The 60,948-nt window shown below is 45.7% G+C and overlaps 3 protein-coding genes across 3 annotated transcripts; 1 reads left to right on the top strand and 2 right to left on the bottom strand.

The window, feature by feature from the left end:
* Nucleotides 1-7,375: 7,375 nt before the first annotated feature.
* On the bottom strand, nt 7,376-20,415 carry LOC136547918 (protein SAWADEE HOMEODOMAIN HOMOLOG 2-like). The gene is given in 7 exon segments (XM_066539605.1): nt 7,376-7,756; nt 8,392-8,451; nt 8,454-8,528; nt 10,737-10,880; nt 17,521-17,572; nt 18,091-18,154; nt 20,403-20,415. Coding segments are annotated over 7 exon segments (789 nt in total).
* Nucleotides 20,416-27,118: 6,703 nt separating this feature from the next.
* Nucleotides 27,119-28,773, bottom strand: LOC136550820 (putative disease resistance RPP13-like protein 1). The gene has a single exon (XM_066542411.1). The coding sequence runs from the start codon at nt 28,742-28,744 to the stop codon at nt 27,278-27,280; it is 1,467 nt and encodes a 488-aa protein (XP_066398508.1). The 5' UTR covers nt 28,745-28,773; the 3' UTR covers nt 27,119-27,277.
* A 23,625-nt stretch (nt 28,774-52,398) lies between these two features.
* On the top strand, nt 52,399-53,046 carry LOC136547917 (uncharacterized). Its single transcript, XM_066539602.1, has one exon. It carries the CDS (start codon nt 52,399-52,401, stop codon nt 53,044-53,046), a length of 648 nt encoding a protein of 215 aa, XP_066395699.1.
* The last annotated feature ends 7,902 nt before the right edge of the window (nt 53,047-60,948 follow it).

Genomic DNA, 60,948 nt, shown 5'->3' with positions numbered 1-60,948 from the left:
TTAAGAGGAGTGTAATATTACAAGAGGCTGATCAATTGGATCAGGCATTGTCATCAGGAAGGGAAATATCAATGTTAAGACTGTCTACAACCCTACTGGCTAAACCTTCGACCTCAGACTCCATCCTCTCAACAGCATCAAGGTATTCTTGGCTATCAGCTTCCTCCGCTATCTTGGACAGAGGCGCCTTTGGAGCAAGGACCTGGACCTGCGCCAGCACATTCTTGGTACATACTTGAGCGCACTTCTTCGTGAACTCTTGGAAACGAGTTGGAATCCGAGGAATGAACTAAGCCCAAGATTGCCCATCATCCGCTGAGTCCGGAGAACATCAGCTACTGAATGAAAAGATTTCCACAAAACGTTCCAATTTTCAGTAGCTGTCGCCAGTTTCCCAGACAAGCCTTCAATAGTTTTTTGGGCCTGCATAAGATCTCTGTCAGCTCCACGCCTAATCAGCTTAGCAAGGGCGAGTTCTTCCTTAGCACGAGTAATTACCTCCTCAGCCTTGTTATGACTGGAGCGGACAAGAGCCTTCATTTCATCGATACTCTCCAAGAGCTTCTGCTTCTCAACTTGGAGAACTAGACAAGACACCCAAGAACAAGTCAGCAAAAAAAGAAGTCAAAATACAAGAAGAAATAGGCAGAACCCGCGACACCTTTGCATTCATTCTTCGCAGACTCCACCGCGGCATCTCTCTGCTTCTCCGTCTCCACTACCCAGGCACGAAGGGTCTTCTCCTCCTTTTGGTGCATTTGATGCTCTGTCTCCAACTCAGCCCGGAGAAGGTCGAGATCGGCTTTCAGAGCGTCCACCTCAGAAGACAACTTTCTCTCATTTTTAGATGAGAAAAAGAAGCCAGAATGATCACGAGAGAAAGACTGAGCAAAAAGAGGCAAAGAGAAACAAGACGTAAGGATAGAAGAAAAACAAGCATGCAAAAAAGGAGTGGCAGTAAAACCTACCTGGAGCTTTTCACCAAAAGAAGTCACGAGGGTCGACAAGCTCCCCCAGGCTGTGGTCAGCTCCGATAACCGATGGGTGGCATCGAACTGTTGCACCACATCACCGGAAAAAGAGGGACCGCTGGAAGCAAGAGAAGGGGAAGGAGAGGCCGGTTGGGGTGAAGAAGGAGCGACCAAAGCAACCTCGAGGGAAGCCAGAGCCAAACCCTCAGAAGGACCCGACACGACGGCCACAGTCACCTCCGGAGCGGCCAAGTCCGCAACTTCGCCAGGTAGCTCCGAAGCCCCCGCAGCAACTTCATCAACCAAATGTTGTGAGTCCTAAGGCTCGGAACTCGTTGGCATGGCAGGAGGCAGAGAAGAAGTCGATGAAGAAACGAGAGAAAACGAAACACTGAAAAGTGATAAAAGGAAGCACCGATAAGAACCAGAAGAAGGAAGATAGAAGCCAAAAAGATAAAAGCCAGAATTTACTCACCCGACCACTTTCTTCTTCGTGAAGCCAAAAGAAGGCCCCAGGGGGAACCACGACGGCGAAAACGTCCCCGCCACCCGGCGACGGGAGCGGGATAGCCGACAACGGAGCCGCGGAAGAAGTCGGGGCTGGAGCCATGGAAGAACTCCGCACTGGAGGAGCGGTAGAGCTCGGTACCGAGGCTACCAAAGAACTTGACACCGGAGCTTCAGAAGAAGTCGGCACAGGAGCCTCGGAAGAACTCACACCCGACCTCCGATTACTTCAAAAAGTTCAAGACTAAAAGTCAAGACAAAGAAGAGAAATTCAATGCAACAGGAATATGAAAAACAACTCACCGCCGCATGATGAGGGGTACTTCATCATCCTCTTCTTCCTCAGCCAAGGAAACTAGAGCACCTGCTGAAAAGAGGATAAAAAGTACTCGGTTCAAGAGAGAAACAGGAAAATAAAGAAACAAAGAGTATTAAATGTGCTCACCTAAGAGCATGCTAGCAACAACTGGAGTACCTGAGGGAGTACTTGGTTTGCGAGGCTTCTTGGAGATAGGCAGGCCAGATGAAGATGCATCCGTTCGCCCCCTTTTCGGGACACTGCGAGGACCGCGAGGGACTAGACGAGGAACATATTCTTCATATACATCAACAAATCCAGAAGAAACCCCAGGAAGGGCGATAGAGGTTTGGGACTTACTAATTGCAGAAGTTCCAGCAAGTTTATCCCCAGTATCCGCCACGGCGGGGAGAACATCAAGAGGGATCGAGTTGACAAAGTTCCGCCCAAGCTCCTGTGAAAAAGGATAAAACACCAAGACAAAGAAAAGCTAAGCAAGAATGGATGCAGCAAGAGTACATAAAGTACTCAAACAAAAAGATAGACAACTCACAGCTGGGGGCGGGTTGTTGGCTGAGAACTCAGAGACAGCAGGAGGAATGACGCTCACTCCTTTCAGCATCTTCTAGAGACGCTCGAGTACCTCCTCACCGGTCAGCTCAAGAGCTGGGACCATGCGTGAAGGATCCTCGGCCCCAGAATACTCAAAGCCAAGATGCTCCCGCTCTTTCAAAGGCTGAACCCAGCGACGAAGAAAGCTCGAAACAATATCAAAGCCGGTCAAACCCTACTGTTTCAGCATACTAATCCTATCAAGGAGTGGCTGGATCGCTTGAATCTCAGCAGGTGACTCAAGCTTCTTGTCCCATCGTTCATTCACCATAGGACCAGATCCAGAGTGGACGACGAGGGAAGGGATCAAATTGGCAGCGTAAAACCACTCGGTACGCCAATCTTTTATAGAATCAACCAGGTCATAGTCAAAAAACTTAATCTTGAGACCCTGGCGAAACTGAATCCCGCAACCGCCAAGAATGCTGGTTTCTTCACGGCGGGGTTGAGGTTTCAGACGAAAGAAAAAGTGAAAAAGAGATAGAGAAGGAGGGATTCCAAGGAAAGCTTCACAAAGATGAACAAAAACAGAAAGATGGAGAATGGCATTGGGAGTTAGATGGTTCATACTAACCCCGAAATAACCAAGAAACTAATGAAGGAAGGCGGAAGCAGGAAGGCAAAGTCCAGCGCGGACAAAGGAAACGAAGAGGACAATCTCACCAGGACCTGGAGCTGGAACCCGATGCTCGCCCGAAACTCTCCATTCAGCGATGACTTTGCTTTGGATCAAGCTGTCGCTAACGAGCTCGCGCAGCTGGTCTTCGCTTGTTGTTGGAGCCGACCAAACCTTCTGAGTAGCCCTCATGGCCACGAACTCCTGGTTTTCGATCAAAGAAAGGGATGACTCCTCGTCCACAAAGGTCGCCTGAGACTTGCTTGCGGTTTTCTTCTTTCCCATGAACTAGTGGAAGCAAAAAGGCACTGGAGAAGATGAAGCTAGGATGGTGGTGCTCGGGTGACGGCGACGATGACGGCGGTGGATTTCTGAAAGCTAGGGTTTAAAGGCAAGAGCTGAGCAGCAAAGGAAAGGAAGATGAAAGGTCTTTAAATAGATTTTTCAGTAATAAAAATGGCCCACTAGGCCCGTTAAAACATAGTGTGAGAACGCAATGGTCCATTTACCAATGCAGCTAAAACGATGGAGGGCACGAATCCACACAACGGTACAAACCAATGGGCAGATTTCAGACTTATCCATCCAGCACCACGGCAGGGTTATCAGATCGCTACAAGAACAACTTGTCAAACCAAGAAGAAAGAAAGGGCTACCTTGCAAGGAACAAAGGAACCCGGTTATTGAAGAAAGAAACTAGGTAATCTCATGAACGACAGGGATCACAGCAGAAAAGTAAAAGACAACTCGGAAGACAAGATCCATTACATTACAAGCGACTTCAAAAGTAGAAGATTACAAATCTTACAAGACCCAACGAACTCGGCACCACGAAAAGCAAAGTAGCAAAGAGGAACACGGACACGGCTAGGCTCTAGAACGACTACGTGTCCCAAATTGCTACTCGAAAGGACAAACCGCCATCAGCTACACTATTTTCTTCAAAGGACGGACGCAGTGCATCCAAGGCGGAAATCGGCAGCACGACAAGACAACATGGAGCAGAGAAGGCCGGCGGGCATCTGTCTACCCAAGACCGATGTGATGCTCGATATGATGTTGATCTGCACCGGACAGTCTCAGGACAGGCGACGAGGATCAACCCAGAACTGCCCGATGAAGAAACGAAGCCCACATCACAAGACTTCCTCCAACTACCGCCACGTACATCCTGGCACAATGCTGTCGCAGGATTAGCCTACCTCTAATCCCTATCACAAGACTTCCTCCAGCTACGACAAGACACACAGGAACTACAAAATATGCCCGGGGGCTGCTCTACTTCACAAACTACCATGTTCATGACCACGAAGGTTTCAACAGAATGTCCAATGGATGAAAACAAGCACTCCGGGACAGTATTTATAGACCAAAGGAGCGGCGCACATGGACTAGGAGTACCAACGAAATAAGCCTAACAAAGGACACAGTGAAAAGACAGGACTCAATAATGGATGACTCAGGCGAGAGAAAATAGTACTCGAAGACGGGCATATTCGGAAGAATATACCAGCACAGTACAACCCGTGAACAAAAGGCATTTACACTCAACCACCACCATACAACTACATCTGACAATAGCAGACTATCAAAGAATACTCCAAGACCTCGCATCCGAGTTCTTCCTGAACAAAACAACACGGATATACGCTCGGGGGCTCGGCCAGCATCATAGCTTAATCAACACTAAGCTAGGGAGCTCGGCCTTCATTTCAACTACTCCCGGAGGATCGGAACCAAAGACAAAGGACCAAGAATACAAGAAACTCAAGACTACAACGATGACGACACATCAAGACTCTTCATTCGACTTCTTTTCTAAAGAGAAGAACTCGGAGAAAGCATGGGGCTGCGGGATACATAGCCTCAGAATTTTTTGAAGACAAGAATCTGGACCCTCCAACTTTTGCAAGCAAAAGCAAGAGGCTCGGGGGCTACACTCAGTGAGTGCAATTTTTACGAAAAATTGCACCCACCCAAAAAGAACCCGGACATAAGCTCGGAGGCTGCATGCCGCGAAACTACTCGGATGATGGTTTAATCCAAGACTAAAGGGTCGCTTCAGAAAGATGCCACAAAACTACTAGGATGATGACATAATCCAAGTCTCGGGGACTACTTCAGAACATAAATTTTCAAACAACATAAAGGATCAAGACCCTCCAACTTTTTGTTCCAAATAGCAAGAGGCTCGGGGGCTACACTCAGTGAGTGCCCTTTTTCTTCGAAAAAGCGCACGTCACCAAAAGACTTCCTCAACGCAGACCACTTCAAGACATTACGACAAAAAGAACCCGGAACGAGCCATATTCAAGTTCTTTTTGATAAAACTTCAACGAACAATCAGAGCAACTTCAAGACAAGATCCTCCAGCTCCTTGTTCCAAATAGCAAGAGGCTCGGGGGCTACAACCAGATGGATGTACTTTTTCTTCAAAAAGCACTCACCACTCGAAGATCCCAAGAAGCGCTACAAGGTTTCACTCCAGAAAGCACTCGGATGACATTTTGTTCCTACTCAACAAGACTTGAAGGAGCAAAGCGAGACTTTCAGAGCTCAACCATGAAGTGCTCGGGGGCTTGTCGATGCGGGACCCACAGGATACCCCGCAAGGGAGAGAGAAGATCTAGTCCAACTAGGATTCTTCCCATATAATCTTAGTAGTAGAACTATTAAGTAATCATACTAGGAAATCTCATTGTAAACCGACTAGGACTCTGACCTCCTGACTATATAAAGGAGGGCAGGGCTCCTGAGAGAAGAGGACGACAATTGTACAACACAACATATCACAATCAATCCAACGCAAAGGCTAACGCCGACTGGACGTAAGGTTATTACTCGATCTACGATCGAGGGCCTGAACCAGGATAAATCGACTGTCTCTTGCATTAACCATCGAGTTCAGCATACGCCGAAGCCCGAACATACTGCCCCGGGTACCCCCGTGGCAGGCTATCGGTGGTGAAACATCGACAGTGATATGAAGCTTTTGACCTCCTTAACCGAATTTCCTTTTACCTGAACGATGTGTTTTATTTGTTCTTCAACCAATTTCTACCTTTGGTTGGTTCTCAGACTGGACAAAATTGTGCAGATTGATAAGAATAGTCCTACTCATTTTTGTGGGTTTTCTCACAAAATTGTTCATGCTGACAAGTGAGAGATGATGTTTCAGTTTAACATTTTGGTTGAACTTACTTTTCTGCATATGTCTGCTTATTATAGCCACCTGGAAATGAATATGTAGCTCTTGTTAGGATCAGTATGACCCAGCTCCCGAGTGGCAACACAGTTTGGGCTAGAGCAGAGGTCTGAATCTGCTAGTATCAGGCTGAGGCAGTAGTATCAGAGAAGAAGAGTTTGCGATGTTTTTTACTTCAACAGTTCCATTATGCTAGCAACCCACTTGCTGCTATTTGTAAATTCAAAACCTGAGAATCTCAATTTGGGATTAGTCCATTTTTGAATCGCTGAATAATGCTGATTCCTACTGGAATACTTGAAAGTTCCTATGCTAGAAACATGCCACTGTTTCACTGAATATGTTGATACTTCACTGAATATGTTGATACCTGAGTAGTTCCCTCAAGAAGATAGCACAGGGAAAGCAGCCTGTAGACACTGGTGCTGACGGTAGGATATCATCTTTCAAACTTTTTAGGAGAAACACAACATCAGGGGCAGAAGGATGGAGGTTTCAGGGCATAGGTTTTCAGACATACTGTAGTTGGAACATGAGCAGAATCATGGGACACTTAGATATCAGCTCTGAAAAGTTTCAGGGAAGACAACATTCGTTATGTCATATACTACATGTTTGTTGGATTTTGGACCATTCACATTCTGTGTAGGAGTATATATATCATATATAATTATATATCGTTTATGGAAGCATTGGCATTTACACTCAGCAGCAGCAAGGTTGGAACGTTGAATTTAATTGTGCTGTATCGATTTTTAGAGACGGTTCTAGATCCAACAACCTCTATAAATCCATTTTTAGAGGCGGCTAGATCTAAAGACGTCTCTAAAAATAGGGTCATTTTTAGAGGCAGCTGAAAATACTAGCTGCCCCTACAAATGCTTTTCTAGAGGTGGCTCATTTCGAAAACCATTTTTAGAGACTGCTTTAAATTGAGCTGCCTCTATTTAAGAAAGGAGACGCCTATATAAATGGTTTTTTGTTGCAGTGCTTGAAGCAAGCCAGAATTTCTTCCTTGCCCTATGTATCCATAAGCAATCTTTAGAAGCCATTAAGATGCTACATGGTGATTACGATGGTACTAAGCTGGATACAAACTAAATTAGACAAATTGGTACAACAACATCATGTCTTTCCAACACACATTGTGTGGAGAAAAAAAAACACTACACGTCTTTCATCTTAGCCACTTGCACTTCATCATCTTCAACAACCATGGAGGCCTCCACTTCCTTCGTTGTGGCATCTGAGCTTGAATTGCAGGCTTCTGAAGTTGCTGACAGCAAGGGGGATACAGCTTTGCCTGTTGTCCCTTCTTGTTGCAAGCTTGAAACCATGGTTACCTCATCAGTGTTGTTGTCCATCGTCTTGTCCTGTTTCTCAGGTTTGTGTTTGGCTGGGCTTTTATCATTGGATGTCAACTCCACTATAACCTCTTTGCGTGGAGTGTGAACATCTGTGGTGGCTGCCAGTCTAGCAGCATCCAGAATCAGAAGCCTGTAGTCAGTTTCTGGTCGGCGGCACACCTTACTTAGTGGAACAATTTCCTGTAAATTTAACAAACTTTTGATTAGATGCAATAAGGTAGCCAGCTAATTGCAGCAATATGATTTCAGATTTAATCAACTAAAAGTGAGGTAATTGTCCCGAGATGAGCCAGACTGTTGTATATACAGTTAGTTGCTAGTTCAGTACAACAAACGTCCCAATTGTTAAAATAGGATGTAACTTTACATTAGGGCATACATGGAGTAACACAGTAAATTCCATTGTTGGTTAGGAACTTATTTAGTCTTTGAATCTCTGGAGGCAATCAACTGTTATTTCCCATAAGGTCCTTAGTACACTGGTTGAGCACATATGTGAAATGCATTTGCAAATCTACACTGGTTGAGCACGAATTGAATTGCTTTTGCATGCTCAGGAACTTAGATTTGTTGTACATAATTGAAATAAATGTACAGCTTCATGAACCTATAGTGCAATTTAATCCAAAAACCATTTGTCATTCCTTCACAGAATAAAATTTCATTGCATCATTGCCAAAAAAAGGAGGGGGAGCAACCATACATGCAGAGTCTATAACAATGATAGAAAAATTAATTGCCAGCTCAGCAACATGCTTTATTATACAAGACTTACAGACAATGCATGGAAAACACCAAAACAGGTTGAAATGTACCTCAGAAGAATCATGATCATATCGAACAAGAAATCTACAACGGCAAGAAATCTACAACGGAAACCTTTAACATCATGCCTTCTCCTTTGAATATCAAGGACATGGGCATCAAAATAGATAGCCTGCTCTTTACGTTCCTGAAAAATATAGCATAGAAGTATTTGTTAATGCGTGACAGCTACTAGGGTGGAGGATATCACCAAAGAACATTGTCAGATGAAAAAAAAATAGATGGGTTCTGTGCTCTGATTTACATACAACTTTACACTGGAGAGTTGTCATTTCTTTGTACCTTTAAGAATAGTCAACATTTTTCACCACACTGGAGAGTTGTCATTTCTTTGTTTTGCAAAAAAAGGGCAGAGCGCCCTTACAACATATACCCCTACACGCACTTAATAGTCACTAAGTTTTTTATTCGGTTTCCTTTACATTTAGCAGTGGTCTTTATGCACGTTTAATCTCTACTTATTGTTTGCCAACAAACAACACAACATTTTGTGGCAGTTTTTCACAAGTTTTTTTTATGATCTTTTTAACACTACTAGATAAACCATTCTAGGAGATAAGAGGTATTCTTTTCAGAGGTGGCACTTTTTCTACGATCGTTTTAGGAGGCAAACGACTTTAAGTGACACTCAAATGGATATGCACGCCTTTGAAAATGCATCTCCAAAGGCCAGCCATTTAAAATGATCATTTCAATAAATGACCCATTTAGAGAGACGACCCACTTATGTGGCTTGCCTATAGAAATCCATTTTCAGATGTAGACTCTTAGAAGGCCCGCCTCAGCAAAGTAGTCCACAATCCACTATCCCTAACAATATAAAACCAAGTGAACCCTAACCCTCTTACTATTTCAAGTCTGTTCTCCCTCTCCTATAACCACCGTACCTCTCCCCTCACATCCTTCTCCTTCGTCCATATAACCACCGTACCTCTCCTCTCACTATCCTCTCTCATTAGGAGCCATTAATGCCATCAGCTCTCTCCGTTATTTGTCGATCCAGCATGGTGGGGGGTCAGCTGATTTGGCTAGGGCTAGGGTGTTCGGAGGGGGGAGACGGAGACATTGAAGAGCCTATTGAAACCGAAGGTGCCGCAACCACCACAACAGCTATGCGAGTGGAAGCACCGCCTCCACAACAAGGGCCGCAACATCACCAGTAAATCTGAGGTGAGGGAACAGCTTTCCACTTCTCTGAATTCGTCCTCTCACCATGTTCCCATGAGATTGAACTAACAACAGCGAGATTATCGCTCTATGTGCTACAGATGTGAAGAGGGAGGACAGAAGGTGGAGATGGCCATCAGGGAGACTGCCAAGCACAAAGACATTTGATCCAGTAAGGTACATGTTTCGAATTGCTCGGAGTTTGAACTTTGAGGCAGGCGACCGATTAGTTTCACTTGCACCAATGTTCTGATTCCTTGAAGACAAACAATTGTCTGAATCGTGACGGCAATAGCTGAAGGAGGAGCAAGCAGCTGGCGAGCGTCGAGCGGCCGCCATGGTCATTGGTAGATTTTTTTTTGGCAATTTATTTTGAGGCAGTCAATGTTGCTGTCTCTGGAATTCAGTTTGGCCGTTGTGTCAATCCTTTTTATGCTAGTTTAACAAGTTATGGATTATTTCATAAGAAAAAGAGATAATTTAAACAGGAAGCATAAATAATAAAAATTCATGGTTGCGGCCGTCAACAATAACAAATATTGCATCCACTCAAAAATTTTTTTGAAAGATGTGGCCATTCAAATGCAATCACAGTAGAGATGCAACATGAGGAAAAGTGACAGAGGGAGCAAAAGGCAGATTTTCATAATTCATTTTTTGTAAATGCTAGATTTTCTGAATTAGTTTTTTATAGTCAATTTTCTATGCATAGATACAAGCAAAAGACTAGGAAGATTCAACAGTTTAGGGAGGTAAATCTAACCCAAAAAAACATTTACAGACCGTGTTAAAGAAAATAAGAAATTAACTCAGGAACTAAAGCTAAATTATACAGAAATGCTATTTTTATAGTACTAAAGCTCAGTTATACATAAATTATGATACTATGGCCCCGTTTGTTTCCGCTTATAAGCGGCTTGTCGGTGGAAATAAGCGAGAATCCCGCCAAACGCTTTGCTTATTTCCACCGATTCTCGCTTATGTGGTAAGCCGCTTCAGAGATTTGAACTACGAGAAGCAAAAAGCGAGAAGCGAGAAAATCTTCGCTTAGATTATAATTCAAGCGTGGCCAGGAGAAGTGGAAACAAACGGGCCCTATAAAGCTCAGTTATACAGAAATTGACTATTCTCAGATGACAGGAAGAAAAATATTTTAAGATGACAGCACCTGATAACAAAGAATGAGGTCCCTAGGAACCACTGCAACACATTCCTCGGCCGCACATGGAAGAGAACGTTGCCGCACACATTTGCGAACATCGAGCCATTCATCATACTCGACTCCAAATCCACAAAAGCGGACCAGCACTTCCTGAAACAAAAAAAAAGTTGTAATAAGTCATTGTGTTTTTCACGTGCAGTCACACTAATATAATGTAACATAAAACATTACTCAAACATTGTTGCTGATAGCATTGCTATAGAGCCACCTCTAAATCGTTGATTTATTTTATCAAAAAAAAATCGTTGATTTATTGAGACAGGAGCAGAGGCGGCTAGGCCAACCACCTTTATAGAGGCATCCCAGCCACCTCTAAAGAAGAAATCGCCACCAACGGGAGCCACATCTAAAAATTGATTTGTAGAGGCGGCAAAAAACAACAATTTTTTTAAATCCGGGGAGACCACACCAAGCAGCCACACGTGCGATTATTCATGCGAAAAACGTGTGCTACGTGGCCGCGGGGGCTGCCCCCACTGCCGTAGGCCACACGCGTTCGTCCCCTAACCACTCCACCCATACAACACTATCCATTTGGAATATTCGTCCTTCTCATTTAATTGTACCTTCATCTCACTACCGGACTCAGAGAATTTGCCGAGTGCCAGGGGCACTCGGCAAAGCCCAATTTGCACTCGACAAAGGCTTTGCCGAGTGCTGCACTCGGCAAAGACCACTCGGTAAAAAATGAGTCGGCAAAGACGTCTTTGCCGAGTGTCTTTTGTCGGGCACTCGGCAAAGCCTTTGCCAAGTGCCCGACACTCGGCAAAGTTGGAACCGAAAAAAAACCCGAAAAAATGGGAATTTTTACCAAAATAAAATGGAATTTTTTTTTAATTGGTGGTGTCCCCCACCGGTCAGCGCCCATCCATCTCCGGCTTTTTTCGCGTAAATTTCACAGCTACGCGGCCGATGGGATTCGAACCCGAGACCTCCTGCTACGCACAAACCTCCTCTACCACTACACCACACTGTCAATTGTGTCTGGATTCCGTTTTAGTTCCCAATATATTATACTAAACCGAGTGTAAATTGTTTGTTTGAGGCCCTAAACGAATTCAAATAAAAAAGTTGTGAACTACAAAGTTTCATAACTTTTCGAGATCTACACTTTTAGTTTAGGAAGTTTTTCCATTCGAGGTCGTTTACAAAATTTGAATTTTAAAATTTGAAAATTCAAACACAGTTTTGCATGACAAGATGTTTTCAAATCAAAAAGTGGCCAACTAAAATGTTTCATAACTTTTCGAGATCTATAGAGTTTATTTTGGTTGTTTTTCCATCCGAGGTCGTTTATAAAATTTGAATTTTAAAATTTTGAGATTCAAACGCCGTTTTGCATGACAACATGTTTTCAAATCAAAAAGTTGCCAACTACAATGTTTCATAACTTTTGGAGATCTACAATTTTTATTTAGGAAGTTTTTCCATCCGAGGTCTTTTGAAAAATTCAAATTTTAAAATTTTCAAATTCAAACGTCGTTTTTGCATGACAAAATGATTTCAAATCAAAATGTTGCCAACTACAAAATTTCATAACTTCTCAAGATCTACAAAGTTTATTTTGGTCATTTGTTCATCCGACATAGTGGTAGTAACATTGTTCACAAATCATATATATCTCTCTTCTACTTTCATGAAACTAATATGAAAGATATATATTTTTTGAACTACGTTATTGTCGCTTTGTCAAATGAAGAAATGACCAAAATAAACTTTGTAGATCTTGAGAAGTTATACAACTTTGTAGTTGAAAAGTTTTTCATTTGAATTCATTTAGGGCCTCAAAAATTGATTCGAAAAACTGATTTGCCGAGGGCCAAAAAAATGCACATGGCAAAATGCCTATTTGCCGAGGGCCAAAACATAGGCACACGGCAAAATGCCTATTTGCCGAGTGCCAAAACATAGGCACTCGGCAAAATACGGCTTTGCCGACTGCCTGCAAAAAGGCACTCGACAAACTTAGAGTAAATTGCCTGTTTGAGGCCCTAAATCAATTCAAATTAAAAAGTGGTCAACTACAAAGTTTCATAACTTTTTGAGATCTACAATTTTCATTTAGTAAGTTTTTCCATCCGAGGTCGTTTGAAAAATTTGAATTTTAAATTTGAGAGATTCAAACGTAGTTTTGCATGATAAGATGATTTCAAATCAAAAAGTTGTCCACTACATAGTTTCATAACTTTTGGAGATCTACAATTTTCATTTAGGAAGTTTTTCCATCCGAGGTCGTTTGAAAAATTCAAATTTCCAAATTTTCAAATTCAAACGTCGTTTTTGCATGACAAGATGATTTCAAAATCAAAATGTTGCCAACTACAAAATTTCATAACTTATCAAGATCTACAAAGTTTATTTTGGTCATTTGTTTATCCGACATAGTGGTAGTAACATTGTTCACAAATCTTATATATCTTTGTCTTTTACTTTCATGAAACTAATATGAGAGATGTAGATTTTATGAACAACGTTATTGTCGCTTTGTCAAATGAAGAAATGACCAAAATAAACTTTGTAGATCTTGAGAAGTTGTACAACTTTGTAGTTGAAAAGTTTTTCATTTGAATTCATTTAGGGCCTCAAAAATTGCTTCGAATGATTTGCCGAGGGCCAAAAAAAATGCACACGGCAAAAAGCCTCTTTGCCAAGTGCCAAAACAAAGGCACTCGGCAAAATACATCTTTGCCGAGTGCCAGAAAAAAACACTCGGCAAAGACGTATTTTGCTGTGTGTTTTTGTTTGCCGAGTGTATTTTATTTGGCACTCGGCAAACACGGTCTTTGCCGAGTGCCCGATAAAATACACTCGGCAAAGCCTCCGGCACTCGGCAAATCGCCGGTTTCCGGTAGTGTCTAGTCTAGTTTTAAAAATGAGTATTTGAAATCCTAAACGAATTCAAATGAAAAAGTTGTCAACTACAAAATTTTATAACTTTTTGAGATCTACAACTTTAGTTTTGGTCATTTCGCCATCCAAGGTCATTGAAACATTTTGATTTCAAATGTGAGAAAAAACTAAACGTATTTTTCTTTGCATAGATGATTCCAAATGAAAAAATTGTCAACAACAAAATTGCATAACTTTTCAAGATCTACATCTTCTGTTTTGCTCATTTTTTCATCTGAGATCATTTGAAAAATTCAAATTTTACTGTGCAGCTCGTATCAGCTGCCTATAAAAAATAGGCGGCTGGGAATAGAACCGCCTCTAGACATCGATTTTTAGAGAGTGCTGAGCCACCTCTAAAAATAGGAGCATTTGAAGAGATGGTTATAAATAGCAGCCGCTTCTACAAATGCATTTCTAGAGGTGGCTCGGTTTGGAAGGCCACTGTAGAGGCGGCTGTAAATTGAGCCGCCTGTAAAAAAAAAACTGTCGGTTTGCTACAAATCGTTCGTTTGTGTTGTAGCATACATCTGCGCTCCACATGTCAGTCTATTTTCAATTTATAGTAAAGGGGCATATCTTAGTTTTCGTTGCCAAAAACACAAAGGTTCAGAAATGCACATTTTTATATGAGGAAGCATCAGCTTTTTCATATATACATAGCTACCAAATAGGCAAGGTGCCAAGGTAAAATTTTAGAATGAAGTACAAAGGCAGAATAATTTTGTGGAAAATTAAAGACTCGGGTCGCAAGAAATCTAGTTCAACCTGGTCGTGGTTGGGGTTGAGGCCCCACGGTGTCTAAAAATTTAGGGTTATTTGGATCCTTGCCATTATAATTTTTACGCTTCTAAGATATCCCATTACTATTCATCTATTTGAAAACTTACCATTACAATTGTCTCTATACTAGATCAATGCCATTTTCTACAACTGAAACGACACACGACACTAGGCCCACTTGCAGATCATTGTATTTTCGTATCGCCTAAAATACCCCTCCTGCTACCCTCTCTCCACTCAATGGCACGTGGGCCCATAGTCATCCTCTTCCCTCCCCCACAGAGCATGACATGCTCCCTCGCTATGCCACCGAAGAAGGGCATGGTCCCAGACAACATCATGTAGAGCATGACCCCGGCGCTCCACACTTCCACCTTCCTGCCGCCCACCACCTTGGGCGCAACATAGTAGGACGTCCCGACCAGCCCCATCATGGGCCTATCATCCAGAAACTAGTCGCCGGAGCCGAAGTCCCCGAGCCTGAGCGCGTCGTGCCGCTGTCGTCGAATAGGAGGTTGTCGGGCTTGACATCGTGGTGCACAACCCGTTGCAGCGGTGGTCCGAGATCTTAGGTCCCCTATGCATGCGGATGTCGGACTGCAGTAGCAGGACGGGCACTCAAGCCTCTCGCCCCTGATGCAGTACACGAGCGGGATGTCCTTGGGCATGATGGTGACGCACTCGGCATGGATGTCGCAGAGGTTGGTGTCATCAAAGAGCCCCACCTGGTTAGCCTCGGCAGTTTCCTGCAGTGCTGCGATGGCGGAGGACTGGAACCTGAGGTCCCTCCTGAAGTCCTGGACAATCTGTTGGATGAGGCACTGGAAGGGGAGCTTGCGGATGAGCAGCTTCATGCACTTCTCGTACTTGCGGATCTCGCAGAACATGACAGTGCTGGGACAAAAGCGCTCGGGCTTGTTTCACGGTGCAGGTTGCCGGGGCCGACTTGTGATCTCCTAGAATGCGACAGCCGGCGTGTAGTCCCTAGCTCCATCTCGCGGCCGCCCCCACTATGCTCACATGACGAGAGGAAGGGGATGACTATGGGGCCCGTGTGTCAGTGAGAGGAGAGAGGATAGTAGGACGGGTATTTTGGGCAATTCAAAAATACGACGGTCTGCATGTAGGCCTGGTGTCGTTTGATGTGTAGAAAATTGCATGGATCGGGTACAAGAATAATTGTAGTGGCAAGTTTCCAAATAGGTGAATAGTAATATAATTGTATCTCAGAAGCGTAAAAATTGTAATGACATGGATCCAAATAACCCAAAAATTTATGTCAAAAGGGGCCGGGTAGTTCGTAATGAGAGGGCCCAAACAATCTAAGTTGATAATTGGGTGGATGAGCCTTGATATGAGCCAGGTATATGTAGTTGTAAAAGCTCAAAAAAAAGTAATATAAGAGCACAAAATAAGAAGATGATAAATTGAGTCACGATCATGCATGTAGCCACCTTCCTCGTCCTAACTTGCTTCTATTTCTCTCTACTCAAGCAGCAACATAATGCCACAAGCCACAAATCAACCACTTGTATCCAACATCTCACACTGGGCATTAGTAATATCGATTGCTCATGGTATCAGCTTCACTTTTGTGCTCCCAATTTCATTTGAGAATGCTTAATTTTGACTCGGCTGTTGCTTCTCCCTAAGTCGCATAGTCCTGTCCCCCGCTGCTGCTGGTATAGTCCTCTTCAACTCTGGTTGTCACGCTTGTCTCAGCAACTGAAAACCACATCTCCTATTACTCAACTCAGACCTTTGGATCCATGTTGTTCTCCTGTGGAGCAATGATCTAGGCAGTTTTGGGATGTAGAACTTTACGACCCCAACCCTTGATTTTGGATGACGTCCCTTGATTTTTAGATGACATCCCTGACCCCCGTGACTATGGTATGGAAATTTCTCCGTCGTATAGATTAAGAGCAAGTATAATAGCAGGCTGTAAGCCGACTAAATGCTGAGGTGGAGGAGAGAGGGAATGAGAGAGAGGAGAAGCGGGCTGTAAGCTTACAGCCGGCTTGGGCACAAGAACCAAGAAAGTCTGTGAGAGAGACAAGTGGGCCATGTATTAACTGTAAAGAGCTAACTACTATATGAGTGGGCTGAGAGAAGGCTGCAAGGAACCTTACAGTCAGCAAACCGGCTGTATTATTAGCCTTGCTCTAATAATAGATGGAATTCAAAAGTGGCACGGTTCTGCTAGCTAGACATGGTGGTTCACTACTGGACAAGATAGTTTCCATAAAGTTCGAAGCCATGCTTATAAGGTTTAACGAGTGGGGGTAGAAAAGCGATTTGCAATTGGAAAAAAGGAAAGACCTATCCCCAAGACAAGATTTCTATAAACTCCCAATTATCTTGTACCCAAGATTAAGAATATGGATTAACTCCATCCTAGTGCTGCCTTGCCTCTAGTTACTGGCCTCTGGCCTCCTAGTCCTACCACATCCTGCAGCATCTATCCTTAACAGCTTGCAGACCCTATCTCAAATCTGAAGCATTCCAAGGCCACGTTTAGTTGGCCGGATTCGGCGCCGCCGGATTCACTGTGCAGCACTGTAGCACACTATAGCATTTTGTTTGTATTTTGTAAAAATTGTCCAATTGTTGACTAATTAGGTTCAAAACGTTCATCTCGCAAAGTACAACCTAACTGTGCAATTAGTTTTTTTTTTATTTCGTCTACATTTAGTACTACATACATGTATCACAAGTTTGATGTGATGGAGAATCTTCTTTTTGCATAGTGCCAAAGTTGGGAGTTAGGAGCAACTACACAGGGCCCAAGTATGCTTTGGACTTCAGTTGCGCAGTCAACTAGGAGACCATAAAATGGGCGTGTTTGAACACAACAAGTAGAACTAATGAAGCAGATCATCTCTAGAATTTCTTACTGCAGATCTCCTTTCAAATGCAATCATAGAGTACGAAGAGAGCCAACAACAGAATGATATATAATTTCACTGTTGGAATACTGGTTTTGTAAAGTACTACTTCAAATATCTTTATCATATAGAGGCTTCAGTAATATTAAATGAAAGTCCAAGTTCATTACCAGGTTGCCTGATTTCAACCACCTATGTGACAGAAAGGCACCAACATCATACCTGCAACATATAAGATCGCCACAAATGTAAGAATAAAATTGTTTTAGTTTGAAGTGAAGGACAGAGCAGAGACCACTTCCGCCACTGCCAACGAAAGTGCTTATAAACTTACAGTGGATGAATTAACAGATATACGTATGGCTCTGTTAGTGTGTGCCACTAAAGTGTCACACACCACATGTAACAAATAACTTTAGACAAGCACTCTTATCATAACTTCCTATTCATTTGTTTAAACCTTTTGTATGGATACAAGTATATAAGTTCCTCCAATGCTTTCAGAAAAAAAAAACCATTTCTTTCCATGAGGGACCACCTAGTTACTTCCAGATATTCTTTAACTTCGGCCATTGGGCAGCCTCCTCAAGTTATGCAACATGGATGATAGTAAAGTTAATCTACTAACTAGCCTAATCACTCAGCAAGTGAATGCATCTTTACCTAGGCATAAATTACAATAATACATCTCTGTAAAGAGGGAACAACAAAAGTAGTATGAGATACATATATATTCATACCATGCACCATCATGAGCTGACTTGGCCTCAAACTCAAGCTGGAGACCTTGCAGAGGCTTCCTCCCTGGTTATCAGCAAAGGTAATAATAATCAGAGGAAAAATGGATATCATAAACGATGATGATAAGTTGAGAAGGCATATCGGGAATGCACAAAACTAGTATCACGGGTACAACTGAAGCCTGGCCTGTCAGGCTAGCCTCATTGACTTATAAGATAGTTTGATTTAGCAAACTAGCAAATTTTTTTTGTAACGGAGGTAGCACTGAGTATTGTTGCCACAAAAAAAATTAGAAAGCGGGTGAAAAAGTACAAAAAAAGAAGTGTTATCTTCCTCAAGGTGGTAAACTTGACACCTCAAAGGTCCCTTCAAATAATGTAAATCCTCAATAATCAATAAGGCCTTTGACACAATATTAAGTTCTCAAGTAAAAATGCAAAATGTTTTCTCCCTCACGAGCAAGTTCAAAAATAGTTCTTATCAGAACTGCATGTCTGCTGTGTGAAGGATGTTTTAAAGCTATAAGGGCTCAAGCCATTTCTGGAAGGCTTGATTGCAGAACTCATATTGCATATTCCATATATTTCTGAAATCTATTTAGAAACCACAGGGAGGAATTTTCCATATCAGAAGAATGCAGTTAGTATAACTAGAGAACTCTAATTTCAGAAAAGGTAAAGACTAAAATGAAACCATGAGCAATTATGTTAGATTAAAACAGGACAACAATACTTCGCTTTAACTATATAAAATAAAAACAAGACTTCTAGGAACACTTGGCTTGTACATGGCATCATTGTGGTCGCCGCTATATATATGACCACTGTGGATGCATACACCAGATTCCATGTCATTTTCAGCACAAGGGTATGGCCAGATTCAATCCGATCATACAAAGATGAAGGAATTGCTCATGTCAAATTGGCACCCAGTGACTTCAAGAAGACATGGTGCCCCTAGGTCTTCCATGACGCCTCATACTCTCAATCTTACAGATCTCTGCCGCTATATCTATGACTGGTGTGGACGCATACACCAGCACCCATGTCTCTTGCCATTTTGAGAACACGGCAGATTACCGAAGCTGTTAAGATGAGGAATTGCTCACCACAAACTACTGCCCAGGGACTTTGAGCAAACAAGAACACGGTGCCCCTAAGTCTTCATTCCCCGACCCTCGTGCTCTCCATTGTAAAGATTTCCAATGCTGCTGCCATATCTATGACCGTTGCGGATGGAAATGTGCCCCCCCCCCCAATTGCAGGCATGACTCTTGCCATTTTAAGCACACGTATCAGAGCATGCCAAGATGAAGGAATTGCTCATCTCAATCTAGTGCTAGTGACTTCATGAAGACAAGAATGCAATGCCCCTAGGTCTTCCATGACGCCTCACACTCTGGATAATACAGATCTCTGCCACCGCTACAGTATATAAGACCGCTACGGCTGTATGCCCCCTTGGCTGCACCCACATCTCTTGCCATTTCAGCACATGAATCCAAGCATGTGAAGATGAAGGGATGTCTCACCTTGAACTGGTGCCGAGCGACTTTGAGCAGATGAGAACACGCTGCTCCTACCCCTAGGTTCAGATTCCCTAATTCGATCTGGTGCCGAGTGTAACACCCTAAAATTTGTCTCTTTTGAAAATCAGTTTAAAATGATTTATTTCTGAATTTTGTGCTCATGACAGTTTAGGAAATAAAACTTTTTGTTAAATTAAAATTCATCATAAGGTAGCAACATGTTTGAGCATACATGCCTTTGCATTTGATTTATTTGGGTTGAGTGGTTTTGATTACAAATTTAAAATGGTTTAAATTGCTTTTGCAAATGAAATTAAAATTCACTTTGTAATAAAAGAAAAAAAATTTGAAAATAAAAGGATTTAAAAAGTTGTAAAATTTTATTTTTGGAAACCTACCAAAATTTCTCACTTTTATTTGAATTGAAAAGTATATTCAAAACTCTATTTGAATTTGATTTTGTTCAAAATTGAATTTGGTTTTCAAACAAAATAGCAAAGAAATTCTTCTTCTCTCCTCACTCTCTTTCGGCCTAGCCCAGCTCCTTCCCTCCCGCTTGGCCCAGCCGGCCTGCCTTTTCTCTCGTGGCCCATCTTCTCTTCTTCTCCCTCTTTTCTCATTTTTCTTCGGCCCAGCTCCCTTCTTTTCCCCCTTCTCCGCGCCAGCCGTAGGCCTAGCACCGAGGCAGGCCCAGGCCGAAGCCGCGCAAGCGCCCATCCATGTCTCCCTCGGTTCATTGACAGCCCGACCCCACCTCTTCTCTCGCTGATAGGTGGGACCTACCTGTCAGCTTCATCCGTCAACTCGAGCTCCAAACCGGCACGGAGTTCTTCGGCCATATCCGTCTCCGCCTCCGCCCCGCTCCACTGATTTGCGTGTGCCGCAAGCCGTCTCGCCCCCATAAATAGCAGCCGCACCAGCACCGCTTTCCCCGAACCCTAGAAGCAAGCGCTGCCGCCTAGAACCGAGCTCTAGCGCCGCCTATGCCCCAGCGTCGCCATCCGAGCTCGCCGAGAAGAAGCCGACGCCGCAATGCCGGTTAGCCGCTCCTTCGTCACGGTAAGAACATCCTAGACCTTCTAGTCAAGTTTCCGAACCTGTACAACCCCTTTTCTCCCTCTATTTCCCTCTGTGCTACTTTGTTCCGCATAGCAGTTGCTCCGCCGCCGCCATAGGTCATCGCTCACCGTCTTTGTTCGCCCATAGCTACAATTGATTGTCGTTTCGAGTTCGTAGTGACCTTATCCATCACCTAGTGCCATTACTGAGTCTAATTAAGTCCCGTTGAAGTTTTCCCCAATTTCTCTGATGAGAAATCGACGATGCCGGCGAAGTCATCGCCATGAAGTTCCTGTTCAGGCCAGCTCTCCTCTCTCTCTCTTTCTCCCTCTCTTTTAATCTGAGCCATCGTCCATCTCCTATTTAGTGGTCTAGATCATCCCATACCCCTTCGCAGGCCATCTTGCTAAAGGGCCCCTCGGTTTTTAGATATTTGTACCCGCGGTCCAAAGCGCAATCACAGATTACGTTTTCTTCTTTGGAAAGCGTAGTTTCTTCTGTTTAGATCCAAAACATGTTTTCACCTATTTACAGTTTTGCCACTAATCTTGTTTCAGCCATAAAATTTCTATTTTAACTCCGTTTTGACCCGTTCAAATTGCGTTAGGTTCGTATTTACGTTGTCTACATGTTTATACCACTGTTAGATATGTTTTCAACTTTTAAAATTCGAGGTTAGATTTAATATATTATTTTACTAAAGGAAATCTTGTTTAATTCATATCTTCTACGTTTCAACTCCGTTTTAGCCGATTCAAGTTGCGCTGGATTCGTAATAACATAAACTACGCATTGGTAACAATGTTTATCATATTACTATTTCTGAAATTTCATGGTTTAAATCATATCTTGAATAATAATTATGCAACTGGATTAGATAAATAAAATTGGATTTGTTTTACTTTAGTTTTATAATTCAAATCTAAATTTGACTTAATTCAATTTATATGAGCTTTTATATAGTTAAAACATGTGAAGCTTATAGTTTTATATTTTCTCTTATGAGTAGATCTTTCGGTAGTTGCATCTTTTCAACCGTAGCTCCGATTAGAGTGCTTCTTGTGACTGTGTGTTCGTAGCGATGCGTAGAATCGTGTTTCAAACGCTTTTACCTATTTTTCTATGATTGGTGTACTGTTCTGATTTAGTTCTGTTGTTTGCTTCGTGTATGATTGTATGGATGCTTGTGTGGTGCTTTATGATTACGTCTAGTCGGTGAGATATACGTGGTGATCAAGAAGAAGAAGAAGAACGTTGAAGGTTAAAGCTTACCGAAGGATCGGTGTTTTAAGGCAAGTATAGCATGGGGATCTTCCTTGTTGTCCTATACTCCTTTAATCATTTAATTCATGCTGCATGTGTCTACCTTGATTACCACGAAGGATTTCCTAGTACTTTGTTACCTTGTTCCTTGATTCCTATGGGTTATTGCATTGGGTAGTATGATGCTAGTGCTCAACTAAAGCCATGATCTTGTAACTTGACTAATGGTATATGCAATAAACATTAAAAGATGCTTTTTAGCAATATGGAACAAGGGGGCTAGAGCATTGGGCTTTTTTATGGTGCTCTAGATTTCTCTCCCTAAAGACTTATCTGTAAGTGATCATTCGGGACTTACAGTACAGCTGTGAGGGCTATATGGCTCTGGCTTTAGCTCAGTGTGAGGACCTTTTCTAGCTTGTTAGTGGTTACCTTTATTGGCGTAAGAATGGCTTGCTGAATCGGGTATAGTGCAGCCTCTATCCCCTTGTGTATAGGCTGTGCCTCATTGTGCCATCGGGAAGGGGGCTCTACATCTGTTTGCCGAGTGAATCTAATGGCCCTAACTTGTTAGACGAATCTTTGAAAGGCTTTATAGTGAACCCTGCCGACCTTCATTGGTAGTGGGTCAAGAGGCTATTCACCTCGGGCGAAAGGGTAAATCACGACTCACAGTGAAAGTGTACAACCTCTGCAGAGTGTAAAACTGGTATATTAGCCGTACTCACGGTCACGAGCGGCCTTGGAACATTTATGGAATAGAAGATGAACATTGATGATAAAGATGCTCACTAATGATTATTGTTTATGCTATTCATTATTCATGTTTACCTGATCATATGTTTAAGGGCTTGTGATAAACTTGTTGCCACCTAATTGCTAAAAGATGACTCATTAAAAGCTAATCGCAGTTAAACCAGTGTTAGCCTTTTGAGCCTCATGAACCCCATGTTATATTTGTTGAGTACGACATGTACTTACGCTTGTTTTACTTGTTAAATCTTTGGAAAATCCTGGATGGGTACCAGATTGCTAATCTGGAGGAGTTTAGCTTGTGATCAACCAGTCAGTTGTCCCTGTGGAATTGGAGTGTTCACCCGAAGATCGGAATTGTCTTTCCGCTGTTTGTTGTCTAAGGTTATATCCTTTATACTAAATATGTTATATATTAAGCATTGTCTATTGATATTACCTTTATTTGTAGCTATATGTGAGATTTGACTTCCTGGGCTCACATATGGTGTGTATCTGGTTTTGTCCTTAAAACCAGGTGCTACACCGAGCGACATCGAGGAGATGAGAACATGCTATCCCTACCCCTAGGCCTTCCTTGGTGCCCCGTGCTCCCCACCCTATAGATCTCTGCTGCCGCCACCATAGTGTGGACCAAATGCAGAGGGGCGGATCAGATGGCAGCACCAGGAGGGCTAGGTTATGACTACTTTCAGGTTTTAGGTTGTCATAGTCATATATATAGGTCTATGTTCTGGTCTTTGCAAGTGGGCCACATTGGCTAGAGACACTAGTGGGCTTTGCAGGTGGGCCACATTAGAGACGTTGTTCGATCTGTATGGCGGGGCATGTTCTCGGCGAGGAAGGGAACAAGTGAAAATAAGGAAGCCTGGGCCATGGTTTCTCTAATGGCCCACAAGGAATTTCAAATAAGAAAGCCAACTTTCCACAAAAAGAAATCCCAAACACCAAGCTTCTCAAAAGAGAGAGAGAGAATCTATTCATCAGATGGAACATGAATCCCTAATTGTGAATCAAGAGATCTATTGTGGAATCTGTAGGTTAAGTAAACTAATAATATTAAGAACTGGATCCTCTAACACCAATAAAAAATGAAATTGGATTTTTGGGGGAATTTTGGAATAAAATATAAATAAAGAATTTAATTTGAAAAAAAATCTTTCTATTTCGGATAGTAGCTATTTTTGGTGGTACTTCTTAACTTTATACAGCAGAATCATCTGGTTTGGAAGTTGTTCATATTCAAGCATGTTTGAGGATAGTTGAATGCTGTTCATCGTTGGTTGGACCATGACCTCATCATAGTATAAGTTATTTATCTATTTACTATCAAAAGTTTCTATGCGTTACAACGGAACCCAATACATCTTAAAATCAAACTCCATATTATCGGTAGACTTGAATTGTTATAACTCGTATGAGCATGGGTCTTAAATCTTGGTCACATAGGAGGCACGAAGGATTAGACAGCCTTTGGAAAGTGAAAAAAAGGACCGAAGAATCACTTCTTTCTTTAATATTATTCTATACTAGCAAAAATATCTTGCATCATCTGTTTAACTTTTGGAATCAGATTCTGTATACTGCAGTTTATCCTGCGCTATTCTAACTCATATGGCATATGGGCCCTGTGTTCAGGTCATATACAAGATAATAAACCAATTATGACTCTAATTTCTAAATTTGTACTACACTCTCAGTAAAGCTGGCACGTAGACACGGAGAGAGTATGTGATGAACCAATTAATTGGAGGAAGAAACTTTTGCTCTTTAATATTATACTAGCAAACATGCTAGCATTTGCAACAAAATGTACATCATGTATCATCTGTTGCAATACGTCTTTGAATTAGATTATATATCGTTTGTTGGATGCGTGTTATTTTAATTCGTATGAGAAAAGATCGTGCATTCATGAACAGAACATTGAATAAATTAAGACTCTTATCTCAAATTCATCATGTACTACAACTCTTAGTAAAGTAGGGGGGAGTTGAGGGATTGATGGACCAAGATTGAGTGTGACAGACAAAAATTTGGAGGAGGGATTTTTTTACACTTTAATATTAGATAGGTATAGATATAGATATAAATTAGGCGTAGAGCAGTATACGCGATATAGATATAGATAGAATAGAAGATAGACATTCCCGTTCAAAATTGAATTAACCAACATTCTATATTAATGAATGGGAGGAATACCACACAAAACATGGATAATTTCATAAATGAACACATGTATGCTGCCGCAAGCAGCCATTTCAACTTTCTTCAGATCTTACTTACAGTCATATCAGTGCTGCAAGCAGCCGTTTCCACTTTCTCTGTGCTTTTTGCCAGCGAAATACTCAGGAGTCAAGATGTCAGTATTCATTCTTGCAGCTTTTTAATTACAAATTTTCATTAACTTAAGCATATATATATATATATATATATATATATATATATATATATATATATATATATAAGAATCCGTTCTAAAAAAGTATCATTATCAATTTTTCGAGAAGTCTCAAGACTTTCAAATTTGACCAAATATATATAAAAAAGATATTAATATTTATGATGCAGAATTAATATCATTAGATGAATCGTTCAATATACTTTTATAATAAATCTATTTGAAGATATAAATGTTCCTAATATTTTCTACAAATCTAGCTAGTCAATCATAAGAAAATTTAACCAGAACTAATCTCATAGCATCACTCTTGTTTTTGGATGGAGGGAGTATATTTCACTAGTAGAGAACCTAGCTGGAGTCCCGGTTCTCAACCCCCTTTAACCCCGGTTTTGGAACCGGGACTATGCATCTTGATTTTTAGTCCCGGTTCCTCCAATCGGGAGTAGAGGTGTTTATTGGGTAAAAAAAAGTTGCAGCTATGGAGATTTGAACCTACGACCTCCAACTTCAGCTCTTACACGCGTTACCATCTCACCTACCACCACACATCTAACTTAGATAAGATACGTTTTTCTTTTAAATTCAGTTTGGAGACACCTTTAGTCCGGGTTTGAGACATAAACCGGGACTAAAAGTACCTTTAGTCCAGGTTCTTGTCTCAAACCGGGACTAAAAGTCACACTTTTAGTCCGGGTTTATGTCTCAAACCAGGACTAAAGATTCTCGCACTGACGTGCCTCTGACACACCTCAGTTGGGCAGGGACCTTTAGTCCCGGTTGGAGCTACCAACCGGGTCCAACCGGGACTAAATGTTTCTCTAGTCCCGGATGCAAAAAATACCAGGACAAAAGCCAAATTTCGAAGTGGATCAAAAGTCATTTCTCTACTAGTGTTTCAGCGCTGATGAAGTCCATGAAATGCACATAGAGTAGGTTGATGTAGGGCTAGGCTAGCCAGATTACGGACAAGGCCAATGGACAAGCTAACTAATTTAGGAGGTGTAGGATCCGATTAAATTAACTAATGCTAAATAACGTCACATCAATCATATACAGTTATACTAGTTTGGCAAGGCCATAAAGAGTCGAACGAGCATTGTCTGATATATACTACAGTAGTCAGGTGAGCTGAGTTTTACTATTGCCGAATGATTTTTTACGGTCGAGGTTGAGGAACTGGGATGGCTGGCGCGGTGAATAGAGTATACTAGACGCTGTACATCTATTATGCGATGCAACAGGAGTTGTGACTTGATTGGGTTGTAACTAGGTTGTAAGGAGACATTATCAGTTAACCATGCATTCCTTCTTCCATGCCTGAAAACTTAGATGCTGCTTGTCTGCTAGCAACTTCACTCTGTACTTGCATTCGGGCCGGCACCCAAAACCCAGATCGGCGTTGCCTGAAAAAAGAATGAAAGGGACATCAATGAGAGGAAAATGGACCATGGGCCATCCATAGACTGGCTTTGGTGTTTTCTGGCCTGAATGGTCAAAGATAGAGGCTCTACTACTTGCAGCTTAGAATTCCTGCCTCGCCGTGTGGAAAATGGCAGCAGACAACTTTGTTCTGTGACCTTCCGTTGCTTTGGGGGACTGGAGTTGGCCAATTGTTTGAGAAATAGAAACCTTGTAATTAATAAGGGAGAAACTGAAGGAGCAATTTGTGCGCAATGGTCATCTAACGTTTTCTGTAATCGTTCTCCATTGTTGGATAACAACAACTGCAGACTTAGAAGTTACACTTGGATATATATTCCCAATAGTAATGTATATATTCATTTTTATCTTCCTGTGCTGCATACCTTTCTATTACTGTGTCGGGAAACTAAATTATGATGCCACATGGAAAATGGAACAGGTCCACGCACTGCACATGGAAACGGAGCATGCAAGTGAGAGCTTCTCTCTTCTGCGGTCCTTGACACCACCGATCGACCAATCTGCAGCGTGTAATTAATTTGTTACAAGAAGCAAATTCAACATTATTTATCTTAAAAATCTATGGCCATATACGCAATATATTATTCTGTCAAAGCTAAAACACTTGTTACACGTGACAACGTAATAGCAATTCTATCTCTTTCATGATGTTTTAACCTTTTTGACATCATAAGAAACACATAATTTATATATTCGTACAATGAACATATCCTTGTGAAGAAACTAACAAAGCATGCTATATAGTACGCTTCCTCTTCGCAGATCTAGCTTTTATCTCTGGGGTCTCACAAGTGTGGACATAACTATAGTAGGGTGGTATAGGAGACCTCCATAGCACCTCAAATTTTCCATCAACCTTTACACTTCCATACATTACATCTTGGATTTTCATCGTTGGAACCTCTTCTTCTGAAAAGCGTTGATACCGATGACCAAGCACAATCTCTTGAGATGATGTAGTCAATCTCATAATAAGTGCAGGTCTATTCTGGTTTAGACGATCACACGGATGCTCATAAAATCTGGAGAAATGGTTCCGATGATACCCTCTCATGAAAGCAAGAATCTTGCACCAAAAATGGACGTTGAAGTTATCCCTCAGCAAACAAGCAAGGATGTTTGCACCAATGTAGGATCTTCTCACCATCCTAGCTATTTCCATAGCCATGTGTGTGAGCCTTGGGTGCATCTTAGGATCCATGCTTCCAAACGTAAGTGTCTTGAAGAAATACCAAAATGCCTCATGGGAGAGATACTTCATAGTTAGAGTTTGTGCTGTTCCATATTTAACAATATTTTCAAACCGGCTTGTCACTATGATTTTACTACCCTTTGGTGCATACTCTTTAGAAGTAGAATACAACCTACTCCATGAATCTTCATTAATATCCCCAATTAACTCAATAACAATGAGCAGCCTTCCTTCCAAGTTTGACTTAGATACGAGATTTCGATGTTTGAGTTCACATTCATCTTTGAAAGCAGCTAGGTCGTCATCTGCGAAACCCTGGATGTAAAAGTACAAGATTCCTGAGAAATGAGCACGTACTCTTTCATCCTTGCAAACATGAGCGACAAGGGTGCTCTTGCCGACATGGCCTGCTCCAACAATCGGCATCACATCCAGTTCCTCAACACTATTAGGTTGTTGGTGCAACAAGAAGTTGATCACTTGTTGTGCTTCCATTTGGCGGCCAAACATGCAGTAGGCCAGTTGGAGATGCATGCTGTAAGGTTGGCGATAGAGGCGAGGGTAACTTGTGAAGAACAGGACGAGCTCATTCGCATCAACGATCATGGAGCTTAAATTGTCAACCATCTCTTGAAGCTCTTTCAAAGCCAGACGATCACCTCTACAGGACAGACATAGACGCTTTACAGAATTTACTATTGAAAGAGATGAAGAGTACTGTCTCATAACCTGATCTTTGGCTTCCTCCTCGTTGTTAGGTTGGTATATGTAGGTGTCGAGCATGTAGTAACCTCGGTGCACGGCATCTCTTAGCATGCCCAGCTGGATGATCATAGCTTGGTTTGTGATGTGCCGCCCCATGGCCTCATCAATGATAACTTGTGCCCTGAGCAAGACCTTGTGGAGGCGATCCTTCACGTCGAACAGAGTCCTGTTGGAGACTTTGCTGGTGAAGAAATTTATGGATCTAGATGTGAGCTCACCAAGAACTGAAGAGAGGAGAATGTCCATTTGGAAACACACACGCTCAGGAATGAAGGTGTAGGAGGGTGAGCAGGAGCTGGGGTTAAATGATCGAGCTGTACTAAGAGTAGCTCCATTAATATTAATGGTTCAAGGTTCATCGAGCAGTAGGTTGGTCCAGTTCAATTTTCCATGCACATGTGTTGACCATATCCTTCCAGATCGTTAAGCAGTCCAAAGTGCCGTGTGTTTTTCCTGTTTCTCCGTTTTTTTATTGCAGCGTTCAAAATTGGTGGGCATTGAGGTAGAAATCGTACCCCTGGGTCAAGCTGAACCAATTAAAATAGTAAAAAGCTGGTGATTCATAATAGAAGATTGCTGGTATAACGTTAGAAATCTGTTAGCTGAAGCATTGCTTTTGGCAAACTGTCTAGACTATGGATTAAAGTTAGTAGTAGTTGTCTTTTTGAGTCTTACTAGTTAGTAGCAAGGTTTTCATTATCGGAAATAAAAATTTATCAGAGGTCATGGATAAATAGGATAAGCAAGATATATCGGAAATATCGGACCAAATTAAAAAAAAATTCAAATTATTTTAAAAAAATTCCGTAGAATTTGACTTGAAACTATTCCTAAGCTATTAAACATCACTTATTCCTAAGTTAGTAGTAGTAGTTGTCTTTTTGAGTCTTACTAGTGTGGGATTGTTGCACGGCTGAATTTGGGTTGTCTGTGTGGAAGCAGGAAAGAAGGGAAAAATTTCACCGATGTCAAATTTTATCGGACCCTGGGGATAGAACGGAAATTTCGGAAATTTCCGTGAATTTGGGCCGATAAAAAAAACCTTGGTTAGTAGTGCTCAATCGTGTGTGTGACGCTTATTCAAAGAAAAATGAAATCATGTACAACCAGAAAGTTTAAGTCAAAACCATGCACTGTTATGAGCGACGTATAGGAATATAAAGTAAAGAATCAAGCCACAGAGGAGACACACGATTTAACGTGGAAAACCCCTCCGATGTGAAGGGGAAAAACCACGGGCACCAGCCAGCAACAATCTCACTATCTCAAGAGTTTTGGGTTACACGCCTATGGCGGCTTACAAGAGAATCAAGTCTCCACGAAACCCTAGCAAGGGTATATATACCGTAAGCTTGGCCTATATCCTGGAGTGAATTTGGAACAACTCCAACAAACTCCACCTTGAGACAAATTCATCTTGTATCATAAATCAACCCTTCATCCTGAACATAACAAAGATAGAAAAACCACTGGTGCCAACAATAGTCTCTTGGACTATCCAATTAAACCAACTAAGCTTGAGCACAGCTCAAACTTAGCAACAGGAACAGATTTTGTCATCATATCAGCAGGATTATCATGAGTACTAATCTTGCATACCTTCAGCTTACCTTCTTCAATCACATCACGCACAAAATGATACTTGATATCTATGTGTTTAGTTCTCTCATGGAACATCTGATCTTTAGTGAGGTAAATTGCACTTTGACTGTCACAGTGCAAACTTATGCAAGATTCAACTCCACAAAGCTCAGCGTACAAACCTTTCAGCCAAATTAATTCTTTGCACGCTTCACAAATAGCCATATATTCTGCTTCAGTAGTAGACAAAGCAACAACTGACTGTAAAGTAGCCCTCCAACTCACAGCACAACTGCCAACAGTAAACACATAACCTGTAAGTGATCTTCGTCTGTCCAGATCAGCAGCATAATCAGAATCCACATAGCCAATAAGACCCTTATCAGTTCTTCCAAACTTTAAACAGGAATCTGCTGTGCCTCTGAGGTACCTGAAAATCCACTGAACTGCCCTCCAATGTTCTTTGCCAGGATTAGACATATATCTACTAACAAGACTCATAGCATATGACAAATCTGGACGAGAGCAAACCATGGCATACATCAAAGACCCAACAGCACTAGAATAAGGAACCCTTGACATGTATTCAATCTCTTCATCTGTACTAGGACACTGAGCAGCTGACAACTTAAAGTGAGGTGCAATAGGGGTACTAACAACCTTAGCATTTTGCATGTTGAAACGCTGAAGAACTTTCTTGATATAATTTTGTTGACTAAGAAATAGCAAACCAGATTTTCTGTCTCTACTAATTTCCATACCAAGAATTTTCTTAGCACTACCAAGATCTTTCATATCAAAACCACTACTCAATAGCTTCTTTAACTTAGTGATTTCAATCTTGCTCTTGGCAGCAATCAGCATATCATCAACATATAACAGCAAATATATAGGTGATCCATTAACATGCTTGATGTAAACACAGCTATCATACTTAGATCTTTTAAAACTGTGTGCTAACATAAATGAATCAAACCTCTTGTTCCACTGACGAGGGGACTGTTTCAAACCATACAAGGATCTCTTCAACTTGCACACATATTTTTCCTTGCCAAGCACTATGAACCCTTCTGGTTGGTCCATGTATATGTCCTCCTCAAGCTCTCCATACAAAAACGCAGTCTTCACATCTAACTGCTCAAGCTCAAGATCATGTGAAGCAACAATACTAAGGAAAGTACGAATTGAACTGTGTTTTACCACTGGAGAGAACACATCATTGTAGTCAACACCCGGAATTTGACTGTAGCCTTTAGCAACTAACCTTGCCTTATACTTTGGAGGCTCGCTTGGAGATAAACCCTCCTTTCTCTTGAAGATCCATTTGCAGCTGATGGTCTTCTTATTCTTAGGCAAAGGTACAATCTCCCATGTACTGTTCTTCTCAAGAGACTGCATCTCCTCATGCATAGCAGAAATCCAATTCTCAGTATCACCACAACGAATAGCTTCTTTATAGGTTGCTGGCTCATGAACATTCTCCACCTGTTCAGCACAACTCAAAGCATAGTAAGACAAATTACACTCTTCAATAAGACGCTTAGGAGGTGCAATTGTCCTTTGTGACTTGCGTTGAGCAATAGGTAAATCCTCCTCTAACTGCAAAATAGGAGGAGTTTGCTGAACATCATCATGAGCATCATCCTCAGCAACATCATTATCATGGTCACCATGCTCATCAACAGGCTCCACCTGCACACCTGTATCATCATCAACATGCTCCACCTGCATGCGCATACGCTGCAGCTCTTTTTCTGAAACATGATCTGAGGGCAAACTGTCAGTAAACATCACAGATTCATTGAAAACAACACTCCTGCTCATAAGAGTCTTTCCTGTTTCAGGATTCCACAATTTATAGCCTTTGACTCCCGAACTATAACCAAGGAAAAGACACTTAACAGCTCTAGGCTCTAATTTCCCATTATCAACATGAGCATAAGCAGTGCATCCAAAAACTTTCAACTGTGAATAATCAGCAGGCGTACCAGACCATACCTCAATGGGAGTTCTTTTATTTAGTGGAATAGAAGGCGACCTGTTTATCAAGTAACAGGCAGTATTAGCAGCTTCAGCCCAAAAATGCTTGCTCATCCTGGCATTAGACAGCATGCAACGGGCCTTAGATATGATGGTTCTGTTCATGCGTTCGGCCACACCATTCTGTTGTGGAGTATGGGGTATGGTGTGATGCCTAACAATGCCTTCCGATCTGCAATAATCATTAAATTCACACGAACAAAATTCTCCACCATTATCAGTACGAAGCAATTTTACCTTCCTTTCAGTTTGCCTTTCTATCATTACTTTCCAGTCCTTAAAAGCAGCAAAAGTATCATCTTTCTGTTTCAGAAAATAAGGCCAAACCCTTCTAGAGTAATCATCAATAATTGTAAGCATGTAACGAGCACCACCAAGTGAGGACTTACGGGAAGGACCCCATAAATCAGCATGAACATAATCAAGAGTACCTTTAGTGGTGTGAACAGAAGTGTTGAAATGTACCCTTTTATGCTTCCCGAAAATACAATGCTCACAAAACTTTATTTTACTCGAAGTGCAGCCATCCAGCAGGTTTCTCTTCATCAATTCTGCCATACCATGGTGACTCATATGTCCCAAACGCATATGCCAAAGGTTAGTTTTACTAGGTTCATCATTAGTAACAGCAGCAACAGCGGAATCAGAACCAGGTAAAGTACACCCTCTAAGGACATATAACTTTGCAGAATTAAGATCACCTTTCAAGCAAACAAGAGAACCTTTTGATACCTTCAGAACGCCATCTGAACCGGAATATTTGTAACCTTCTGCATCAAGCGTGCTCAATGAGATAAGATTTCTGGACATCCCTGGTATATACCTGACGTTTTTCAGCGTGCGTGTCATGCCATCATCAGTCTTGATCTGAACTGATCCAATCCCCACAATGTCACACGGGTTATCATCTCCCATCCGCACAACATCCCCTTTCTGCACAGACTTATACGAGCTAAACCAATTTCTGTTAGTGCAAATATGAAATGAACATGCGGAATCGAGAATCCATTCATCATGACCAGCAACACAACCAGCAAATACTACCAGACAATCTCCAGAATCATCATCAGACGCAGCAGCAGCAACAGAGACCTTACCAGCCGACTTGTTTTTCCTCTTCTCCTTATTCTGTACTTTTCTGCAATCCTCAACATTATGATTTGTCAGCTTGCAATAAACACAGAACTTTTTATTACCATGTGGCTTGGACTTTGAACGGCCTCTCCTTTCGTAGTTCTTTCTACCATCATTGCCATCATTGGAGGATCTGTTTTCAGTTCTGCCTCTCACATGCAAAGCATCGCCCTTGGAGGACGACGTCCCGTCATTCTGCACCATGCCTCTCATCTTCTCTCTAGACTGGAGAGCCTCATAAACTTCCTTTAGGGTTAGTTCATCACGGCTCAAAAGTATGGTGTCACGAAAATTTGCATACGAATTTGGCAAAGAACATAGCAGCAAAAGACCTAAGTCCTCATCATCATACTTCACCTCCATCGACACTAGGTCGGCGACGATCTTCTTGAATTCAGCGATGTGGCTCATCACTGAATCCTCCTCCTTCATCTTCAGGGTGAACAGCTTCATCTTCATCTGCATCTTACTGGTTAGATCCTTGGACATACAGATCGATTCCAGTTTCAGCCATAGTTCTGCAGCAGTTTTCTCTTTCAGACACTCCTGCAAAATATCATTATGAAGATGCAACTGAATTAGGGCGAGCGCCTTCTGATCCTTGCGGATCTCTTCTGGAGTCCACTCGGCCTTCCTCTTTCCGAAACTATCCAGCGCCTCATCATAGTCATGAGTCTGCGCCAAAATCCCCCGCATCTTGACTTGCCATAGCGAGAACCGCGTGTCGTAGTTCAGCAGCGGAAGATCGAACTTCATCGACGTCGTCATGAACCCTAACAGCAACCAAAGCTCCGGTACCACTTGTTATGAGCGACGTATAGGAATATAAAGTAAAGAATCAAGCCACAGAGGAGACACACGATTTAACGTGGAAAACCCCTCCGATGTGAAGGGGAAAAACCACGGGCACCAGCCAGCAACAATCTCACTATCTCAAGAGTTTTGGGTTACACGCCTATGGCGGCTTACAAGAGAATCAAGTCTCCACGAAACCCTAGCAAGGGTATATATACCGTAAGCTTGGCCTATATCCTGGAGTGAATTTGGAACAACTCCAACATGCACTACCACTTTTTTTTCTATGAGCACGCTATATATCCATTTTTTTCTGCAAAGAAAAGTAAAGAGGACAATATATCAGGGAGGGGTACTCATCAAGAACTGAAGAAAGGAGAATGTCCATTTGGAGACACACACGCTCAGGAATGAAGGTGTAGGAGGGTGAGCAGGAGCTGGGGTTAAATGATCGAGTTGTACTAAGAGTTGCTCCACTAATATTAATGGTTCAAGGTTCATCAAGCAGTAGGTTTGGTCCAGTTCAATTTTCCATGCACATGTGTTGACCATATCCTTCCAGATAGTAAGCAGTCCAAAGTGACGTGTGTTTTTCCTGTTTCTCCGTTTTTCTATTGCAGCGTTCAAAATTGGTGGGCATTGAGGTAGAAATCGTACCCCTGGGTCATGCTGAACCAATTAAAATAGTAAAAAGCTGGTGATTCACAATAGAAGATTGCTAGTATAACGTTAGAAATCTGTTAGCTGAAGCATTGCTTTTGGCAAACTGTCTAGACTATGGATTAAAGTTAGTAGTAATTAAGTCTTTTTGAGTCTTACTAGTTAGTAGTGCTCAATCGTGTGTGTGACTCTTATTCAAAGAAAAATGAAATCATGTACAACCAGAAAGTTTAAGTCAAAACCATGCACTACCACTTTTTTTTTTTTCTACGAGCACGCTATATATCCATTTTTTTCTGCAAAGAAAAGTAAAGAGGACAATATATCAGGGAGGGGTAGGCGCCAGTTACGTTATATATTGTTAAGTCTTGTTGACGACTAAATGTGGACTTTGATAGTAAAGTGATGATTTCGCTGTTCTAATTGACCGGATTACTAATTATTTGATCCATTTGGATTAATTCAGCTAAATCATGCATGAAGACAACGGAATACGCAGACGGGCAAGCAGCTTATCTGCTCAGAGTGTCAAGGGCCAGCCATCTTCCTGAGGACCAGGGACATTATCATGAAGTAATTCAGGAAGAACTGATGCAAGGCAAGTCTGGGAAGGAATCAATGATACGTGAATCTCGCATGGAGAAGTTCGGATGGCACACAGACAAGCTAATAAGGTATATGCGAGTTACTGACTGATGGACGACCTGCTAGTCTCTTAAAACTAACCTTGCCAGTTCCTGAAACCGTCCAGGCTGGTTCTCACTGGGGCGCTGCACCCTCTGCAGGTGCACCAGAGTATGCTCGTGTGGTGGTGCATTCCAGCCTCAACACACTTTAATAATCTATAGTCAATTAACACCGCAAAATCATTCTCCTACCATCAAAGTGCAAATTTAGTTGTCAACAAGTCTTCTCATCAGGCATGAATGGTCAGAGATAGAGACTCTTCTGCAGTCCTCGACATGGACTACTTGCAGCTTAGAATTTCTGCCTCGACGTGTGCAATATGGCTGCAACTTCCGTTGCTCTTGGGGACTGGGCACCACCATTCCACCGCTATATTTTGGCCTTGTTTAAATTATTCAAGGTGTAAAGTCTTGGGATGTCACATCAGGTGTCACATAGAGGTGTTGTATGGGGTGTTTGGATACTAATAAAAAACAAATTACAGAATCCGTCAGTAATCCGCGAGAAGAATTTATTAAGCCTTATTAATCCGTCATTAGCACATGTGTTACTGCAGTAACACATTGTCAAATCATGGACTAATTAGGCTTAAAAGATTCTTCTCACAAATTAGTCACAAATTATGCAATTATTTATTTTTTTAATCTATATTTAATACCCCATACATGTGTCAAACACTCGATGAAATAGAGAGTAAACTTTAGGGGAGAAACTAAACAAGGCCTTTGTCTTTCAGCCACACCATTCATCCGATCTGGCTCATCGATAGCCCATGCATGCCGTCCTTCGATGGGCAGTCAAGTTTGTGGAGAATCCATTTGTTCGAGAAATAATTATAAACCTTGTAACAAGGGAGAAATTGAGGAGTCAGTTGTGCATAATGGTCATCTCATCCGCCGGGCAGCCGGCGCTTCTGCCTGGCCGCCAGCTTCCTGTCAGGGCCTGATCCATCTCTCCGATCCTCTACGGTAAAGCACCGACACGCTATCTTGGGATCACACCATACTATGCTTTGCAGCCATCCACTGAGGTAAGCTTTGTTTGGTTGCACTCGTATCCACGTCAATCCAAATGTGTTGTATATACAGATTAAATTGGATGCGAGTGTAGCCAAATAAGGCTGTAGTGAGGTGATTTTCACTGGTTTCCCTATCCATGTCTGCACTAGCATGCCCCGTGTCCCAGTCACCAATGGAAAATTGCACATGCATATAGCACTTGGAAATTCACACTTGTATATTGCAGTATAAATATTTAGATCACTGTGAATATGTGATTCAGCACCTGCTGAATATGAAAATGAAGTCAACCAAATAACACAATGAAAAGAAAACAGAATCGGCCCGTCCATTAATAATATCGTCCTAAGGTTTTGAATCAACATGCTGCGTTAGTAATCACTAAACACATGAAAGCAGAGCGAAGCATTGTATCATATATACTGAGAAATGACCGCGGACTCTTTCATGTTTGCAAACATGCATGAGGTGCTCTTTCCCACTCTACCTGGACCAACAATTGGAAGAACCCCCCAATTCTTCAAAACCTTATGGTTGTGTGTGCAACAAAAAGTTTATAACAAGTTCAATTTCGATTCGGCGGCTAAACATGCAGTTGGCTAGTTGGAGATGCTTACTGCAAGGCTGGTAGTATAGGCGAGGGTAGTTCGTCAAGAAGGGAGCTCGAGAGGATATGGCGACGAGGAAGAGTGTTGCTGCCAGGCTCGGGGCGCAGCAGGGAAGAGCATCTCGAGGGCACACGAGGAGGGTGCAGAAGGGAGAAAAACGGCCAACTACCCGATTGGGCGCCTATGGAAACGAGGACCGAGGGTAGGATTTGACCTCCTTAATTTGAGGTTCTGAATAGGGACCCTGTTTTAGTTCAAGGGTATGTTTGAGGGCGTGCACGAGATGCTTTTAGCTTTTAGCCACCGATCGGAGCTGCGCGTATGCAGAGATGTTAGAAGCGAAAAATAGTTAATTTGGACTAAATATACATACCTGGGCCGCAGCAAGCAAGAAAAGCCCATGGAGAACGTGGTGATTAGCGAGTTACTTGGGTCCGACAGTCCGACTGCATCATGGGCTCATGGTGCAGGAACTGAGGGAGTCTTGGGGCCATGCTAGTTTGCGCCATTGCGTGCCAATCTAGGTCTAGCTGAATTCCTTTCCTTTCGAAAAAGAAAAGGTCCAGCTGAATTCCTTTAAAAAAAAAAGGTCCAGCTGAATTCTCCTTTCAATTTGAAGAACAAATTTAAGGATCATGTGTGTAACATCCAACAGGCTTTAAAAAAAATATGACTCTAAAAATAAAATAAAATAAAACCTGTACATAATTTTAAGCTCAATTAAAGAAAAATCGAAACATGCAATTTCGAGCAACGAACATACACATCGTTTCCAGAGAGAAACTACATTACATAATTTCATTAGGTTTCTATAATTATTATATCTGAGATATAATAAAGCAGAACGGCTCTTTCGAAACTGCATGTGTATGTATGTATCGATTTCTTTTTGTTTTCACTCCTCTTGGAACTCGCATATATTTTATTATTAGGGAAAATAGTGTTCTTGCCCCTTACACACATGTGTAATTGTGATTTTGCCCTCGCTTTTCTAACTTTGTGATTTTGCCCTTAACTGTAGCAAAGTCAACGCGTTTTTACCCCTGGTCAACGCGAATTTGCCCCTGTTTTTACCGTTGACCAGGGGCAAAATTGCGTTGACTTTGCTACAGTTAAGGGCAAAATCACAAAGTTAGAAAAACGAGGGCAAAATCACAATTTCACGTCAAAGTAGGGACAAGAACACAAGAGCCCCATTTTAAAAAACCCATCATGCCAATGGACTTGTCAACTGGTTTATACTGAAACCTAACACTACCCCAGATCAGGACATCACTTTCAGTTCAAAATCCCCCTTCACTGCCGGATTTTAAACCAACAGTGATGTAGGGTTCACATCACTGCCGGTACTCAGAACCGCCAGTGATGTGCAGACAATATTGTCGGTTCTTGGCACCAACCGACAGTGTCAGTGGAGCCAACACTGCCGGCTTGTGGCTCGAGCCGACAGTGATGCTCAAGCAAACACTGCCGGCTTGTGGCACGAGCCAACAGTGATGCTCAAGTCAACACTGCCGGCTTGTGGCTCGAGCCGATAGTGATGCTCAAGCTAATATTGCCAGCTTGTGGCTCAAGCCGACAGTGGTTCTCAAGCCAACACTGCCAGCTTGTGGCTCGAGTCGGCAGTGATGCTCAAGCCAACACTACCGGCTTGAGCTTTGAACCGGCAGTGTTGCTCGAGACATCACTGCCGGCTTGACATGTAAACCGGCAGTGATATCTTTTTTGCATTTTATTGTTTTATATAATTTATTTTTTTATGTTTTTAGTGGAATCGGGTTTTGCTTTATATTCGCTACGTAGACGACAAGTCCATCAACATTAAACATTACAAATGTTACTATTACTGTTCAAATGTACTTATGAAGCTCTCGATCCCTTGAAATAAAAAGAAATTACAATAGTCTAGCGAGCTGCTCTGGCCCGTACTACGTCTTGTACTTCATGGACTGTGCAATGGAGAATATTCCTTTTTCCTAAGAACTCTGATACGATGAAGGCTGCTAGCTCCGATGACACTGCTATGACCTCCATTTCTAATAGCCTATTGTGTTTAAATTTCTTGCGCTGTCATTCAAAAAAACCGGTTTCGAAAGGCAGAAATGTTAGAGAAATAAGTAGATCGTTTTGTTGAATTAACAGATATAAATGAAATGGGGATTATACACACCAAAGCATCTGCCGCCTCTGACTTTACGCTGAGGTAGCGAAGCATTACCCACATAACGTAGAACCCGCATTCATTGTTTCCCACCGATTGGTCTAGGGTCTCCAATTGCATTGGTGCAACCTAGAATGGGACATTCGTCCCACCGACCATTCTTGCCTGGACACTATGCCACATTATAAATTATGAAAAAGGGGCAAAATTAGAATATGCTATGTGCGATTAGAAAATAATATGTTATTAGGTTCACTTACACATTAAGCACTTCGACTAGGGGATCGAGCAAAGAAAGTGGCTTTTTCTTCGAGTCCCACACCTTGATACGATTTCTTTTAATATCGACAACAATAAAGACGAAATGGTTGCTGCAATCACAAAACCCTAGTTAACAAATAATCGTAACTACAAAAAACAAGCATAAAAATAAGAGCAGCGAACACATACTCGCAGTTGTAGGCTAGAAGTATTTCGGTTTTATTACTCATCTTGTAATTTTCGAAAACTGGTAGTCAGTAGTCTCCATCAGATCTTCCACTTTATTTCCATGCATGCCTCCGCATGTTCTCTTCGTTGACTAGCTCGGGGTCTAGCAAAGACATATGAGCGACACTTTGTTTTGAAGCAATGTTTTGCTACGCACCTACATAATTCATGGGAATATGTAGTCGTTAACTATTTAGTGTATCGAAGAGAGTAGTTAATTATAATATCGTGCGAGTAGGAGTACTTACATAGTCCACAGCGTCAACATATGTGTATCGGAGATCGCGTCTCTAGGAATAGCTGAAACAAGTGATCCCTAGCTGACAAAGTGCTTCTCTTCATTAGGATAATGGAAAAACATACGGCGGAGTAGATAATATATTCAAAACCCGCCTACGCCCATCTCAAGTGCTTGGGCCATGTAATAATCATGCAAGTCACGCATATATGTTGTCAAATTTTTATACTCCTCGTCATCCACCAAGAAATTGCCTCTTTGAAACTGCATTACCGGTCTTCCCGTTTTATATAGTGAATCATAGTAGATGTTCACGGCATCATCCCTACTTAATCTAGGGTTTTCTTCGACAATCTTGTTTATCTTCCTTTGATCTTCATGATGTATTTCTTCGACTCTTAATTGATTGTGCTTACTCTCTATTTGCCTATTGAATTCGAACTTCACCCTCCACTTAGGCAGTGAGGCAAATAGATTCCAAAATCTAACTTTGTCTTCCTTGGAGGCTACTTCTGGCTTTTGTTGGTTCATCAAGTTTGTAACGCTGCCACTCATCGTCCTTTTCTTTTTTTGTTGGTCCACTTTGGGAGCATTAGCGACCGAATCCAAGGACCTTTTCTGCAACTCTGAGGATGCCTTAGATCTTGTTTTGGGCTGTGTGGGGGTATGACCCCCGGTACCTGCAAGGCTCCACGTGGGCCGAACTGCAAAGGGAGGCCCAGCCCACAAGACTATGCTTGGGTCGCACCATTGGTTGAGGCCTAGCTCGCAAGAGAACGCCACGCGAAGTATGCCGCAAGACGACGTGCTTCACAAGGCAATGTGAAGAGCCTCGGTGATCTATGAAATCTACTCGAATATGATAGATATTGTACGATCTGTAACTTCCTATCTTGTAAATCGATCAGAATGGAAATAACTGATCTGTAACCCTACCCCCAAGTTATATAAGGCGGGTAGGGACCCTCCTTTGTTTTCATCTGAACACACGCAATATAATCCACAAAGACACAGGACGTAGGGTGCTATGTCAAGCCGATAGCCCGAACCTGTCTAATCGTTGTCTCTTGCGTTCTGTGTCACCGTCCGGTTCCCTCACGCGCACCTCTACCGATTCATTTACTCCTGTGGATACACCCCTCGGTGACTGCCGACCAAATTTCATCGGTAGTGGTGCGTCAGGTAGGGGGTATGCGTGCTAAATCTATGGCGAACCAGATGGTCACCTTCCCAACCTCCATGGCCCCCCTCGAGCTGGGCCAGATCTTCATAGTCGGATCCATGACCTGGGTCATCGGCCCCGACGGCAGCGGGGAGATCGTGGAGGCGGTGCAGGACCACCCTACGCCGATCACGCTGACACCAGCAATGACATCTCCGGTCTCGACGCCACATCACTAGATCAGGAGATCCATCAGCAACGATGACCTAATTGCATCCATCAATTGGGTCACAGATCGCCTAACAGAATGCCAGCTCCTCATGGATTCAGTCCTAGATCGATCTAGAGCGAGCGACGATTTTCCTGTGCTCCAAGATCATCAAGCCACAGTGACCAAGCAACCTACTCGGCCACACCGCACAAGGCGGATAGATTCCGATCTGGTGATCACGGCTACTCCAGAAGGGCGCATGGTCCTGCGTCGACCACTTCCCGCCACCGGCCTTCGCTTGGATGACTATGAAGCCCCGATGGAGAACCCGTTGAGGCCCTACCCCAATAATAGTTCTTGTCAATGGCAGTGACCGAAACAGTCACATTAAGTGACAATGACTGAAACAGAGCACCACAAGTAGCAATTGTATAAGAGACTCACAACGGCTTCCTCAGGTAACTTGATTGATTACTCCATCATCATTGACGCTTGCAATCTGGTGGTAGCATGATCTCTGAGAAAATAAAATATACCAACACTTATGAAGAGGCTAAAAAAATCAGACATATGATGTATGAAATTTGATGGTTACAGGATTGAGTTTCGAAACAAATGATTTGGATTGGCCAAAAAGGTCAGAACACAATAGAGTTCAAGTGCCTAACTGCCTACCGAAAACAAGTGGGGTGAAACATGCTGCATATGAGATTGCATTCTCACACAATCCATATTACTATCCACATTCTTTTTTGCGAACCATATTCACACACTGGACCAACATTTTTGCAAAAAATAATAATGACACACACTACGGGATACAGTCGTTTCGCCGAGTGCCACGGGCACTCGGCAATGGCCCAAAAACACTCGGCAACTGCTTTGCTGAGTGTAACACTCGGCATACAACACACGACATCTTTTTGTTGGCAAACAGCTATTTGCCGAGTGCTTTTTGTCGGACACTCAGCAAAGCCTTTGCCGAGTGCCGGAAAAGCACCCGGCAAAGATTTACACTCGGCAAAATGAAAATGCGAAAAAAACCCAAAAATAATAGCAAAATTTTTTTTTCAGGGGAGGCCGCCACCGGCCAGCGCCCGTCCGTCTCCATCGTAGTCGCTGCATTTTTTCGCGCTCAATTCATGGCTAACGCGGCCGGCGAGATTCGAACTCGCGACCTCTCCCTCGCATGTCTGCTGCTCTACCACTGCACTACACTGTCACTTGTGTCTAGATTCCGTTATCTATCCTCATATATTATACTAAAACTGAGAGTAAATTGCTTGTTTGAGGCTCTAAACGAATTCAAATCAAAAAGTGGTCAACTACAAAGTTTCATAACTTTTCGAGATCTACAATTTTCATTTAGGAAGTTTTTCCATCCGAGATCGTTTGAAAAATTCGAATTTCAAATTTGAGAGATTCAAACGTAGTTTTGCATGATAAGATGATTTCAAATAAAAAAGTTGTCAACTACATAGTTTCATAACTTTTCGAGATCTACAATTTTTATTTAGGAAGTTTTTCCATCCGAGGTCGTTTGAAAAATTCGAATTTCAAATTTGAGTGATTCAAACGTAGTTTTGCATGATAAGATAATTTCAAATCAAAAAGTTGTCAACTACATAGTTTCATAACTTTTCGAGATCTACAATTTTCATTTAGGAAGTTTTTCCATCCGAGGTCGTTTGAAAAATTCGAATTTCAAATTTGAGAGATTCAAACGTAGTTTTGCATGATAAGATGATTTCAAATCAAAAAGTTGTCAACTACATAGTTTCATAACTTTTGGAGATCTACAATTTTGATTTAGGAAGTTTTTCCATCTGAAGTCTTTTGAAAAATTCAAATTTTAAAATTTTCAAATTCAAACGTCGTTTTTTGCATGACAAGATGATATCAAATCAAAATGTTGCCAACTACAAAATTTCAAAACTTCTCAAGATCTACAAAGTTTATTTTGGTCATTTATTCATCCGACATAGTGGTAGTAACATTGTTCACAAATCTTATATATCTCTCTTCTACTTTCATTAAACTAATATGAGAGATGTAGATTTTATGAACAACGTTATTGTCGCTTTGTCAAATGAAGAAATGACCAAAATAAACTTTGTAGATCTTGAGAAGTAATACAACTTTGTAGTTGAAAAGTTTTCATTTGAATTCATTTAGGGCCTAAAAAATTGCTTTGAAAAACTGATTTACCGAGGGCCAAAACAAATGCACACGGCAAAATGCCTCTTTGCCGAGTGCCAAAACAAAGGCACTCGGCAAAATCCGTCTTTGCCGAGTGCCCAAAAAAAGGCACTCGGCAAAGACGCATTTTGCCGTGTGCCGAAAAATAGCACTCGCCAAAATACATCTTTGCCGAGTGCCAGAAAAAAGGCACTCGGCAAAGACGCATTTTGTCGAGTGTTTTTTTTGCCGAGTGCCGGAGGATTTGCCAACTGTCGGTACAGAAAGTGACCAACTAGTGAATATTTGTAGTTTTGTTGTACGTTGTGATCGGAGGTGGCCTAGCACTCAATGACACAGGATATATACTGGTTCAGGCAACGTGCCCTACGTCCAGTCTGGGTCGGTCGGTGACTTTATTCCGGAGCCTAGGTGCTCGAAGTCTGTAGTGGTGTTACAAACGAGAAGGAGAAATGAGGGGTGTACGAGACGCCCAGCCGGGTCCGATCGAAAGGGCCGAGGGCGACCGGAACTCCGCTATGAGCTAGGTGTTCAAGCGCGTGCTTGAGGGGTTGCGAGCTATCGATCTAGTGAATCTAAACTTCAAGAAGATGGTCCCCCTCCGTTGGAGGGAGAGCATCCCCTTTTATAGATAAAGGGGATGGCTTTACAAGTGAGAGGGAGATAGTACGGATGTTTCTAAGCCTTGTTGCCTACGCCGACGAGGGTAGCGATGATGGTAGGCGGCCACAATACTGTTGATGCCGCTGTAGAATGTCAGGTGCACATGGGAGGTTGTGTTGGCTTCTTCCGGAAGGGTGGATGTTGGTACCTGCAAAATACTGTTGGTGTGTGAGATGCCCTACCACGTGTACCAGGTATGGTGAATCCTGGCGCCCACTACCGATGCCCAGAGGCATGTGGGGGGCTTTTTGTCATACGAGAGTCCAACGACGCCTACAATACTGTAGACTCAAATGTCGGCGCCTACAATACTGCTTGTGTCAAGGCTATCGTGGTGCTCTGTTTCTGTAGGCGTACAGGGTATGGTCCCAGTATCATGGTTTGACTTAGGGCGCTGCGTTCTCCGTTCGCCCCTGGTTCCTTCCGAGCGGGCGTCCTCGGTCGGATGGCTCCAGTTGGCCCTGGCCGCGCCAGACGGAGAAGAGCGGTACGTAGGCTTCCTACGGGTCCCCGGTCGGAGTCGCGGGGTCGGAGTAGGAAGCATCGTTTTGGCCTAGGCCATCCGATTAGAGAGACCACCTGGAGGCGACTGGTGCCCGAAGCGAGCGCTCTGGTCGGAGGTGGGCCAAAGAAGTTGATGAGCGGGCGTTCGTTCTTTCGGGCAGACCTTCCGGTCGACAACCGGACAGTCCTTCCGGCCCGTTGTATTTTTAGGCCTTCGGGCCGGCCCATGAACAACATGTACTTTTCTTGGGCCGAGCCCTGGCATGGAAGCTGGTCCCCGAGGGACCCCGGGTTTGGGAACCCGACAGGAGCCCCCGAGCCCCCGGGCAATTCGAGCAGAATCGTCTGAGGGATTTTTTGTCTTGCCGGCGGGTGCGCGCGAGCGCACCTGCGGGTGTAGCCCCCGAGCCCTCGGGCGGTTCGGGCAGAACCGGCTGGGGGGGTTTTCTATGTTGTCAGCGGGAGAGGTTTTTTTGCGTTGTGTCGGCGAGTGCGCGCGAGCGCACCCGTGGGTGTAGCCCCCGAGCCCCCGGGTGGTTTGGGTAGAACCGGCTGGGGGGTGTTGCTTCGGTGGACGTGTGTGTATGTTTAGTTTTGAGATGATTTTTGTTTAACCCGGGCGTCGTTGTGCAGCCGAGGCATTTTTTTAGGTGCAGGGTTCAGATAGATCTTACTGATCCGGGTGTCGGTGCGTGCCGCGGAGCAGGTGTGAAGGTTAGTTTGGCACAAGAAAAAACCCTGGCATTGGTGCGCGCCACAGATGGAGATAGCCTGGTTCGGGTGCGACAGAGCTCACTGATCTTTGGCGTCGATGCGCGCTATGGGATCGGGCGAGGTGGAGCCGCGGACGGACCCAGGCGTCGGTGCGCGCCGTGGATCGAGAGAGTTAGTTTAGTTAGTTCAGGAATTGTACGAGCTAGAGCTCGCGGATCCTTAGAGCGCAGTCGGAAGTGAAGCCGTTACACGAGTTTAGGAGTCGCGGTCCCAGGTTTTATTGGAGCGCAGTGAAGCCATCTGAAGCCGTTACGTGAGTTTAGGAGTCGCGGTCCCAGGAGCCGTAACCGGATGTCATAGATCCTGTCGATACAAGTTCGGAGTCGTGGTCCCAAGAGCCATAGCTGGATGTCATATATCCTGTCGATGCGAGTTCAGAGTCGTGGTCCCAAGTTTTTTTGGAGCGCAGTCAGAAGTGAAGCCGTTTTGAAGCCAAAGCGTAGTTAGTTTGGTTAAACAAAAATCGTCTCAAAACTAAAACACACGTCCACCGAAGCAACACCCCCCGGCCGGTTCTACCCGAACCACCCGGTGGCTCGGGGGCTACACCCGCGGGTGCGCACGAGCGCACCCGCCAACACAACGCAAAAAACCTCTGCCGTTGACAACACAGAAAACCCCCTAGTTGGTTCTGCCCGAACCACCTGGTGGCTCGGGGGCGACGCCTGCGGGTGCGCTCGCGCGCACCCACTGGCAACATAGAAAACCCCCCAGTTGGTTCTGCCCGAACCGCCCGGGGGCTACACCCGCGGGTACGCTCGCACGTACCTGCCGGCAACACAGAAAACCCTCCAGTCGGTTCTGCCCGAACCGCCCGGGGGCTACACCCACGGGTGCGCTCGTGCGCACCCACCGGCAGGACAAAAAATCCCCAGGATGATTCTGCTCGAATCGCCCGGGGGCTCGGGGGCTCCTGTCGGGTTCACAAACCTAGGGTCCCTCGGGGACTGGCTTCCACGTCAGGGCTCGGCCCACGAAAACAACATGTTGTTCATGGGCCGGCCCGAAGGTCTAAAAATACGATGGGCTAGAAGGACAGTCCGGTCGCCGACCGAAAGGTCTGCCCGAAAGAACGCCCTCTCATCAACATATTCGGTCCACTTTCGACCGGAGCGCTCGCCTCGGGCACCAGCCGCCTCTAGGTGGTCTCTTCAATCGGAAGGCCGGGCCTAAAACGCTGCTTCCTACTCCAACCCCATGACTTTGACCGGGGAACTGTAGGAAGCCTACGTACCGCTCTTCTCCGACTGGCGCGGCCTGGGCTGACCGGAGCCATCCGACCGGGGACGCCCGCTCGGAAGGGACTAGGGGCGAATAGAGAACGCAGCGCACTAAGTCAAACCATGATTCTGGGACCATACCCTATACGCCTGCAGAAACAGTGCTCCATGACCGCCCTGACACAAGCAGTATTGTAGACGCCGACATTTGTGTCTATAGTATTGTAGGCGTCGCTGGAGTCCCGTACGGCAAAAAGTCCCCCACATGCCTCTGGGCATCGGTAGTGGGCGCCAGGATTCACCATACCTGGTACACGTGGTAGGGCTCCTCACACACCAACAGTATTTTGTAGGTACCAACATCCACCCTTCCTGAAGAAGCCAACACAACCTCCCATGTGCACCTGACATTCTACTCGGAGTCGCGGGGTCGGAGTAGGAAGCATCGTTTTGGCCTAGGCCATCCGATCGGAGAGACCGCCTGGAGGCGGTAGGTGCCCAAAGCGAGCGCTCCAGTTGGAGGTGGGCCGAAGAAGTTGATGAGCGGGCGTTCGTTCTTTCGAGCAGACCTTCCGATCGGCAACTGAACTGCCCTTCCAGCCCATCGTGTTTTTAGACCTTCGGGCCAGCCCATGAACAACATGCTATTTTCTTGGGCCGAGCCCTGGCGTGGAAGCCGGTCCCCGAGGGACCCCGGGTTTGGGAACCCGACAGGAGCCCCCGAGCCCTCGGGTGATTCGAGTAGAATCGTCTGGGGGATTTTTTGTCTTGCTGGCCGGTGCGCGCGAGCGCACCCGCTGGTGTAGCCCCCGAGCCCCCGGGTGGTTCGAACAGAACCGGCTGGGGGGTGTTGGTTCGGTGGATGTGTGTGTATGTTTAGTTTTGAGACAATTTTTGTTTAACCCAGGCGTCGTTGTGCAGCCGAGGCATTTTTTAGGTGCAGGGTTGAGATAGATCTTACTAATCCCGGTGTCGGTGCGTGCCGCGGAGCGGGTGTGAAGGTTAGTTTGGCACAAGGAAAAACCCTGGCGTCGGTGCGCGCCATGGATGGAGATAGCCTAGTTCGAGTGTGACAGAGCTCACTGATCTTTGGTGTCGATGCGCGTTGTGGGATCGAGCGAGGCGGAGCCGCGGACGGACCCAGGCATTGGTGCGCGCCATGGATCGAGAGAGTTGGTTTAGTTAGTTCAGGAATCGTACGAGCCGGAGCTCGCGGATCCTGGGAGCGCAGTCGGAAGTGAAGCCGTTACATGAGTTTAGGAGTCGTGGTCCCAGGTTTTATTGGAGCACGGTGCGGCCCTTTAGTCGCCCTTTATTCGCCCTTTATTTACTACCTCCCACCGATCATCCGGAGGGACTACACCACCCACGCCACGAACACCGTACATTCGGTTCCCCTACGGCTTTGCGTCCTTCGCAGACGCTTACGCTTAGGGGCTCCAAAGAACGCTGGCACCATCCCCCCTCATGTCTGAATTCGTAGGAATGGCAGGTTCCGCTCCTGCCATTTCCCACGGACTCCCAGATAACGAGGGTGAGAGCGATGGCTCCAGCATCGGTGATGTGGTGTTCTGCCACCATCCGTCCCGGGAATGCGCTATGGCGGATGGTCCAGCACAACTGCTGGTGGTTGCCGAGTCCACGCAAACTCACACCCCTCTGGACACGCGCGTGGAGGTCCTCGCATCTGCACAAGCACACACCGAGGAACTACGACAACGACGGCAAAACTCGCCACTTGCACTGGCACGATCGGTGCGGCACATTGCGCCCCATGCGCATGGCCCGGCGGGCGGCGCCTAGGGTCGCGCTCGTCAGGTCCAGCGCGACATTGTGAACGAGGGGAACGATGTCCCATAATTCGCCTGGGCTGGCCAGAATATCGCTACTGCAGCAATGCTTCTCCGTGGTGTTCCCAAGCCCGTCGACCCTCAGGAGCAGGCAGTCTACCGGAACCTCTAGGTTCTAGTAGAGGCTGCCGCCGTCCAACAGGCAGAAAGCTCCGCATCACGACTCCGACCCGTGGCCTCTCTCCCCACCGGGGGGATGGGGACACGCCAGCCAGATCGCTCTGTTCGCTCGCCACTGCAGCCGTTAGGCTCGGCTTAGGGTGCGGCAGCCGTGCCATGGTCCGATCGGGCACCTGCTCCACACCGACCGCTGAGACGCGAGCGGCCCGATCTGCACCAAGATGCTCATAGCGTCATCAGCGACAGGCATCTGGCCCGACATGGCAACGATGTCCGTCATACGGTAGCAGGCAACATGGATCCGGCTGAACCATTGAGGGAAGCAGTCAAACGTGCCCTAGGCGCAGTCGCCGGCTGGACGACTGGAGCCCCAGCCCTAAGGGCCTAGGGCCACGGGCCTTCAGCCGGCGCATCCGGAGAGCACCGTTCCCATAGTGTTTCTGGCCTCCCTCTAACATCACAAAATACACTAGGGAGACTAACCCAGGCATTTGGCTCGAAGACTTTTGGCTCGCCTGTCGAGCCGGAGGAGTGGATGATGACTATTTCATCATCCAATATCTTCCCATTTGCATGGGGGAACATGTTTAGGCATGGCTTGAATTCCTTCCACATGACAGCATCCGCGACTGGGCAGACCTCAAGAGGGTCTTCATCGGGAATTTCCAGGGGACATACGTTCGCCCGGGGAACTCCTGGGACCTCAAGAGCTGTCAGTAGGAGCCCAGCGAGTCCCTGCGGGATTACATCCGTAGGTTCTCTCAATGGTGCAACTCCCTCTCTGATGTCGTCGACGCAGACGTCATCAGCGCATTCCTTTTCGGGACAAACTATGAGTCCTTGATCCATAAGCTTGGCTGCCTAAAACCCCGCACCACCCACGATCTGCTCGACGGTGCCACCAACCACGCCTCTGGCGAGGAGGCGGTCGGGGCAGTCTTCAGCGGAGGCCGGGACAAAGGCAAGCCCAAGCCCACGGATCTTGATGAAGGCCCCTCTACTCAGAGGGGCAAGAAGAACAAGGACCGACGCCAGTCAAACAACACCGCGTTGGTCGCCGTAGCTGATCGCGTGCCCGGGCAGCCCCAACAGGGACTACCTGATCACTTCAACAAACTCATGGATGGTCCATGCCCCAACCATGCCTACCCCATCAAACACCTCTACAAGGAGTGCGAGCTCCTCAAACATTTCCTCCAACAGGCCAGCGGGTCAAAGGAGGGGGACGACAAGGAGCCGACAGCCAAGAGGGGAGGCGCGGGAGGCAAGGACAGAGGCGGTTTCCCGAAACCTGAGGAGTGCATCATAATCTTCGGCGGGTCCGACGCCATCTGGACTAAACGCCAGCATAAGGTACGCTACAGGGAGGCATGTGCCGCTGAGACGGCCGCCCCCTCCTTTCTCAGCTGGTCGGAATCCCCGATCCCCTTTGATCAGAGGGACCATCCCTCCTGCGTAGCAAGACCAGGAAGCTACCCGCTCGTCATTGACCCCATCATCCACAAAAAGTGCCTCACCAAGGTGCTGATGGATGGGGGGAGCGGCCTCAACATCCTGTACATTGACACCCTTGATGTCATGCGCATCCCCTGATCGAAGCTCTGCCCGGCAGGCTCCCCCTTCCACGGGGTAATCTCGGGTGCGCAGGCATACCTGCTCGGACAGATCGACCTGCCCGTCACATTCAGCAGCCGGACCAACTTCCGCTCGGAGGTCCTCACCTTCGAAGTGGTGGACTTTCTAGGGTCCTACACGCCATCTTAGGACGACCATGCTATGCAAGATTCATGGTGATCGCCAACTACACCTACCTCAAGCTGAAGATGCCGGGTCCAAACGGCGTCATCACCGTGAGTAGCGCCTTCTCGCACTCCTTCGCATGCGACCGCGAGAACTATGAGCTCGCCACTGCGGTCGTCAACTCCTCCAAGCTCCTGTAGCTTGGGGAGTCATCAACCCTAGCAGTCCTAGACTACAACAAAACGACCTCCTCGACGGCCTTCTGCCCACTCGAGGAAACCAAGGCGGTGGGTGTCGACCCCACCGACTTAGCCAAAACGGTGCGAATCGGGACCCAACTTCCGGCCAAATAGGAATGCGAGCTCGTCGACTTCCCACGCGACAATCATGATGTCTTCGCATGGCAGCCCTCTGACATGCCGAGGATACCATGGGGGGTTGCTGAGCACGCACTATGCCTTATCCTGGGCTCGAAGCCTGCCAAGCAACGCCTACATCGTTTCGACGATGAGAGGTGCAAGGCCATAGGCAAAGAGATCGCCAAGCTCCTAGCAGCCAGATTCATCAGGGAGGTTTTCCACTCTGACTGGCTCGCCAATCCCGTCCTAGTCAGGAAAAAGACCAAGAAGTGGAGAATGTGCGTCGATTACACCGAACTTAATAAAGTGTGTCCGAAGGATCACTTTCCTTTACCACGCATGGACCAGATAATCTACTCCACCTCGGGTTGCGAGATCCTCTCCTTTTTGGATGCCTACTCAGGCTATCACCAGATCGCGATGAAAGATTCCGATCAGCTCGCAACCTCATTCATCACCCCTTATGGTTCGTACTGCTATGTCACCATGCCTTTCAGTCTAAAGAATGCTGGCGCCACCTACCAAAGGTGCATGCAGCAATGCTTTGCCGACCAAATCGACCCGCCTGATCAGCCCGATCAGGCTGAACGGCCGAAACCAACAATCACCGTCTATGTTGATGACATAGTGGTCAAAACGGCTCGAGCTTATGACCTAATCACCAACTTGGCCACAACGTTCACGAACCTCCGAAGGTTCAACATCAAGCTAAATCCCGAAAAATGTGTTTTTGGGGCCCCAAAGGGGAAGCTGCTTGGATACATCATGTTCGAACGTGGCATCGAGGCCAACCCTGAAAAGATTGCAGCCATCTCCAACATGGGCCCCATACGCAACGTAAAGGGCGTACAAAGGCTCACCGGTTGCTTGGTGGCCCTTAGTCGCTTCATCTCCCGGCTCGGCGAATGGGGGATGCCACTCTATAAGCTCCTCAAAAAGACAGACGCCTTCATCTAGACTGAGGAAGCCCAATAGGCTCTCGAAAGCCTCAAAACATCCCTGACTTCAACCCCGATCCTCGTCGCTCCTGAACGGGGAGAACCCCTCCTCCTTCACATCGCGGCAAGTAACCATGTGGTGAGTGCTGCCCTGGTCATCGAAAGGGAGGAACCGGGACACCAGCTCAAGGTACAGCGACCCGTATACTTCGTCGGAGAAGTACTTACCGACCCCAAGGTACCCCTAGGTGCAGAAACTCCTATACGCCATGCTAATGGCCACTAGGAAGCTCCTACACTACTTCACCGACCACAAAGTCACAGTCGTCACTTCATACCCACTCGGAGACATCATCCGCAATCGTGACGCCGTGGGACGAATCTCTAAGTGGGCCCTTGAACTCATGGGCCATGACATTAGGTATACCCCCCGCACCGCAATTAAATCTCAGGCTCTCATGGATTTCATCGCCGAATGGATGAGGTCCAGCTACCGACCCCGGACGTCTCCCACAAGTACTGGACAATGTACTTCGACGGGTCCGTAAAGGTGCCTGGCTCGGGGGCTGGAGTGGTTCTTATCTCCCTAGACGGGAGTAGGCTCCGCTATGCCATCTGCCTCCACTTTTCAGCTTCAAACAACACCACAGAATATGAGGCCCTTATCAACGGGCTACGCATCGCCATCGAGCTTGGTGCTACGTGACTCTACGTCCGCGGCGACTCAGAACTAGTCATTGATCAGGTCATGAAGGAGTCCTCCTACAGAAGCCCCCTCATGACAACATATTGCCAAGAGGTGCGTAAGCTCGAGGACAAATTCCAGGGAATCGAATTGCATCACGTCCCTCGAAGGGACAACGCCGCCGCCGATTTTCTCGCAAAACTAGCCGCCAGGCGGGATCCATCCCCGAGTGGGGTCTTCATCAACGACGTCCACGAACCGTCCGCCCGTGTCCTAGAAGATCCAACCCAGACACAATCCAACAGCCAGCCGGCGGTCAAAGGCTCCGATCCCGACACCCAGTCGACGCTCGGGGGCTCTAACCCCAACGCTGATCCGGCAGTCAGGGGCTTCGATCCCAGCACCTCTATAACGACATCATCCATGGACGTCGCCATAGTGGCACTCGATCAAACCGACTGGCGAATACCGCTACTCGCCTACCTCCTCGAGGAGGTTCTCCCACCTGAAAGAACTAAAGTCCAACGAATCGCTCGACGCGCCAAGACCTTCATCGTGCTCGGTGATGAACTCTACAAACGGAGTCCGTTAGGAGTGCTCATGAAGTGCATCCCTGCCAGCCAGGGGAAGCAGATCCTCCTCAAGGTCCATGCCAGGATCTGCAGGCATCATGCGGCCCCAAGGTCCCTGGTCAGAAAAACCTTTCGCTAAGGATTTTACTGGCCCACCGCGCTATGAGATGTAGAAGAGGTCATTCGCAGGTGCGAAGGAGGCTAGTTCTACGCTCGGTAAACCCATTTACCGGCGCAAGAGCTCCAAACCATCCCAATCACCTAGTCATTCGCGGTCTAGGGTCTCGACATGGTAGGACCCCTCAAGAAGGGCCCGAGTGGGTTCACTCACCTACTCGTAGCAGTCGATAAGTTTACCAAATGGATAGAGGCCAAGCCCATCACCAATCTCCGCTCGGAAGAGGCGGTCAAATTCTTCCTCGACATCATCTACCGATTCGGCGTTCCTAACTATATTATCACTGACCACGGGACCAACTTCACCGGGAAGAAATTCCTAGACTTCAATGATGGATACGACATTAGAATCGACTAGGATTTGGTCAGACATCCATGAACTAACGGTCAGGTCGAACGCGCCAATGGCATGGTCCTCCAAGGAGTCAAGTCATGCATCTTCGACCGACTCAACAAACACACCGGGCGATGGGTTGCAGAGGTCCCAGCGATCCTCTGGAGCCTAAGAACGACCCCAAACCGATCCATGGGATTCACACCTTTCTTCCTGGCTTACGGAGCAGAAGCCGTGTTGCCCTCCGACCTCGACCACGACTCACCAAGAGTAAAAGCTTTCGACCATGACCGAGCCACGGAGGCTCAACAAGACACAGCCGACCTACTCGAAGAGGCATGTGAGACAACCGTCATCCGCTTCGCTCGCTATCAACAAACCCTTCATAGGTACCACGAAAGGAAGATCAGAGGAAGGATTCTCAAAGTCAGCGATCTCATGCTCTGAAGGACCCAATCGACAAAGGAAAAACACAAGCTCTCTCCACCCTGGGAAGGACCCTATACGGTAACCGAAGTAATCCGATCGGGCACCTACCGACTGGAGGACAACAATGGCAATGTTCTCAACAACACTTGGAACATTGAACAGCTACGTTGTTTTTTCCCTTAAATTTGGTCTAAATACTTTCGCTTAAAACACATGCTCCTGTAAGAGCGCCCCCGCCCGAACACTTTCAACCCGGGTCGCTCGGGGGCTCCATAAGTGTACAAATATCGAGTATTTCCTATCTTTCTCTTTACTATCACATGGTATACAACTTTCTCCCCAAACGGAAACACATTCCATTCCTTTGATTACCTTACGTAACCCTGTTCTTACTCCTAGACCAAACGCACCCCGCCTTTCCCTACGGATACAAACAACCGAGCCCCGTGGGCCACGCCCTGGGCTCCCAAGATCGCACCTTACGGGACAAACGGGCAGGTATGAGAAAGAAAGGATAAAAATAAAGGTTATGCTAGAACAAAAACAAGGAAATAGATATGATGGTTTCATCACAGGGGCAGTGCGGTTGTATTCATTGATACAAAGAAACTATTTACACGGGGACTTACCCACAAAACTTAACTATTACATTTCCTACTACTACGAATACTACTGCAGCCGCTCAAACGACATCGCCTGGAAGCCAAAGAAGAAACCGGATGCAACCACCAGGGACCCGCCCGCTCTGCTCCTCTGACTTCGGTGAACGCAATAGATACCTCCAGGGCGCCACACCTATAGATGCTCAATAGAAGAACATAGAGCGCCTGACCTTCTCATGCAGCCGAGGCAGCTCCTGGGTGGGGGCGTCACTTCCGAGGTATGGTCGCCATAACTGGAAGAAATCTCATTAAACTTTATGAACTGGCCGACTTGAGCAGCTGTAGGCACGGAACCCTCCACCGGCACAATCATGAGTAACTTCCCCTCCGATGAAGCTTGCCCGGAGAAGATCCACCAAAGAAAATCTACACGTGGCTCCATCCTGAAGAAAAGCCTCGCAGATCAGATCCAGCAGCACCTCTAGACCGACATCACGCTCCGGGTTCACAAAAGGATCTATAAGTCCTCCCCCTCGCCCTCTCTCTCTCTCTCTCACTTAGGAACCGCCGTGGCATACAGGCACTCTCGGTGAGGAGGAAGGAAGAGAGACAATAGTTGGAGAATAGGTGAAGGACTACGATGGAGAGCCCTCTCCCTCCCCCTATTTAAATAAGAAAAGCAGACGATCAGAGCGCGAGACTCTGCCCCCATTCAATGTGGATGAGAAACGACGGGGCATGCCTTGGCCGAGAGGACGCACACTAACTGACGGAGCAACGCCGGGTCAGAAGAAACATTGCCTGGCAAGGCAAAACGTGGCCTGGGTATGGCCCACCACTATCGCACGACCAGGCGCAAAAACAGAAGCGTCACCACACATGGGCGGCTCCCCGCTTCCCCAGGCCAGGCCTAGGGAGACCAAAAAACGAAATCTCTGCCGGGAGACCAACCGGCCCCTGAGTCGATCGAGTCACTCAGTATCCGCACCGAGACACAGGTAGGAAGCAAAGGGATGTCCCATGTAGGCCATGCCGACTCCATCACGAACGACGAGCACGGGTCCCGGTTGGACGTTTCCGACTAAAAGCTCTCCGAACCCCGTCACTCCAGTCGTCAAGGTAAACACTATAAAAACCCCCCTCTATTTCTTTATAAATCATTCATACATCCATATACGCATTCATTTCATACGCCTGAACCCCCCGGACGGTTAGGGCATGAACCGCCCGGGGGGTCGGGAACTAAGCATCGCACATGCAGTGAAATGCACCAGAACGCTCCGTGTTGCGTCACAAAGTGGCGGTTGCCTCATTCGACATGGGCAACCAACAGAGCCAGGGTAGAATACTATAGATGAGCACCGTGCGGCCCTAGCCTAGTCCAGCAGACCGGGTCATCTCAACCTTCTCGTTTGATCCTAAACCTCTCGCCAGGCCCATAGAATCCCCATCATGGGGAGGCCGTTAGGCCACCCGGGTCGATCTTTGGAATGACCTAGGCATCTATCGGGTTACAGTAAAGGAGTAGTGGAATGTCACAAGAGGGCTATGCCGACCCCGTCCCGAATGACGGACCCAGATTCCACTCGATCACACCCGTTAGCGAACTCACTGAGCTAGTCTTGGAGCACGAGCGATCGGGATAGGCGATGAAACTCAGCCCCTCCGGTTGTGAGGAACCGAGGATGGGGTAACGCACAATAATCACATCGACCCCCACGAAAGGCCCGATAGGGCTTGGGGGCTCAAGATAAAAATGCCAAGGACGGTGACCTCGAACTTGCCAGATCCACGACTCCGACTCACCCGGTCCCGCGGCGCGCACCGACGCCAGGATCCGCGAGCACCGCCTCGTCCGATCTTTAACGAAACTAACTACGCTTCGGCTTCAAAACAGCTTCACTTTCGACCTGCGCTCCAAAAAACCTTGGGACCGCGACCCCGAACTCGCGTCGACAGGATCTATGACATCCGGCTATGGCTCCTGGAACCGCGACTCCTAAACTCGCGTAACAGCTTCACTCCCGACTGCGCTCCCAGGATTCATGAGCTCCGGCCCATACGATTCCTTAACTAACTAAACTAACTCTCTCGATCCACGACGCGCATCGACGCCTGGGTCCATTCGTGGCTCCGCCTCGCCTGATCCCATGGCGCGCATCGACACCAAAGATCAGTGAGCTCTGTCGCATTCGAACCAGGCTATCTCCATCCATGGCGTGCACCGACGCCAGGGTTTTTTCTTGTGCCAAACTAACCTTCACACCCGCTCCACGGCACGCACCGACACCGGGACCAGTAAGATCTATCTCAACCCTTCACCTAAAAAATGCCTCGGCTGCACAACGACGCCCGGGTTAAACAAAAATCATCTCAAAACTAAAACACACGTCCACCGAAGCAACACCCCTCGGCCCGTTCTGCCCGGACCACCAGGTGGCTCAGGGGCTACACCCGCGGGTGTGCTCGCGTGCACCCACCGACACAACACAAAAAACTACACCCGTGGGTGCGCTCACGCGCACCCGCCAGCAAGACAAAAAATCCCCCGGACGATTCTGCTCGAATCGTCCGGGGGCTCGGGGGCTCCTGTCGGGTTCACAAACCCGGGGTCCCTCGGGGACCGGCTTTCACGCCAGGGCTTGGCCCACGAAAACAGCATGTTGTTCATGGGCCGGTCGGAAGGTTTAAAAATACGACGGGCCGGAAGGACAGTCCGGTCGCCGACCGGAAGGTCTGCTCGAAAGAACGCCCGCTCATCAATCTCTTCGGCCCACCTCCAACCGAAGCGCTCACCTCGGGCACCAGCCGCCTCCGGACAGTCTCTCTGATCGAAAGGCCTGGCCCAAAATGCCGCTTCCTACTCTGACCCCGCGACTCCGACCGGGGACCCATAGGAAGCCTGCGTACCGCTCTTCTCCGACTGGCGCAGCCAAGGCCAACTGGAGCCATTCGACCGGGGACGCCCGCTCGGAAGGGACCAGGGGCAAACAGAGAACGCATCGCACTAAGTCAAACCACGATAGCGGGACCATACCCTGTACGCCTGCGGAAACAGTGCTCCACGACCGCCCTGACACAAGCAGTATTGTAGGCGCCGACATTTGTGTCTACAGTATTCTAGGCGTCGTTGGACTCCCGTACGGCAAAAAAACCCCCACATGCCTCTGTGCATCGGTAGTGGGCGCCAGGATTCACCATACCTGGTACACGTGGTAGGGCTCCTCACACACCAACAGTATTTTGCAGGTACCAACATCCACCCTTCCTGAAGAAGCCAACACAACCTCCCATGTGCACCTGACATTCTACAGCGGCGTCAACAGTATTGTGGGCGCCTACCATCATCGCTACCCTTGTCGGCGTGGGCAACAAGGCTTGAAAACATCCGTACTCTCTCCCTCTCACCTGTAAAGACATCCTCTTTATCTATAAAAGGGGATGCGCTCCCTCCAACGGAGGAGGACCATCTTCTTTAACTTTAGATTCACTAGATCGATAGCTCGCAACCCCTCAAGCACACGCTTGAACACCTAGCTCATAGCGGAGTTTCGGTCGCCCTCGGCCCTTCCGGTCGGACCCGACCGGGCCTCTCGTACACCCCTCATTTCTCCTTCTCGTTTGTGACCCCACTACAGACTTCGAGCACCTGGGCTCAGAAATAAAGTCACCGACCGACCCAGACTGGACGTAGGGCACGTTGCCTGAACCAGTATATATCCTGTGTCATTGAGTGCTAGGCCACCTCCGATCACAACGTACAGCAAAACTACAAATATTCACTAATTGGTCACTTTCTGTACCGACGGTTGGCGTCGTCTGTGGGGAAGACGCTATACGTTCAACACTTTTTTGTCATCGGATGGCCCATTTTTCCGCCACCCCTACCGTGGCGGGCTCGGGCGATACGATTCGCCTCGGCTCACTGGAGTATCCCGCACTCTCGCCTGCGGGGATGCGGGTTCCACTCATTTTCGAGCCATCCCAGGCCTTCCTCTTCGGAAGTCTGGACTTCGTCACCGACCGGCTCGGCGTACTCCACCTTCGCGAGGAGACTCGCGACCCGGCACCCGTCGGAGAGACGTTCTCCATTGACTCCGGGACGCGCGACCTCAACGGATTGAATATTGAAAGATTACGACTGAGGAGATATATCAGTGGGCGGGGCATGAGGAGATAAATCAGTGGGCACGAGGCTAGTACCAGGGGTGTAGAAGCTCATGAAGGGAAATATGTCCTTGAAATTCCCTCGCTTCCCTATCTTCCAGGCCTGGCCAGATTTTAGCTCAACAGCGAAGACGCCGTTGTTTGCTCTCACGAAGATGGAACCAGCACCTTCTGCAAAATCAACTACATAAAGATTTGTAGAGAGGTCGCCAATGTCAAGCTGGATGACTCTGCCCTGCTTCCATTCCCAAATGCCACCGGGCCCAGTCCGCCACGCCCACAGGTTCAGGCTGTGGCCTTTCAAACCACAGGCTCCCAGGCCGCCGCCCTCTGCCTTCATGAGCACCATGTTTCCCACAGGCAACGGTGGTGGGCTCATTGCTGATAGGTCACACCCAGCTAATTCATACTTGAGGATTCTCCGGCCTTCCTCGAAGATGAAATAGAGCGCGCCTCCGGTGAGCAGGCTGCTCCCTATCAACTTGCAGACCCATACATGATGGGGCCAAGGTGAACTGGTGAGACACCAGCATTCCATGCTCCAGTCTCGGTTGAGTACACTCTACCTGATGCTGATGCGCCATGCTGGTGGTCTGGGATGTCGATCTCTACAAAGACCAGGAGAGAGGGGCCACCGCAGCAACCGAGGTGGTCGCAGCCATCCATGGCACAGAGCACCGCTGCCTTGAAGCAATATCGGTATAGGGATTCCTTGATCTTGGGCCAACGAAGGTGCTGCCCGCTGTTGGTGATGGGGTCCCAGACGATGGGACCTATACTGCACTCGAAGAGGAGTACGCGGCCATGGCGGCAGTCGAGGATATAGCAGTTAGGCTCCGGCGGGGGGTTAAGGATAGGGGACGTTTCTTTGATGGGGATGAAGCCGGGGGAAAACTGGCCACATCCGTTCTTCTTGCGGTGGAGGAAGCCGAGAAGTGGCGGCGATCCGTGGAACTCGTGGTAGCGGCGGGGGAAGTCCAGATCCGAGAGGAGGCGACGCCAGGGATTGCAGACGAGGGAGGCGTGGACGAGGCACTCTGGATCTTCCAGAGGGAGGCGGAGGAGGATCTCGCCGATGAGGGTCGTCCATGAGCCCCGGCGGCGGACGCGGCGCCATCTCGATCGGGGAGAATCTGCAGTGCCTCTCCTAGTCCTAGATGGGGCCAAAGAGATGGATTCTGTTGTGGTGGAAGAAGTCACGTGGGGCTGGGACTCCCTGCTTCCACTTGGAATAATTTTCAATCAAATAAAAAATATAAAAACTTCGACTTGCAATCATCTTGGCAGGGCCCTCCTTACCGGCTCCGGCTATGGCTCCTCCAGAAGAGCTCTGCCAAATATTTTCCTAGAGGAGCCGTTTTTCAGTAAAAAGCAGAGGATCCGGAGCTTCTCCAAAACAGCTCTAGCTCCTCCGGAGAAGCCCTTCAGAGGAGCCATGCCAAACACCCCCATAGTATTTTTGTTACTTTTTTTTTTGTTTTTCCACTACAGAACATATATAGAGCGGATTAGTGAAACAAGATTTTTACTTTTTTCAAAAAAAGAGAGCCTTTACATTACTCATAGAAGTTATTATATTTCTGAGTAACTATGTGTGCAACACACGTAGGCATATTAAATTAAATTTTAGTTAAGATAGTGATGGTATAATTTTAATTGGGCTGGCTCTGAATTTTTGTTATGACTGTTTTCACAAGACATCATATTTTATTTTTAGACGATTTCTATTGTTTTAAAACTAGATGATACCCTGCGTGCAGTTTTGTAGTGGAGCATATAACGAGTAATAGAGTGGAAAGGCTTCTTTACTAGGTAAGTCGTAAGGATGACATTCTCATGTCCTTTTACATTTTTCTTATATTCAACTGTGAAGAATGGATGATAAAATGCAAATATGTTTGCAGTGGCTGTTGAAAACTCTAGTTTGGTTTTGGTGAATTGATAAAACCCTAAGTGCTAACCTAGTTTATCAAAGTGGTGAAGATCATGATGATGGTGTGACCAAAGTGATGATCAAGTGCTCGGCTTGGAAAAGAAGAAAGAGAAAAATAAAAAGCTCAAGGCAGAGGTGAAACTTGATAGGAGCTTTTTTTTGTTTAGTGATCGAGACACTTAGCGAGTGTGATCAAATTTAGGATCGATAGCCATACTATTAAAAGGGGTCGAACTCGTATCGAAATGTGGTTATCAAAGTGTCACTAGATGCTCTAACTCATTGCATATGCATTTAGATTCTAGTGAGTGCTAACTCCCATGAAAATATTTGTGAAAATATGTTAACACACGTGCACAAGGTGATACACTTCGTGGTTAGCATATATGATCAAGGGTG

The sequence above is a fragment of the Miscanthus floridulus genome, chromosome 4 (assembly GCF_019320115.1).
Source record: "Miscanthus floridulus cultivar M001 chromosome 4, ASM1932011v1, whole genome shotgun sequence".
In the NCBI taxonomy this organism is placed as follows: Eukaryota; Viridiplantae; Streptophyta; class Magnoliopsida; order Poales; family Poaceae; genus Miscanthus; species Miscanthus floridulus.
The sequence above is the reverse complement of the archived record's forward strand: the minus strand, read 5'-3'. Positions and strand labels throughout refer to the sequence as shown.

Excerpts from the sequence above, each read along its gene's own strand:
- LOC136550820 (XM_066542411.1), bottom strand. The coding sequence starts at position 28,744 with ATGGACATTCTCCTCTCTTCAGTTCTTGGTGAGCTCACATCTAGATCC.
- LOC136547917 (XM_066539602.1), top strand. The coding sequence starts at position 52,399 with ATGAAGGAGTCCTCCTACAGAAGCCCCCTCATGACAACATATTGCCAA.